The sequence below is a fragment of the Oryza sativa genome, chromosome 3 (assembly GCF_034140825.1).
Source record: "Oryza sativa Japonica Group chromosome 3, ASM3414082v1".
Classification (NCBI taxonomy): domain Eukaryota; kingdom Viridiplantae; phylum Streptophyta; class Magnoliopsida; order Poales; family Poaceae; genus Oryza; species Oryza sativa.
The window spans coordinates 27,145,499-27,215,162 of record NC_089037.1 but is presented as its reverse complement, the minus strand read 5'-3'; the positions used below and the strand labels follow the sequence as shown (position 1 = coordinate 27,215,162).

The 69,664-nt window shown below is 41.8% G+C and overlaps 9 protein-coding genes and 1 long non-coding RNA gene across 14 annotated transcripts in view; 3 read left to right on the top strand and 7 right to left on the bottom strand.

Moving 5' to 3' along the window:
* Positions 1-3,094, bottom strand: part of LOC4333675 (protein WHAT'S THIS FACTOR 1 homolog, chloroplastic) — a 7,086-nt gene extending 3,992 nt beyond the window's left edge. The window contains 2 exon segments of the mRNA XM_066309041.1: positions 708-2,242; positions 2,894-3,094. Coding sequence (XP_066165138.1) covers positions 1,001-2,155 — 1,155 coding nt within the window. The 5' untranslated portion in view covers positions 2,156-2,242; positions 2,894-3,094 and the 3' untranslated portion in view covers positions 708-1,000.
* A 2,637-nt stretch (positions 3,095-5,731) lies between these two features.
* On the bottom strand, positions 5,732-9,987 carry LOC4333674 (disease resistance protein RGA5-like). The gene is made up of 2 exons (XM_015777571.3): positions 8,954-9,987; positions 5,732-8,240 (listed from the first exon to the last, which is right to left on the bottom strand). The coding sequence occupies exons 1-2, from the start codon at positions 9,760-9,762 to the stop codon at positions 6,179-6,181; spliced, it is 2,871 nt and encodes a 956-aa protein (XP_015633057.1). The 5' UTR covers positions 9,763-9,987; the 3' UTR covers positions 5,732-6,178.
* A 10,063-nt stretch (positions 9,988-20,050) lies between these two features.
* LOC107277506 (uncharacterized) lies at positions 20,051-22,833 on the bottom strand. The gene is made up of 4 exons (XM_066308274.1): positions 22,690-22,833; positions 21,217-21,855; positions 20,852-21,092; positions 20,051-20,634 (listed from the first exon to the last, which is right to left on the bottom strand). The coding sequence occupies exons 1-4, from the start codon at positions 22,831-22,833 to the stop codon at positions 20,051-20,053; spliced, it is 1,608 nt and encodes a 535-aa protein (XP_066164371.1).
* Positions 22,834-28,109: 5,276 nt separating this feature from the next.
* On the bottom strand, positions 28,110-30,417 carry LOC4333673 (putative F-box protein At3g16210). 2 transcript variants are annotated; one of them, XM_015777508.3, is made up of 3 exons: positions 29,502-30,417; positions 28,867-29,396; positions 28,110-28,428 (listed from the first exon to the last, which is right to left on the bottom strand). In XM_015777508.3, exons 1-3 carry the CDS (start codon positions 30,239-30,241, stop codon positions 28,400-28,402), a joined length of 1,299 nt encoding a protein of 432 aa, XP_015632994.1. In that variant the 5' UTR covers positions 30,242-30,417; the 3' UTR covers positions 28,110-28,399. The 2 variants fall into 2 exon arrangements, with proteins under 2 accessions (XP_015632994.1, XP_015632993.1); XM_015777507.2 differs by lacking the exon at positions 28,110-28,428 and having other exon boundaries at positions 28,663-29,396.
* Positions 30,418-32,141: 1,724 nt separating this feature from the next.
* On the bottom strand, positions 32,142-33,749 carry LOC107280330 (uncharacterized). Its single transcript, XM_066308860.1, has 3 exons — positions 33,286-33,749; positions 32,950-33,096; positions 32,142-32,763 (listed from the first exon to the last, which is right to left on the bottom strand). Exons 1-3 carry the CDS (start codon positions 33,747-33,749, stop codon positions 32,142-32,144), a joined length of 1,233 nt encoding a protein of 410 aa, XP_066164957.1.
* Positions 33,750-34,694: 945 nt separating this feature from the next.
* LOC4333672 (small ribosomal subunit protein eS21-like) lies at positions 34,695-39,005 on the top strand. Its single transcript, XM_015773624.3, has 4 exons — positions 34,695-34,814; positions 37,830-37,914; positions 38,005-38,137; positions 38,758-39,005. Exons 2-4 carry the CDS (start codon positions 37,865-37,867, stop codon positions 38,821-38,823), a joined length of 249 nt encoding a protein of 82 aa, XP_015629110.1. The 5' UTR covers positions 34,695-34,814; positions 37,830-37,864; the 3' UTR covers positions 38,824-39,005.
* A 10,072-nt stretch (positions 39,006-49,077) lies between these two features.
* LOC9266519 (uncharacterized) lies at positions 49,078-54,391 on the top strand. Of its 4 annotated transcripts, none has more exons than XM_015772642.3 (10): positions 49,078-49,218; positions 49,850-49,957; positions 50,300-50,387; positions 51,032-51,284; positions 51,376-51,555; positions 52,301-52,342; positions 52,511-52,608; positions 52,743-52,862; positions 53,220-53,309; positions 53,819-54,321. In XM_015772642.3, the coding sequence occupies exons 2-10, from the start codon at positions 49,872-49,874 to the stop codon at positions 53,942-53,944; spliced, it is 1,083 nt and encodes a 360-aa protein (XP_015628128.1). In that variant the 5' UTR covers positions 49,078-49,218; positions 49,850-49,871; the 3' UTR covers positions 53,945-54,321. The 4 variants fall into 4 exon arrangements, with proteins under 4 accessions (XP_015628128.1, XP_015628126.1, XP_015628127.1 ...); XM_015772640.3 differs by having other exon boundaries at positions 49,803-49,957; XM_015772641.2 differs by having other exon boundaries at positions 49,078-49,334.
* A 1,179-nt stretch (positions 54,392-55,570) lies between these two features.
* Positions 55,571-61,435, top strand: LOC4333669 (fe(2+) transport protein 1-like). The gene is made up of 2 exons (NM_001418397.1): positions 55,571-56,296; positions 60,657-61,435. Exons 1-2 carry the CDS (start codon positions 55,628-55,630, stop codon positions 61,110-61,112), a joined length of 1,125 nt encoding a protein of 374 aa, NP_001405326.1. The 5' UTR covers positions 55,571-55,627; the 3' UTR covers positions 61,113-61,435.
* Positions 60,397-62,913, bottom strand: LOC136355796 (uncharacterized). Its single transcript, XR_010740216.1, has 2 exons — positions 61,542-62,913; positions 60,397-61,316 (listed from the first exon to the last, which is right to left on the bottom strand). It is a non-coding gene; the product is annotated as an uncharacterized lncRNA (long non-coding RNA).
* A 168-nt stretch (positions 62,914-63,081) lies between these two features.
* LOC4333668 (protein WHAT'S THIS FACTOR 1 homolog, chloroplastic) lies at positions 63,082-65,546 on the bottom strand. Its single transcript, XM_015776887.3, has 2 exons — positions 65,295-65,546; positions 63,082-64,637 (listed from the first exon to the last, which is right to left on the bottom strand). The coding sequence occupies exon 2, from the start codon at positions 64,547-64,549 to the stop codon at positions 63,395-63,397; it is 1,155 nt and encodes a 384-aa protein (XP_015632373.1). The 5' UTR covers positions 64,550-64,637; positions 65,295-65,546; the 3' UTR covers positions 63,082-63,394.
* Positions 65,547-69,664: the final 4,118 nt, after the last annotated feature.

The following is a 69,664-nucleotide window of genomic DNA, read 5'->3' as shown; positions in this document are numbered from 1 at the left end:
AATCTGTCATAGGGCACATGATGAATCATGAATGTGGTAATGCAAGAAAGTAGAAAATAGAAACTAATCTATGTAGTCAGGTTGCAGCTAGGATTTAAGATGATTCACAGTTGCTTCAAATCATAATCAGCATGTGAACTAAATACAGTATTTCAAATTTCTGAATTCTGATGGAGAACTCTAGAGAGCAATAGAGATTTCCATGGCTGAAGTTGGTTTCAAGTAATAATAAAGAACAAGAACCAATTGATGGAAGGAAACTTTGATACAAACACGTGGAGCATTTTACAGGCACTTTCTGCCTGTGTATGGATGAAGGGAAAAAAAAAACCGAGAACAATAGCAGAATGGATTAGTACTACTACTATTGCCAATAGTTCAATTGACCCATAAGCAAAATGTTGACTGTAACAAATTACAAGCATAATCTAGCGAAAACAGTATAGTGGTTTGACACATTCTATGATGACAAACAACATCAAGAACCTTTCTGGAAGCAGAATCACGTGATAGTACAATACATTTTAAGGTCAATTAGTATCTGACTATATCATTATTTTATTAGAAAAGAAAGAAATGGCACCCAGTTATCCAATTAAGAGAAGCAAATTCAGTTTTAAGGTATAAACTGAGGCTAATGCATCCTCTCTTTTTCTCTCAAGTGTAGGCTGAAGGTAATACTCGCAAGAAAACCCCTGAAAACTAACCGTAATATCTTCAACAGTTGAATGCCCCAATTGTAGGAATTGAACATATGTCCTTCAGTACAACAACCAATGCCTTGTCTGCTGAGATCTGAGCTGCCACTTGATTTCTGGGGTCCCAAATTTCATGCAAAACTTGAAGCTGAATAAAGCATCCATCACACAGAGGACTTGCATGGTTGGTCGCATGCAAATGAGTCATGTTTGCACTGGCCTGAGTAGAAACTAAAGGGTGAATCAGCCAGCCACATGCCACATTGTGATTTGTCTCTCTCGCTTGTAAATTATTGCTCCCATTATGCTGGCAATACATCATTTGAATCGGAGCATGTTTGGCCGATCAGAGAGGCAAATTGATCATGGAATTTCAATAGAGGACACTTCTCAATAAGTTTACTATCATCATAGGCTTCCTTGAGGAAGACAGTGCTCCTTGCTCCCTTATTAGTGATATAGAATATCCCATGATTTTTTATTAAACACAGAAGTAGCTTACATGGCAGCCTGTACTCATTATGGAAGACTTCTAGCTAATCAGATGTCAATCGTCTCTCCATTGTCAAGCTCAAAATCTCATGCATAACAGCAACCGCTCGCTTCCGAGCCTGTGGTGTTGCAGGCTCCACACGCCTAGCATTCAGATAAGGTGATGGAAATGCCAACTTCTGCCACCTGACAACCTCCTCAAGATACTTCCGATTTGGCCTAAATCCTGCTGGATACTTCAACTTGAAAGCAAAAGGACCAAAGACATTTCCATCTTTAGGAATCCCTCTACAGTCCATATGGAATCCATCAAAATTCAATTTTTCTTCTCGGGCTGTGACAGCCAGTGAAGAATCCCAACTCTCCAAACACAAATGGTCCAATCCCTTCACCTCGCGAACTGAAAATAGTTCAGGGTATCTCGGAATCAAGTTGCTCTTGAAGTTCTTGGGTAAACCCAATTCAGATTGGATGAGTTCAATCTTCTCTATAGGAATCTGGCAGTCCAAAGACATCATTAGTAGCTTCCTTAGATTTTTCACCAAGATTGGCTCCATTAGTTCTCGTGCTAGGGTCTCCTCACTGGATATCTTTTTGGCCTTCTCAGTGAGCGTAACTGAAATTGGCTCACGGGAGGCACTACCACCAGAGACGAAGAAGATGTTTGGATGCCGCTTGATAAGTGAAAGGAAGTTCCATTTTTGGACAAAGCCAACCTCCTTTTCAAGATAACGTATAAGGATGGAATTTGTCTTTTGGGACAAGATGAGCTCCCGAAGACGAAGGAGGAGAGCAGGCTTCTTTTGGAGGTCCATGGCCTTGTCAAGGCCAGGTTCACGGTGATAAAGCTTCTTCTTGGGCCTGTGGCCATGACCAGTTGAATATGAGGACATAGCCTTGTGTTGAATGAAAGGAAGAGTTTTGGAAATCAGAGATACGTGTTCTTCCAATCTTATTGCCATCATTTGGAATCAATGCCAGTCTGCGTGTGTATCATACATCAAGCATCCAGGAATGCAAATAATGAAGCACCAAGTCTACAACACAAACTTCTGCAAAAAGGAGAAGACAAATTGTATCCTCAATAAGGGACATCAAGCCGTCAGGCAATAAAATATAAGAAGAAAATTTCAGTCACATTTAAATGGTTGAAATTGCTCCAAGATTCATGCAAAAACACTAATAAAATCACCCCTCATCTTCCTCCTCCTGACTGCACTACTCATGGATCATGCCCCACCTCCATGTGTAGGCGGCACACCATGATATAACAGAAGTACAGAACACATGCATGATTGAAATGATATTTGAAGTTCATATTAACTGTGTTTGAGGCTAGCGCTCATCCCAACCATTCTTCCTTATATCAATAACTTTTTAGGTCTTCTTTTAAAAGCAATGTGGATGATCATTAGTTTAGCAGTTTAGCCTGATACTTTGTTCCTAGGATGCAACAAACATAAGAACATACTCAAAGCTAGCGCACCATTTTTTTTTTCCTTTTCTAATAAAACCCAAAAATATGTCCTGTTCTCTTCCTCTTCAACTTGCAACCTATTACTTTTTATAGTTCAAAAGGAATGAAATCGATTAAAAAAACTAGTCGTAAATGGCTAATACATTAAATTGAATGCCGCATCACACAACTCGTCTGCTTGTATTACACTAATTGACATGGACTCGACAAGAAAAAATTTCTGAACCTGGAGGTTGGGCCGCTGAGTGTCACCAAGCCGGCAGGCGGCACCCCGGCACCACGCGGCGACGACGGAGAGGAAGAACCCAGTAAGCAAAGAGGATGCGAGGTGGGGGAGCTGGGAGGATGCGCCGTGGCGACATGGCCAGGTTGGGGGCGGCGGCGACCTGCGCGGCGGCGCTGCTGCTGCCGCCGGAGTGGCAGAGGCGGCTTGGGACTTTTACCTTTGCTTATTATAGGTTAGTAATGGGCTAGCTGGGCAAGCTAACTGGGCAACTAGTTAGCCTGGGCCTGGGCCTGGGCCATCGTGGGCTAAAAATTCTTAAACAAGTCACGTCCGATTTATATCCTCAATCGCAAAAGCTGGTAATGTCGACCCCTTTAACTATTTAAACCGAGCAGAATAACTCTCTTGACAGTTATGACTATTGGTGGCAGTTTTTACTCGCAATGTAACTGACTACCTCACTTCTTCCTTCATCACTTCCCCTCTCGCTCTCTCTCTCTCTCCACGACGGCCCTGCTAATGGTGTAGTGGAGGAAGCGGTCCGAGGATGTGGAGGATGGCTGCAGCGTGCAGGAGGGTGAGTCGGTAGCACCCTTTCATTAGCAAAACCATAATAATGCGCGCGAAGTTGTAGAACAGAGCAGGAAACAGGGGAGAGAGCGGGGGGAAGGGCACTCACGAGCAGCGCCCGGACGAGCGCGGCCTCCGCCACCCGCCGCGCCTTGAGCCACACCACCCCGGCGTAGTTCACGTCCGCGCGCCCGGACGCGATCGAGCAGCTCCCCGGCCTCCCTCGAAATCTGCGGTGGCGGTGCTCTGCTCCGGTCTTGGTGAGTTGTTGCTGCTGCTGGTCACCGCATCTTGGGGAGGAGTAGGGGCAGCCAGCGAGTTGGGGAAGATGAGCTGCTGTTGCTGGCCGAGGCCAAGCGGAGCGCCACCGCGCGGCGGGGGGCTTCCGGGACCGTGGGTTACCCCGAGGGCGGCGGGCGCCGGGACGACGAGCTCGTCCACAAGGAGCTGCACGGTGTTCCGCGGCGAGGAGACCCACGTCGAGCGCGTGCCCAGCGAGGAGGTCTACGGCGAGGCCGATGTCGAGCAGGACCTCGGAGATGCGGACGGTGATGCCGTGGACTACCTCCACGGTGATGAGGACTACGTCGGCCGCGAGATCCACCGGCCACTGCCCACAGCTCGCCATGCCTGCCAGCCGATGGCATCCTCGAGAGAGTGGAAAGGGGAAAGAGGGAGGGAAGAGAGTATGACAGGTGGGGCCTACATCAGGGGTATTTTGGTCCGGGAAAAAAATATAAAATTGAGCAAAACATTTCTATTTAAAAAAAATAACCGAAAATGGTATTTTGGTGAATCACTTTGAAGCGATAGCATTCTAGCGAAACCATTCTAGTGGGGAGGAGATACTAGGCGACGGATGCGGCGGCCGATTGAGGTTTAGTCAACTATAAATGATGATTTTACCCCTCCACGACAATATTTTTTTTGACAATTATACCCCCCAAACATTTCTAATACCGTGAAGTGATGAGTGAGGTGATAGTAGAAAAAAATCTAAACCCTTCGATAAAACTAGATCTACAATTCAGATTATTTAATTTCTATTACCAGAACGATGATATGACGGAGTACCTACTTAACATAGGGTCTGTTTGACACATCTCTCCAAAGCTCAGTCAAACATTTTCAACTCTACCTAAATTGGGAGTGAAGCTCTCTTACAAAATGAATTAGAGAGTTAGAGCTAGGTTTAGGCTGCCCCACAACTCTAGACCCAACTCTTGGAGCTAAATTTAAGAGTTGGATCCTAACATGGGTAGTTTGGGCGCCAAATGTAAATTGGTGATATCACTACATTCCAATTTGAAAGCAGCCACGTAGATATAATATTTCTAGGTTACAATTTGAATGATGGTAAGTAGAATCATACATTCACGTACATATCTAACCAATCTCTCGAAACTTTTGTGCCACCATTGCTGCAAACCATTGGTAAGTTTGAGTCACCTTAGAATTTAGTATAGGATCACACAATAAGAAGTAAGATAACCAGAGAGGGTGAATGGTTGTAGCACCAAAAAAACCAAACCTTTAGTAGAATTAAAAGTTACATCGAATTTGATAGAACACGGTCTGACCGCAAGTCTTACGACGGTTTGACCGTGCATATGCCACCGGTCTGACTGGTGTAGATCGGCTGATCTGACCGTCCTTATCGCTACAGTCGTCTGAAGCCGTCGCCAGTCTGTCCGGTGCGTTGCCACCAGTCTGACCGCTGGTATCCTGTCGGTGTAACCGCCGAACTTGAGCAAACACAAATCGAAGATCTTCTCATAGTAGATTGAAACTTTATTACTTCTATTCGTGTTTACAAAGTACAACATCAGTACTCCTCACAAAAATCTCGACTAAACTTGAAACCATAACTTTTCTCTAAACTCAACTCTCACAAAATCGATACCGGGAGGCCTCAACCCCTCTTCTCTATTTTTACCCGAGATAGGTAGCCGAAAGCCACGAATCCAATTTGTACAAGAAGTTCTAATCCCTTAGGAAACCTTCCCGTGCAAGAAACAAACTTTACAAACTCCAATCACACCAAATTTGGACTCCTTACAAATTCAACTTCGCATCCCATACGCACACAATATCTCCATCATATACCATATGAAAATTTTAATGCATTGATCTTTAGCCTAAACATCTCGTATGATATCTTGATCGTCCGGACATCATCTTCTCCCAAATTGACTCCCGATCCATTATCGGCAACACTCTTCCAAGGTATCATGACTCACCGACACGTGAATCAACCAAGAAAATATATCCGAGCATAAGTTCTCTCCAACTTGACTCAATATAAGCACACAACAATATTACATACGCATAGTATCCATCTATAAGTTATAAACATGAATTAATCACAAGTATTCAAATGAACAACCCGAAACCGAAACCGACAAAGAGCCGGCTGGTCAGACCGCACAACATACACCGGTCTGATGGGTCACAGAGTCAGCAACCCACTTCGCCAATTATGTCCAAATATTAAAACCAATTATTTGTTCCCTCGGAAAATTAAAACAATTATCTCAAATACCAATTGTTCATCGTGAAATAATAATCAAAACACACTTTGATTTCACATTTATAGAAGAGCAGAGCACAAACCTAAAAATGTTGAGCACTGCAAGGAACTACCCGGAAAAACAACCTACAAACTGTCCGTTGGTGTATTACGACTTAGGAGCGAGGAACATCGCAGCTTTAATTTCAAGTTTGAAATCTGGACTGCTTCTGCAATCTTTGTCTGACTGTTGATGAATCAAACAGGGACTTGTTCATGTTTGTCTCCACTGCTGTCCAATTCTCCTTCCTGACTGCACTTCTCTCACCTGATCTACGCAATACGAGCGCAGGGCGTCTGGGATGGTTGGCGACCACAGCTGTGATTGCTGCCTCAAATGACTTCACCTCCCTCTTACCACATCCATAGCCCGTCTTAACATCCACAAGCTTGAGTTCTAGCAGATGCTCGATGCCTAAGCCGACGCTGACACCATGATCGCAGCTCTTCCAGCATGGCATGAACCACAGGCGGAAGGTTTGCACCCACGGCATAGCTCCCGGGGCAAACTCCAGCCCCAACGGGCACCAACACTGGAAGCACAGCTCCTTGAGGCAACGGAATCCTCGGTTCGGTACAATGAGCTGCTGGCTTTCGACGGGCTCATACAACCTGCAGATCTTGAGGTAGAGCAGACATGGCAGGTTCCCTAGTGTGCCGAGATCGTTTTGCCGTGTGGTCTTGACAACAATTTCCAGGTGACAGAGGTTGACAAGCGAGCCAATCCACCTTGGAATCCTTTGGATGTTGTGGTTGGACAGAACAAGCTTCTGCAGGTGCGGAAACGGGCAGTCTGACTCTGACGACGAACACATTAGTGCATCTGGGATAGCATCATCGTCACAGATATCTAGATACTGAAGCTTGTGTTTCCCCAGCTCACGGAGAGATGCGACAGATACCTCCTTGTACATTCCCGCGTCAAAATACCAGTCAGGATTCCAGCACTTGAATGCAAGTGATCGCAGCTCTGTCAGCTGGCCCAGCGCTTGCATGAACTTCACGGAGTTATAGGAGGCACAAGATAGCACTTGTAGAGCTACAAGACCAGAAATCTCCTCTGGCAATGCCGCAGTATAATCCACAAGGAGACGCACTAGTTTTCTGAGCCCAGATATTGTTGATGGCAATGTTAGTCGTCTGCAATTTCTTAAGTCCAGAGTTTCTAGGGATTGTACATTTCCAATCTCTTCAGGAAGCTCCACTATATCTGTATCGGAGAGATCCAGATACTTCAATTGGTAACACTTGCCTATATTTTTCACTTGCTTGAACAAAACATTTTTTCCTAAATCCAGCACCCGCAAAGCTTGGAAGCCCTGTAGATCAAGCATCTCCTTGTAACCAAAGAGGCTGATAGAACGAGCCTGGGCAAATTTTTTGCTTGTCACCTGCGTTACTTCAACATCTGGGCGATTGCATCGAAGGGACAACCGGCGAATCTTTTCTCCTGCAAATTTATCCTCATGCCCATGTAATATGGTAACGAAATTCTCTTGAGCGGACAAAGATATGATCATGTCAAGCACCATATCATGCACCCTACAAGCTAGTACCTTGCCATCATACCGAACACCCACTGATTCAATCATGCTTCTGTTGATGAGCTCATTGAAATAAATCTGTCCTGCTTGCTCCAAATTTTTACCCATTTCTCCAACAATTAGTCCTTCAGACATCCATCTCCATACTAGTTTGTCACTCTCAATCACTTGGTCCTCCGGAAATATACTGAGGTATAGCAAACAAGCCTTGAGATGAGTAGGAAGATCGTAATAACTAAAAAGTAATATCTTATTCATTCCTTCTAAAGTAGGCGTTCCCTCAAGAGCAAAACCAATGGATTTCTTCACCATTTCCCATTGTTCCTTTATGTCAGGCTTGTTTGCCAGTGAACTTGCTATACTAAGTATAGCCAATGGCAGGCCCCCACATTTCTTCAGAATTTCGTTGGAAACTTCTTCTAGGTGAGGAGGACAACCGTGCTCTGTGGCGAATATCCTCTTGAAGAATAGCTCTCGGGACTCGACTTCATTTAGAGGCTCAATGTAGTAGATACGATCTTTCAAGGTCGAGCAACATGACTCGGCAACCGTACTAATGCGTGTCGTTGTGATTATTCTACTTTGGCAGCTGTTGTCATGCAAGGCTGACTTCACTAGATCCCATGCTTGTATTCTCCAAATATCATCAATAATTATGAGGTACCTACATGCATGTAATTTCGTATAAGGAATTAGTGGTAACATTTTGCAGTAACTAGCCTTAACAGGAATAAACATTAAGGCCATTAACTGGCATGTAGTATTGTTTTGGTTCTGTAGAGAAACCGGCAATCATTATGGTACTTACAGCAATCACGCAAAAAGTGGAGTATATATATAGACCCAAGATGTGTGAAAGAAAGAATCCCAATGAGCCAATGATGGAAATCATGTCTTCATGAATCAATCTAAGTTAAGTATGCACCTCGTTTGAACTTTGATATGTCACTTGGATTAAACAAGACAGAGTGTAAATCATTTCTACTGACAGCAGAGAGTGCCGGCCGTAAAAATTTCCCAAGTTAAAAGTTGCAGATTAGGTTCAAACAAATTTTAATGGGACTATCTAACTAACATTAATTCCACGAAAAATTTCCTTAGAAATGCTTCAATCAATTTAACTATATGTAATTAGACATGTAAGAAAGATGTAAGTGATAAAAAGAAGTTGTGGTAGCTCAGTGGGGGTGACGCACGCGGGAGCTAGGCCACGAGTTTGAAGCCCATGCCAATTAAGGCTGAAAATTTTGACAGATCCTCCCTCAAAATTTCTATTGAATGTTGAATAGCAAATCCAAATCTTAATGCAATGATCGATTGGAACATTGCTATAGCCAAATATGGTTTAATTTGGAAACCAAAAATAAAATAAAGTACCTCTTATCTGCCAGGTGTTCCCTCAGAATTGGAATCAATTGCTCCACCTCCAACTTGCCATAATCTTTCTTGCCATAATCTTTTTGGTCCATGATCTGAGAGAGCACATCGCAGATTAGCTTCTTGGGGTTAAGATTACGGGAGACTGACACAAAAGCCTTGAGCTGGAAGTGTGCTCCCACAGCATGGTTGACCTCCTTGGCGAGGGTCGTCTTCCCCAACCCTCCGAACCCAACAATGGAGATAACCTTGAGCTGACCTTCCCCATCCATCAGCCAGCTGACTAGTGTACTCCTGGGGCCCTCGATGCCCACGAGACCCTTGGACTCAGCGAAGAGCGCTGGCAACCGAGGATCAATGGCCAGAGCCGGAGCAGGAGCAGCAGACGCGGCCTCATCGAGCTTGTACCTCAGCCGGCGATCGCTGACCTCCATGATCCGGGCCTTGAGCTCGTGGATCTGGTCGGCCGCTCGGTAGCTCGCCCGCAGCTTCTTCATGTTGCGTGCTGCCCTCCGGATGAGGCCGCCCGGGTCGGCGTCGCCGCGGCTAAGGCGGTGGTGGTGCGCGAAGGCATCGATGCAGTCCTCGACGTCGTACGCGAGCTCGCGCACCTTGTTCCTCCACTCCTTCAGCTGCGAGTCCAGCTCCTCCATGTCGGCCAGCTTCAGGAGCAGCGCGTTCATGCTGCTGAGCTCGTCCGTCAGGAAGGTGATCTCGCGGCGGATCCTCCTGACGTCGCCGTACTTCTGCTCCGCCAGGGTCGCCAGCTTCGAGAGGAGGGAACTCACCACCCCCGTCGAGGCTGCCATGATCCCGTACGCGCGTCAAGCTAGCTACTCACCCCTGCTCGGCTATTCCAAATTCCCAATCCTCATCAAGCTAGGTAGAATAATCGAGGCTGTCGCCGGCGCGGCTGCACGGGTGGATCATCGATATCGCACCATCCCCTGGCTGAAGGATGTGCTGAGAGTCTCTGGGAGATGCTGTCCTTCCACAGCATTTTTTTTTTTAGATAATGATCCTTCCACAGCATTATCCATAAAAAGGAAGGATGGAGAATAAAAATTGGGGAAAGTAGGAGAGAGGTAAAGTGGTGGGTCCCATTAGTACATGATAAAATAATAATTTATAAAACCTAAGGCCTCAAATGCGGTGAAGCTTATTATTCCCTCTATCAAATATTCCCTCCAAATATTCCCTCCATCTATTTTGATAGTTATATTTTTAAATCTGAAAAATTTATTTTTATAGACATATTTCAATCCAGCAACTTATCATCTTAATGGCTTTTTTAGATTTAATACGTAACTCTTCATTCTTCCACATAAGATTGGTTACATGCGCATCGTGAAATATAAATATTAATAAATCGCTTATTTACGAGAAATGAATAGTAGCATGTTTAAATAAATAATAAGTAGAATCACTTATCCTTGATCTATGTGCCAAGATGAAATATGACTATCAAAAGTAGATGGAGGAAGTATTATTGTTACGTAAGAGCAAGTTTAATAGTATAGCCAACTACTAGCTCCAATTCATTTATATCCAATCTAATAACTCATTCATACATTAGTTACCTATAGCATATACTACAACATTAACATATGATCTCATCTCTCATACACACAAATATATATTGAAATCCGTGCTACAGCTGGCTATAAATCTATAATCCGCTTTCCTTTTCTCTCTTCTCTTCTCTTCTTTCTCTCCTGTCATCCGCTGGTTGAAGGAGGGGATGGCATGTGCTGTGGTGAGAGTCTCTGGAGATACTGTCCTTCCACAGCAGCATGATCCATAGACCATAAAAAGGAAGGATGGAGAATAAAATTGGGGAAAGTAGGAGAGACGTAAAGTGGTGGGTCCCATTAGTACATAAAATAATAATATCTAAAACTCAAGGCCTGAAGTTCGGTGTAGCTTAGGCCCTGATTAGATCCACTGGAAAAAAAAAATTTCACCATGTCACATTAAATATTTGGACACATATATAGAGTATTAAATATAGGAAAAAAATAACTAATTACACAGTTTGCGTGTAAATTAAGAGATGAATTTTTTAAGCCTAATTAGTCTATGATTTAATAATATAGTACTACAGTAAACATTTGCTAATGATGGATTTATTAGGCTTAATAAATTCGTCTCGCAGTTTACAGGCGGAATCTGTAATTTGTTTTGTTATTAGTCTATATTTAATACTTAAATGTGTGTCCGTATATCTAATATGACGCCAAAACTTTACACCCCTACATCTAAACATCCCCTAAGACAAGTTAATAACGTACGTTTTGTATTACTAAAGCAACTAACAAGACAGCCTACACGAGTGCGAGGGCTTGTCTTTTTATTCTAAGTGTTAAAATCTTTTATGATGACTATTTTTTATCTATATATATAGTTTCTGTAAAATGTTCAGATATATATAGTCACACATCATGTAGTTGTTGGTCATTCAAACTTTCTTACGGGTAAAAAATTTCACGCCTTGATTGCACGTATAAACTTTTAGCAATAAAATTATAGCTGAGATAGATATTTGATAGTGAACTAATTATTCTACAAATTTTGATCTCTCTATGAACTTCTATATATAAAGTTAATACTTCAGAATAAGTAGTTTGCTGAACTATCACATTTTTTAAAATAAAACACTTATATTGTAAAATGGGTAATATTCACCTAAATATTCAAGCCTTTCGTCTATCTCTCTTTCCAAGGATTAAAATTCAATTTCAAGATTGTTTGTCACCCACTTGAGTTCTTGTTTGGTATTATTATTCCTCAGACTAAGGGAATTAATTGAATGTTTTTATATGTAGCCTTTTTATCAGAAAGATTTACTATGTTATCAATTTGTGCATATTTCAAGTGATGTGATATAAATAATAATGCATATATAAGCGTGCGCGTGGAAAACGAGGCGGAGGAGCTGGGAACTAGTTCCGAACACAGCCTTAGTTTTCTTTGAAAAAATTATTATTATAAATTGTGATTTACATCTAACTAATATAGCATGGAAATAGAAACTAATATAGAAAGGGAACGGATGGGAGTGCGTACATCTCACTGTACGCACGCAAGAGCGAGGATAATAATAAAGCCCACTTTCTACTATTAGACCATCTTAAAGCTAACATATATAACATACACTGGTGGAGAAACCATCTTTGGTCGGTCTGGCAAAATCCATAATAGTCCCGGTTCCAAAAAGAACCGGGACTAAATATTGTTTTTAGTCCCGGTTATAAAAATTTTGATCTTTAGTCCCGGTTGGTGACTAAAGATGATCTTTAGTCCCGGTTCATCCCTTGTCAGATGTATGTCAGGGGGCCGAGGATCTTTAGTCCCGGTTGGTGTCAATAACCGGGACTAAAGATCACCACTTTAGTCACGGTTGGTACTACCAACCGGGACTAAAATTAAACACGTAGTATATAATCCCTATCACTTATCCTCTCCTCAGATCTAAGTCTCTTCCTCATCCCCTCTCCTCCAACTCCTCCCCTTCCTCCTCTCCTCCCCTTCTCCCCTTCCTCCGCCCCCCGCCTCGCTTTCCCAGCCGGCCGGCCGGCGGACGGTGGGGCCGCACGCGGCGGCGGCTGGCGGGGCCGCGGGCGGCAGCGCCGCGCGTGGCGGCGAGCAACGGCGGCCGGGGCGGGCAGAGGGGCCGCGGCCGGTGGCCGGCGGGGCCGCGCTCGGCGGTCGTGGCGAGCGGCGGCAGCGGCATTGGTTTTTTTTTTTAATTTGTGATGATTCACTGAGATGTATTTGACTGAGAAGTTACAAATTTGTGATTCATTGTTTGGATCTGTGATGTATTTGAGTAATTTCTTAGGATATTGTGATGTATTTGATTTATGTGTATAAGTAACTTTATGATTTGTGATGTGGATTTGGTGATGTAAATTTGGGATGTTATTTTGATTTGGGGATTTGCCTACTTGATTCGGGAGAAAATAAAAAGGGAAAAAGAAAAAGAAAAGGGGACCATCTGGTACTGCCGCTATTATCTCTTTAGTCCCGGTTGGTAACATCAACCGGGACTAAAGATCCTCTCCTTTAGTCCCGGTTGGTGGTATCAACCGGGACTAAAGATGTATCTTTAGTCCCGGTTATAGACATCTTTAGTCCCGGATCTTTACTCCCGGTTGAAAAACTGGGACTAAAGGGGGTTTCCCAACCGGGAGTAAAGATGGTTTCTCCAACAGTGATATTAGTTATAAGGTTGACTACAATTTTCTTCTCCTCTCTATATCGCTCACTTATATATTTAATGTATTTGTCTTGTTAAGCTAGCTCTTGTACGAGAGCAACATATTATCCTAGCTGTAAGACAGAGTTCTGGAAATCAGAGATACATATTCTTCCAATCTTATTGCCATCATTTGGAATCAATGCCAGTCTGCGTGTGTATCATACATCTGGCATCCAGGAATGCAAATAATAGAGCACTAAGTCTACAACACGAACTTCTGCAAAAAATGAGAAGACAAATTGTATCCTCAATAAGGGACATGAAGCCGTCTGGCAATAAAATATAAGAAGAAAATTTCAGTCACATTTTAATGGTTGAAATTGCTCCAAGATTCATGCAAAGAACACTAATAAAATCACCCCTCATCTTCCTCCTCCTAGCCACACTTCTCAATTTCTCATGGATAATGCCCCACCTGGCTCCATGTGTAGGCGGCACACCATGATATAACAGAAGTACAGAACACATGCATGATTAAAATGATATTTGAAGTCCATATTAACTGTGTTTGAGGCAGGCTCTTTGACTCGTCATAGCGCTCATTCCAACCATTCTTCCTTGTATCAATATTTTTTTAGGTCTTCTTTTAAAAGCAATGTGGATGATCATTAGTTTAGCCTGATACTTTGTTCCTAGGATGCAACACAAGAACAAATTCAAAGCTAGTGCGCCATTTTTTTTTCTTTTCTAATAAAACCCAAAAATATGTCATGTTCTCTTCCTCTTCAACTTGCAACCAATTACTTCCTCCGTTTCAGGTTACAAAACGTTTTGATTTTAGTCAAAGTCAAACTACTTCAAGTTTGACTAAGTTTATAGACAAATATAGTAATATTTATAATACCAAATTAGTTCTATTAAATCAATGATTGAATCTATTTTTATAATAAATTTATCTTGGTTTGAAAATATTTTTTTTCTACAAATTTAGTCAAACTTAAAACAGTTTAACTTTGACCAAAGTCAAAACGTCTTGTTCAAAAGGAATGAAATCGATTAAAAAAACTAGTCGTAAATGGCTTATATACATTAAGTTGAATGCAGCATCACACAACTCATCTGCTTGTATTAGACAAATTGACATGGACTCTAAAAGAGAAAAAAAACTGAATCTTGAGGTTGGGCCGCTGAGTGACCAAGCCGGCAGGCGGCAACCCGGCACCACGCAGCGACGACGGCGAGGAAGAACCCAGTAAGCGAGAGGATGCGAAGTGGGGGAGCCGGGAGCTGGGAGGATGCGCTGTGGCGAGATGGGCAGGTTGGGGGCGGCGGCGACCTGCGCGGCGGTGCTGCTGCTGCCGCCGAAGTGGGGGAGGCGGCTTGGCACTTTACTGGAGTACTGGCTAGTAATGGGCTGGGCAAGCTAACTGGGCAACTAGTTAGCCTGGGCCTGGGTCATCATGGGCTCAAAATTCTTAAACAACTCACGTCTGATTCATATCCTTAATCGAAAAACCCGGGTAATATCGACCCCTTTAACTATTTAAACCGTGCAAAATAACTCTCTTAACACTTCGACAGTAATTATTATTGGCGGTAGTTTTTACTGACAATGAGTGACTACCTCACTTCTTTCTTCATTACTCCCCCCCCCCCCCTCCCTCTCTCTCCACGACGACCCTGCCAATGATGTAGTGGAGGAAGCGGTCTGAGTATGTGGAGAGTGGCTGCAGCGTGCAGGAGGGTGAGTCGGTAGCACCTTTTGTTGGGTTTGTGTCGGGAAATTTGGATCTTTGGGTTGGTTTGGGTTTGGGTGCCATGGTGCACTGGTAGAGAAAGGGGCTTTACTCCCGGTTAGAAACCCCCTATAGTTCCAGTTATACAACCGGGAGTACGAATCCGGGACTAAAGATACCCATATTTAGTCCCGGGTGAAATAACCGGGACTAAAAATCCATCTTTATTCTCGGTTGGTATTACCAACCGGGACTAAAAATGGTGGAGCAGTCCCGGTTGATTCTTTTTTTTTGTTGTTGTTTCATTGCTCAATCGATTTGCTCCCTAAATATCCCAAATCATCCACAAGCATCACAGATTTAGGAAGAAATACATCACATATTGCAAAGAAATGCATCACAGATCACAAATACATCACATCACCAAATCTCAAACGAAAAATACATCACAAATCCTAAAAGAAATGCATCACAACTCAAATACATCCCAGATCAGATCCAATATCACATACATCACAGATCAAAACCAATGAAACACAAAATCAAAAAAAAAAATCGGCAGCAGATGGGAGGGCGCCGCCGGCCTCCCAGTCCCCGTCCTCTCGGCGTCTGCGCCAGCTCGGCCGCCACGCCCGCCCGCCGCCGCGGCTCCTGCCGGGCGCCGCTGCTACCGCCCGGCTTGCCGCCAGGCCCGTCCGCCCGGCCACCGCCACGGCTCCCGCCCGGCTTGCCGCCGCGCCCGCCCGCCCGGCCACCACCGCCGCTCGCGTCGGGCGCCGCCGCTCCTACCTGGTGCCGCCGCTACCGCCCGGCCGGCCGCCGCTCCAGATCGAGGGGAAGGGGAGGAACGGCAGGGGAAGTGGAGAGGAAGGGGATGAAGGGGAGAGGAAGAGGGGGTGAAGGAGATATTAATGAGAGGGGAGGAGATCGAGAGGAGATCGCGCGCGGCTCTCGGGATAGTCTTTGCTCCTGGTTGGTATAAACAACCGGGACTAAAGATCTATTTTTAGTCCCGGTTATTTATACCAACCGGGAGTAAAAATAATGGGGATTTGTCTTGAACCCGACAACTTTTTGAACCGGGACTAAAAATGATCTTTAGTCCCGGTTGGTGTTACCAACCGGGATTAAAGATAAAAAAGTACACCTCAACTTTTCAACCGGGACTAAAGATGATTTTTAGTCCCGGTTTTTATTAGAACTGGGACTATTGTGGAATTTGGCCAACCGACCAAAGATGGTTTCTCCACCAGTGGTGACAGCGAATTCTTGGTATGGTTGTAGGCGTGGCGGGGAGGTGTGGTGCTCGCGTACCGGAGCCTTGGGTGGTGGTGTATTGCAAGATGGCGACAATGCTTTTGTACGTGTACAGGAGCCCCTAAGCCGGTGGATATCGAGCACTCGCTGGGGAACAAGGAGATGTATGTCATGCTCTCATTTGTGTTCTGGACGCTGACCCTGATCCCACTTGCCAAGCATTCCCTTTGATCCAAAAAGAATCCAATTGTGGAGATGAATGTGGATATACACTATATCCAGATTCATCCCTTGGATCGTTTTTTTATGGGACTAGAAAAAATACCCGTGCGTTATAACGGGTGAAGTATATTTTAATCTTATTATTATTATATGGTTTAGTTAAGATGAAGTTCACTGTGGGAGTTCGCTTGGATATATATGTATTTTTAGAAAATCATGAGCTGCAGTTTAGAGTCCGATCGGCTCAAGTTAGAATGCGAGTTTTTTTAAACAGATTTCTTATATGATTCTTTCTGTATTACCCAAAGTAAACGATCTTAAAAACCGACTCAAATACGGATATGTATTTTCAAAAGCAAACAAACTTAAAAACCAACTCATGCACGGATAACGTACCAAAATACCGGTAAAAATATATTCAGTTTTTATAATAGTAGAGATAGAGATATGCGCTTGTCGTGCTCTACGCTGACGATGATGGCCAGCACGAAGCCTTCATGCTCTACTCACACTAGCTCCTCCTCCCCTTCGGCGGTGGCAGTCATGAGCTGGTGGGCGGTGCGACGGTGGAGGCACGGCGACGGACGCGACGACCATGCATGCCATGTTGGAGAAGCACAGGGTCTTGCAAAGGTGGCAGCTGGCTGGCTACTACTCGCTCTACTCGGGACGTATATGGTCATTAATTAGTGACGACTGGTTGTTTAGGCTAGGAGAGGAGGAAAGGGAAAGGTTGCATGGCTTTAATTTAGAACAACCCACGTGCAACGATGAGGAAGGTGGTGGAGGGGCACCAGTTTGTAGCCTCACCACCCATGTCGGTATATATCTTGAGGCTCGTCAAGGCTGATATCTGGTCTCGCCAGACTGCACTGCCATCTTCTCTGTTTTGAAGCGTACGTCTCCTCAACTCCACTGTTGTCAAGGATACTGGATACATGTGGTTGTCGTGCCACACCTGCCGTCACGACCTCGCCAACACTACTCGTGGCGGCATTGCCGCTGCCGCTGATACAGTCATAACCATTGAGGAGAAACGGGGAGAGGAGTGGTGTAGGAAGAAGTTAGGTAATCATTTACAAATAGACCCAGGTCTATATTTTTTTAATAGAGTAAATTACAGTTTGGGTATAAATTTAGTTAAAAATAGCTTAACTAAATTTTCACACTGTGATACTCCCAATCCAATTGTTTTCATATAAATCCAGGTATCTTTTAACTATTTTTTCACCTTGGACCACCCCTCTTAATTCCTCTCATCCCCTCTTATGGTTTCCCACTGCATCTTTGCGGCCATGTTCTTCCACCAAGTCGTCGACGAACTCACTGTCAGCAAACCCATGGTCATTGAGTTGCACGATATATATGCTCTACACTCTGCGTTGCTGCACAGGCCATCACGCGGCCAGCCCAAAAGGGCCATGCTGGCGATGCCACATGACCTGCCTCATTGTGACGTTCATTGCCACTGCTGGCACCGGTGACCGGGGCATGATCGCCATAGTCGAGGAGAAGAGAAAGATGGTAGAGAGAGGGTGGTCCAAAGTGTAAAATATGTACGCATTTCTGATTTTATATGAAAACATTGTATTGGGGTAGTTTAAAATGAAATATTGGTTAAAAAATCTGGCCCAAGATGTAAGAGGGAGACTAGTGCACGGTATTCCGTCCTAACAGGATAATTAAATGACACCTCCACCTTCCCGGGCAAGATATGGATAAGAATCAAAGATGGACTCGGTTAGCCTTTGGCTCTCACAAAAATATGCACATAGGAATTAATGGTTAGTCACCATGTGCATCTAGCGCTCCTCCTTGAGTTTGTAGGTTAGAACATGCATGTGTAGTGCATCATCAACTATTTTATTACCACATTGTTTCAGTACTAACTAGGACGAGATGATTTCTACTATGTATCGTATGATACTTGTGAGATATCACCGGTGGTACTTACCAGGTATTAGATGATTCCAATCTGGTATCACATGATTTCTACTAGGTATCAGGTAATAATTGCGAGGTATCACCTGATACCGGATAGGTATCACCTAATACCGGTTAGGTATCAGGACATGATACCTAGAAGATATCAGGACCTTATACATGTTTCTGTCCAAACGGTGGTACTTATCAGGTATCAGTCAATTCCAATCAGGTATCACACGATTTCTATCCGGTATTAGGTAATACTTGCGAGATATCACCTGACACCTGATAGGTATCACCTGATACCAGTTAGGTATCATGATCTAATACATATTTCTGTCCAAACGGTGATAATTATCAAGTATCAGAAACCAGTATAAGGACCTGATATATATTTCTATTCAAACGGTGATACCTATCAGGTATCTGATAATTCCAACACGCGATTTCTACCAAGTATCAGGTAATACTTGCGAGGTATCACCTGACACCGGTTAGGTATCAGGTCATGATACCTAAAAGATATCATGACCTGATACATATTTCTGTCCAAATGGGATATCATCTTGTACCATTCCCGAAAGAGAAAAGCACAATTTCCAAACAGACAAACAATACAAAAATACTATTAAAGTCCCATGTCTTCTCGGTGTGAACATGCACACATAAATACATTAATTTTCTTAGCTTTATCATATTGTACTGTCACCAACTCAAATACTGGTGTGACGTGCCTCCTCGTGTCACGTGCCTATGAGCTATCCTAAGGGCTACAGGCCTACTACACACTTTGGTTAGCTGCTCATATCCGCGTGTCGCTGGAGGCATGATTATGCACGAAATCGGATTGACTTATGTCCGTCTCAATGAAGTCATAGAAGACTTCGTTAAACTATTCCGTTCGGACGGTATCCCGTACAGTAGTTTTTCTCAAACTGTAATATACTCTTTTTAATATATTTGATGGCCGGGCTACCACGTAGACTCACGTCAGTAAAAACCATCATTACTAAAATTAGCATCACAGCCGCTTCTCGGATTGGAGAATTTTCCAAGAAATTTCTTGGGAATCGAACTTATTTATGCGTAACCCTTGTAAAATTCTTGAGTTTCTAAAATTCCTTAATTTTAGTTTGGTCGGACTTTCTCTAAGTTGCAGTATTTCCGCAATAGTACTAAGGTAAAAACTGTGAATTATTCATGTCAGTGTTATGATAGATACGCAATATATGACATTAGTGTTTCTTTACAAAAAGTTTCCTACTGCGTTATATATATTAAATAGATATGTACAAAATATTTACTAGGACAATCACATAATATCTTAGCTATTATTACCAATTGGATTTATCTACTATTCTACTTCTTTTGCCCTATGCAAACATAAGGCAAAGCCATCTCGAGATCTTCTCTTCCACATATATATGAATAGAAATCTGGACATTATTGAGATTATTCTAGCATGTTATCCCAATGACAATATGACATTAGTTGGTACAAGCAGATGTACAAATCACCAGGTGCCCATACAAGTGCATAACAATGCAGCTGACAGGATGAAAACACTAGAGTACCCTGTCAAAGATTTATGATATTTACAACTAAAATACACACGAAAATAAAAAGGAACTGAAAATGCTTCTTAATTAAGAGAAGCAAATCTCATAGGTACATATACGCTATTATAACAAGGAATTGATATATGAGTAGGGGCATTTGTTTTGATGTTTCAGCTTGTCTTTTTCTCTAAAATCTTCACATCGAGCAGGGCGTGTATGGAAAAGAAGCGGTTATAAACCGTTCATTAATTAAGTGAATGTTATAGCTGGTTGGATATAAGTTACCGATATCTTCAACCTTTGAGCTGCTTAAATGATAGGCTAGTCCTCTCTTTAACGATTCGCTTAAAAATATAATCTCTTTGTATGGATGAAACCCAATGATGTCAATGTATCCATGGTATGCCCCTGTAACTCTATCTTCATTGTCAAGAACATTTTCATCGTCTGAGATCCATTCAAACTTCTCCAATGCTGCCTCCTTGTTGGGTTCACATTCAACCTTCTTTTGGTCCAGTTCTTCCATGTTGTCATCTTCATACGTATAAGAATCCTTACGATAGTTGATATCCTGTAAAATCCATGAGCCTATACCTTGTCGATTATTACACCCAAGCAGAATATGTCTCATATCCTTGTCATGTTTAAGCTCCCACTTCATCTCGCCAAATGTTTCATCAAGAATCCAAACTTTAAGACATTGGTCTCTGCAAAATGCAAGGTACACACCCTTCTTTGACTTTCCAAGATAAAAGTCGGAGTATCTGTTGTCGGAGAACTCTGGTGGTTTAATTACTTGTTACTTGTTATCATTCAACGATATTCTGTAAAATCATTCCATTCATCAAATATTATAATCTTCTGCTAGTATATGAAAAATCAAAATCAAACCATATAAACACTTAAGAGTGTAAGTAGAATACTCACCTGGTAACAGAGTTAGTCTGGCAATGCACATAGAGTGCTCGTCGCCAATACACCGCATTCATCCTCTGACCTGATGACCAACTCGACCGCATCTCAGCGACGGTGCTCGCTGCTTCTTCTCCTCCTTCGCGGGCGAAACTCCTCTCTTGCCACAACCATGTTCTTGACGAGAAGACCGGAATGGCATACGATGCCGGTGGCCATGTCGATGCCTCCAGCACGGGGTCCACTTCGCCTCTAAGCTTGTCGTAGAGATAATCGTTTGGCCCGGGCTTCCGGCGGAAGGATGGGATCAGGAGCACCTCGTAGTGCTGCGGAGACATGGCGGGATCAAAGACGAGGTAGGGGACATAGGAGTAGTCCATCCCCTCGCGCGGCGGCGGCGGGCATGGGGGCAATCGAGCCCACCATCGAGTGGCCGGGTTTGCCACGTACTCGGCGTCCTCGATCAAGAGGCCCGTTGCAGTGATCCTGGATCTGGTACTCCCTGGATCCGTAGGTGGTGTAGGTGGGCAGGAAGTCGAGATCGCCGGAGATGGCGGCGGCGGCTCCCGTCGAGGGACGGCGGGCGAAGAACTCCGAGTTGAAGAGGCCAAAGAAGTTGAGGAAGATGCCGGCGAGCGGGCGCGGGAGGAGCTCCTCGGCGCGCAGCAGCAGCAGCAGGCGGCGGTCGTCGACGAGGTCGCGCCATGGCTTGCAGACGCAGCGGCACGCGGCGAGGCAGCGCGGCGCGAGGCGGCGGAGGACCTCCGCGAGCACGTCGTCCGGCAGCGCCGCCACCATAATCGATCCCGTTGAGGCGGAGGTGAAAGCAAGGCGATCGATCGAGGAGACGGTACGTTGCGTGGTGCACGGATCGATGGGGAGATCTAGCCAAGCGATGGATAAATTTAAATGGCGGCGAGGTGGAGAGGCGAAGAGGGAAGCGGTTCGCGCCAACTTGGAAGTCGACTCCAAGTCGAACGAACGAACGAATACTCTACCACGATAATGGGCTGGTTGCCGGCCTAACGCTGGGCAATTCATGGGCCATCGTGGGCTCGAAATTCCTGGACAAACTCGCGGTTTACAAACCTAAATAGATTGCATTACAAAAGCGATAGGAAAGCTTCTTGTCATCGTCTAGTAATCCTCCGCAAATTAGCAGCATCTGTGCTTCATCCATCCTCAAGAAATTCGTAGAGGCATCTGCAGTGTGTTTCCTTAACATAACAAAAGTACTACGTATATTTGCTTTACAAATGGGATAAGAGAACTACCAGACTTGATGCAGGTGTTTATGTAACGAACTAGTAGTCGAAAGAAGAACACTATTACGCTTAGTATCGGTCAATGATTATATTCCCTCCGTTTGATATTATAAATCGCTTTAACCTCTTTCTTAATCAAACTTCTTTAAATGAGCAAATTATTAGAAACATATAGCAACAACAGTTACAACAATTTGGTTTCATTAAAATAACTTTTAATATATTTCAATAATATGCTTATTTTATGTTGAAAATGTCGCTATGTTTTACTATAAATTTGATCAAACTTTTTAAAGTTTGACTATAAAAAGTCAGAGCGACTCATAATATGAAACAAAGGGACATATATATAATATATATGGTACGCACAACTATAAACCAAAAAATCTGACATGTGCCTCCAAACAGAGGAGAAGAAGCTGCTGCATAATGAATTTTATAAAAATTATTGTAATCCTTGTAAAATATTCCAAAAGAATATTTATTTTAATAAATTTCAACAAATAACTCATATTTATGTGTTATTTCTTGCTGTTAAAAATATTTATTTTTCTTTTAATATACAAATACCATATACCTTCCATTGTGTTTTGTAGATTGTAGTTCTACTTTGTGATTATATTTCTTATTTTAAGGTCGGTTGGTAACTTGGTTCTACCTTGTGATTATATTTCTCCTTAGTATTCTCGGAGCGATTGTTGCCAATCTGAGAGAAAGCGGCAACATGGTAAACAGGATTAGGGAAGAGAATGAACATACGGAGGAGACAGAAGCCTACCACCACGAACACTGGCGAGCTCATCCCCTCTCCGATGCCCTTCTTCGCTCGGACCGCGGAGCCATGCCGGCTGGACCGTTCGCCGGCCCTAGAGATTGGTGGTGGAGGAGGTGGGGGTCATCTTGACCGCCATCGTGGCCTCATGGACTCTTCTAACACTGCTCGACAGTCGACACCCATTCAGTCTGGTGGAATAAGGGGATTCGAAGCAGCGGCCTCGATTTATAACACTGGAGGGGGTAGAGAAGAGTGGGTGCGCTACCACCACTAGAACTGTGCCAAGCTCACCATGTGGGGGACATGGGAGATGCGGTTGTGGGAAGAGGAGTGTGGGAGGTCGTCGTCGCTAGATCTGTGTCAAACTCGCCATCGAGCATAGAGCAGATACCAGAAGACAAAGAGGAGAGTGGTGATACCAGAGGGAGAGGGAGGTGGCACTGAAGACACAGAGAGAGGAGAGATGGAAAGAAGAGGTGGTGCTGGAGGAGGCAGAGCGATAGCATCGAACACATTGATGACTCGGTTGGGAAGTGGGGATTGGGAGGAGGGATAAGAGTGGGGTGGGAAGAAGAAAGAGTAGGGAGTGACCAACAGTGGGCTTACGCAAGTTAAGGGTACACATATTTATTTTTATTGTCAAAGGGTATAACCTATAAAATATAAAAGTGAATATAAAAGTTCCAGTTAACTCAGTAATTAAAATAATATTATAAGGATTGACACACAAAATTTTTAAAGGCTGAATTAAAAGAAATTCATAGCGTAGTTTTTATTGTGAGGAGGGTGGTTTATATGTTACCATGGCATATAAAGAATTCTTAGGTTGAGTTCTTTCCCCAACTTTCCCAACTCAACTCACTCGTTTTCTACGCGCACGCTTTTCAAACAGCTAAACGATGTTTTTTTTTGCAAAAAGTTTATATACGAAAGTTGCTTGAAAAATAATATTAATCTATTTTTCAAAAAAAACAAATACTTAATTAATCATAAGAAAATGCATCGCTCCGTTTTTCGTGCGGAGGGAATGTGTTCCCAACTCGCCTGAACTAACACAGCCTTAGTGTAGTTTCCATTGCGATGATTGTGGACCATATGTTACCTTGGCATATAAAGAATTCTTAGTACAGTTTCCATTGTGAGGAGTGCAGTTGATATGTTACCTTGGCATATATGGTATTTTGTGGTCTGGCCTCAATTGCTTATGCCCTAAGAGCGGGTACAATAACCGGCGATAGTACGACCATTTCAGCAAAACTAATGAGCTAGAGGACATATAAGAAGAAAGATAGTAGGAACGGGCGACTATTTTATCGCCAGCTTTATGTGAGCTCCAAGGTGAAAAAGCCTACAAGGTAGGAATTTTTAACTTTTAAAAATGGCCATGGGTCCACATGAAGTGAGATGAATTCTACAAAAGATGCTAGTCAGTTGGGTCCCACAGAAGAAAAGAAATATATCTCAGGGGTTGTGATGTACTAGAAGATAATTTGCTCTTCATATTAATTGTTAGCTTACCCTACTCCCTCTATCCCATAATATAGCTATCTAGGACCGGACGAGACATTTCATATAACAACGAATCTGCATATGAAATATCTCGTCCTATCTTTTTTATGGCAGATTCGTTGTCCTATGAAATGTCTCGTCCGGTCATGGAGGGAGTAGTTGATGTGGACATGGATGGAGCGGCAGCCGGCGATAATATTGAACATGCTCTAAGGCCAGTCCACCGATCACTTGGGGGCCCCACCTCCAATCTGGCCCACCGGCCACTAGGGGTTCTTGTTTTGTGCCCACTGTTCTGCCTTCTCTTTTCTCTCCAGCGATGATTTTTGGGTTTTGGTGCGGTTCTTGGGCAGCAAAATCGTGCAGCTCCGCAGGTTGCTCATTTTGGTTGGGGATTCCTTTGTGATGGCGTGGGCAGGGTCTCAAGAGGAACCCTATCGAGGATCTGGGCTGCAAACATCAGCTGACGAGGGCGTCGACCCTGTGCTCTGTCCATTCCCCGACTTTTTTTTTTCCCTCCGTCGCAAATCAAAACACAAAACAGTTTCTCCAGTTGAACAAACGAATACTCCGAACAGTTCAGAGTGAGTTATTCAACATTTTCCTCCATCCTATTTACTTCAAAGGAAAAATTGTCGGGAATGGTACACGTGTTCTTCTTTAGGATGGACCCAACATGTATTATGAATAACTACTATATATAATCTACACTCAGTATTTTCCTTTAAATTTATTTGGTTATCAATACTCTTATGTGATTTACTTCAAAGGAAAAAATTGTCGGGGAACGATACAGGTGCTCTTAGAATGACTACTGAATATGTGCGAGTGGTTTTCCTTGGAGCATACATTTCTCTTTCATATCGTTCATTTGATATGAAGATCGACGTGTTGACTATATTAGTGTCAGATGCTACGGAGTTTGACTGATATGTGGAGTTGGTCCAGTAATCAGTATTATTGCGTACACCCTCCATCCTAAAATTCGTAGCTAGGAATTCGTTTTTTGATAGAGTAGTAAATAAATGACTACTCCCTCCGTTTCATAATATAAGACTTTTTAGCATTGTGCACATATATATATAGATGTTAATGAATCTAAGCACATATATATGTCTAGATTCATTAACATCTAAATAAATGTAGGTAATGCTAGAAAGTCTTACACTGTGAAACAGAGGAAGTAATTTTATGTTGGCTCTTACGGTATCAGACAGGCAGTGCGTAGATCAGAAGCACCCGACCAATTCACAGATGCTACCAGTATATTTGCATTACACTAGCTAAATGCCCCTGTGTTGTACATTACTTTTCTTTTTGTTACAAGGAGCATTTGGCAGTGTTCACGCATGCTAAATTCTAGAATTAAGTCATTCATTGACAAATATACACCACGATTTGTTCTTTGGGCTTGTTTAGATTGATGTCATTTCAAATCATACCATTTTTTTCTGGCAAAGTTACCAAATATGTGCATCCATTTAGTTATTACCAAACTCTAAAAAATAAATAATAAATCTTAAAAAACTTGGCAATATTGCCAAATTGTCAAAATTTTGGCATTGACAAAAATTAGTAAGGTTTATTTTAGCTATAGTCTGAAAAATACCCTTCTTTTTTCTTTTTAATGTTTCGTCTCAACCTGTGGTTTGTGGTTCAGAAGGCTAAATAAGAAGAGAACAACATTTGAAAGGTCAATTGTTCGATATTAAAGAAATTTGTGTATTATTTCTTGACAATACAGTTTGGAGGAGGTGGGTGGCAGATTCGTCGTCTCAACCACTACCTTCTTTAGAGTATATATAAACTGATTTTCTTATATGTGGCTTATTGACTTGTGTTGCTGTCAGGATATTATACCAATGTAATTTTTGCAAGGAAAGACTGGCGAGTCTGAGTGAGTACTGGGAGACATATTGGTTTAAGGAAGAAGATGAATGTTAAAACTAAGTGTAATTAATGGGATTCATTGGTACTATGGTACGCCCACATAATTGGTTCATAGAGATATGAAAGTTTTTTTTTTTTGAGACAAGGGCGGCATGCCATTCATTGATTAAGCAACATCATCACAAAGTATGTCCCGGATATAATCCGGTATTACAGAACGGTACACAGTACAGGTAGACAGCTCGGCATTCCGAGCTAGAGAATGAGCCGCCAAATTGGACAACCGGTTAACATGCATAAAAGAGCATAAAACAAAGGTGGACGCCAACTTCTTGATATCTTCAATCACGCATCCCACTCCTGAGCGATCCCTTCCTGAAGTTTGGATGCGTCTGATTACAGTAAGACAATCAGATGCCATGACAATGTGTTGCAGGCCCTCTTCCTTTGCTAGACCCAGTGCCCGCCTAATCGCCAGCGCTTCTGCAAGCTCAGGTAGCACCACATCGCTGATCATCTCCGAGCAAGCAACCAGGCATTTCCCTGTATTATCACGAATCAAAGCCCCGACCCCCATAGTCCTGGACGAGCTGAAAATCGCAGCATCAGAATTGATCATCCATACACCGGCCGGCAGTGGCTGCCATCTAGGTATGGCTTGAGTGTTTTCACCCCGCTGGCCATCCACCGTCTTCGTATTGTGCTTTAGAATCATGTCGACATAAGACAAAATTTTGATGACAACACGTTGGGGGTGCACTGTGCCATTGTTGTTCTTTGTATTGTTCCTTGCTTCCCAGATGTGCCAAAAGGTGACAGCCAAAAGGGTGTTTGTATGGCTGGATCCCCGTTTCAGGAAATCAAAGATCCAATGCCTCATGGTTGAGAACCCATTTCTTCCTAGTTTGACAGCACACTTTCTTTTGATTTCCTCCCAGATTTGAGCAGCAAAGGGGCAGAACAGGAAGACATGTTCCACTGTGTCATCTCTGTTGCAAAAAACACAGCCATCAGTAGAGGGGATATGCCGCCGTGGAAGTTGAAACCCAGTCGCCAAGCATTCATGAGCAGCACGCCAGAGAATAATTTTCATCTTTCCCGGCGCATTGATTTTCCACAAGCCCTTCCAATCCTTTTGGCTCTCCAGCAGTCTCGACGCCATTCCTCTCCCACTATTGCTCTGATCTGCAAAGAAAGCTTCTGATCGCACCATATTGTAAGCCGAACGCACAGAGTATAAACCCAGTTTTTCATGTGGCCAAGAAGCGAAGTCAGCATCACCATGTCTACTAATAGGAATCTGTAGAATCTCCTTTGCAATGTCCACAGGGAAGAGGGATCTTATCAAATCTCCATCCCAACATCTGGCATCCTCGTTCATCAGGCAGCTAACAGTGGCATCTGTTGGGAAGGGAGAAAGCGTTGTCACCAACTGAGGTCGAAACCCAGGTATCCAATTATCTGAAAAGATTTTGATGGTTTTCCCATCGCCGACTCCCCACCTCACTCCCTTTGCCAGCAGTTCTCACCCAAACAGCAAGCTTCGCCAAGTGAAAGACAACGATTTCGGTTGAGCAGCCTCCCAGAAAGACGAGTTAGGGAAATATCTTCCCTTCAAAACCCTCGAGCACAAGGAATCAGGATCAGTAAGCAGCCTCCAGCACTGTCTTCCTAACATTGCTTGGTTGAAAGTAGTGAACTCCCTAAAGCCCATGAGATATGAAAGTTGGTCGACAATGATCGCTAAACTTTCATATTTTTCAGTTTTCACCCACATGATGTTCTATTACTTCTGCCGTTTTCAGATCGGTGCTCTAACAATTGCAGCTTCAGTTATTGCTGAGTGCGTGAGGATTAATATTAGCTCCATATTTCTACAGCACTTGTCCCTTGTAATTGGCTAATTGCAGTTTAAGAGCTAATATCATTATACCAGGAACAAGTTTTGGCAACAAATATACATTTAGCCTTCACCTACTGTAATGCATGGGAATTTTTGTAGTCCTTAACAAAAAAGAGCAGCATGATGCTTCTTTCCTTCAGAATTCAGAAGAGACTCGGACCTCTCTGGATTGAAGGATTTTCAAAGAAGTTTCTAAAAAACGAACAAATTTACGTACAAATATTATAAAATTAATGAATTTCAAAGGAGCCCTTATTTCCTTGTACCGTCTTTTTTTTCCCCTTCACTCATTCAGACATGCTCTCTACGCTGCAGTGTTTCTGCAATAGTAGCAAGGTAAGACTGAGTTATCCTTATCCATGCCAATGTTAATCAAAGATACACAATATGACAAGAGTTGGTAATGCCATGTATCAATAGTAGAGAGATTCAAGCAGAGGTACGAGTAGAAATTACCATATGCATGTATAGCAACGTAGCTAATAGGATGGATACTAGAGCACCCTTTCAAAGATTTAGAATACAACTAGCACACACCGAAAGCAAAAGCAAAATTTGAATAGGAACTGAAAAATATCTCTTAATAAAGAGGAGCAAATCCTCATAGGTACATATTTGAATACATGAGTACAGTCATTTATTTCGATGTTTAAGCTTCTCTAGAAACCCTCACATGAAGCAGGGTGTATATGGAAAAGAAGCGGTTATAAACTGCTCATTAATTAATTCATATTCAAGGTTGGTTGGATATAAGTTACCTATATCTTCAACCTTTGAGCTGCTTAAATGATAGGCTAGCCCTCTCTTTAACGATTCGTCTAAAAATATTATCTCTTTGTATGGATGAAACCCAATGATATTAATGTATTCATGATATCCTCCTGTAACTATATCTTCATTGTCAAGAACATTTTCATCGTCTGAGATCCATTCAAACTTCTCCAATGCTGCTTGTTCACATTCAACCTTCTTCTGGTTGGGTGCTTCAATGATTTCATCATATTCATATATATAAGGATTCTTTTGGTGGTTGATATCCTGTAAAATCCATGGGCCGAGACCTTGTCGATTATTGCGCCCAAGCAGAATATGTCTGATGTGCTTGTCATGCTTGAGCTCCCACTTCATTTTGCTACATGTTTCATCAAGAATCCAAACTTTAAGACAGTTGTCTCTGGATAATGCAAGGTATACACCCTTCTCTGACCTCCCAAGATAAAAGTTGAGGTAGCGGCCGGAGTACTCTGGTGGTTTAATTACTTGGTACTTGTCATCATTCAACGATATTCTGTAAAAAATCACACCATCCATCAAACAAATATAATCTTGTAGTATTATGAAAAATCAAAATCAAACGACAATATAAACTTGAAAGAGTGACTAGAATATATACCTGATAACAAAATTAGTCTGACAATGAACGTACAATGCTCCTCGCCAATAGACACCATTCCTTTGGTCCGATGCCCAATCCGATCGCATGTCGGCGATGGTGCCTGCGGCTTGTCCCTGACGGATGAAACTCCTCTCTTGCCACAGCCCTGTCCTCGACGAGAAGACGGGCAGTGTGTATGATTCCGGTGGCCATTCCGATGCCTCCACCATGGGGTCCAATTCGGCTTTCTCCGATTCGCTTTTCCAGCGGAACGATGGGGTCAAGAACACCTCGTAGTGCCGCGGGGACACTGCGGGATCGAAGACGAGGTAGGCGGCGTCGATGCGGTCCATCTCGTCGCGCGGCAGCGGGCGCGGGGGCAAGCGATCCCACCATCGCGTGGCGGGGTTGACCACGAGATCGCGGAACCTGATCAAGAGGAGCCCGTTGCAGTGGCCCTCGACCTGGTGGTGCCTGTACTGGTCGTACTCGTCTTTGGGGGGCAGGAAGTCGAAGTTGCCGGAGATGGCGGCGGCGGCGGCCGGGGGGCGGGCGAAGAACTCCGAGCTGTACAGGCAGTGGAAGTTGACGAAGATGCCGGCGAGCGAGCGCGGAAGGAGGTCCGCGCGCAGCAGGCGGCGGTCGTCGACGAGGTCGCGCCACGGCTTGCAGACGCAGCGGCACGCGGCGAGGCTGCGCGGCGCGAGGCGGCGGAGGACCTCCGCGAGCACGTCGTCCGGCAGCGCCGCCACCACCATGCCCTCGAATCCTCGATCCCTCTCACCTCCCCTCGATCTTCGTTCTACGATCCCTCGATCGCCTGGGGGATCGATCTAGCGGCGGCGTCGCGCGGCGAGCAACGGGGATCGATCGCGAGTCGGGGGGGAGACGGATTCGTGGTGCACGGATCGATGGAAGTGGATTGGATTTTATCGATCGGCGGCGAGGTGGAGAGGGGGGGGAGGAAAGCGGTTCGCACGAGGGGGTGGAGGAGAGTCGGTGTTGGGATTGGAAATCGACTCCGAGTCGAACACTGTCACCGCATGCCACAATCTCGTCAGCCCATCAGGGATTCTCTCCTGTGGTAATGTGCTAATTTGCGGGGAAAATGCTGGACCATGGGCTTATAGTGGGCTCTAATTCCTGGACGAACTCGCGCGGTTGACAGCCCTAAGCCCCTAACAATTTGGAGTAACTTCCCTTTAGGTTCAACTAGAAAAAAATGCCATTGCGTTGCAACGGGTAAATGTTATTTTAATCTTATTATTGTTATATGGTTTAGTTATGATGAAATTCATTGCGGGATATATATTTGATATATGTAGGATCAAATGCCCGTGCGTTGCAACGGATTTCGATTTGATATTATTTTTTTTAAAAAATCATGAGTTGCAATTAGCTGCAAGTTAGCATGCAAGTTTTTTTTTTAAAAAAAAGAGATTTCTTGTACAACTCCTTATGTATTTCCAAAAGCGAGCAAACTTAAAAACTGACTCAAATACGAACCTATATTTCCAAAAGCGAACAAACTTAAAGAATGACTCATACACGAATGATGTACCAAAGTACCGGCAAAAATATCTTCAATTTTATAATAGTAGAGATTTATCGTCGAGTCTAAAATTTGTTCCTAAACCGAAATACAAGGTGTAGCATATCTCCCAACTCACAATACCATGTTAACTTTGATCCCTCGGCAGTATAGTAGCCGGTTTTTGGTTGATGTGGCATGTGGGACCCATATGTTAGTGGCACCCTCTTCTTCATCTTCTCCCTCTCCCTCTTCTCTTCCCCCTCTCCCAAACATGACAGGAACAACATGTTACCAGCGCTGTCGTTGGGACAGCCGGTGCGAAGGCGGAGGCGGCGAGGAAGAGGAGTGCATTGGTGTTGACGCAAAATATGTTGCGACACACGAATGTATGGGAGATCTGCTTAGTTCTGGTGCAGGCACTATCAAATTAGGTTCAGGACGTGCCACTTAGTTTGATTATACAACTAACAACATAGACATACAATGGTTAGAACAAAATGGTCGATCAACCAACGGACCGATGTGGAATCACATGCCCAGCCAATGTCGTTGGTGCCGCGGTTGTGGTTGGTGCCGCTGCTGTGTCCAGCAGGAAGAGAGGGGAGGGAGAGAAGTGAAGGGGAGGAAGAAGTGAGGGAAAGGGAAAGAAGTGAACAAGGATGGAGAGGTGGAGGGTGAGTGAGGGAGTGGGACTTAAACCAAATTTAATAGGCTTCTTGTATTTTGCAGGTGGAGCACTTAAGGTTCCGTCTATAAAATAATGTATTTTCACATGTGAATCTCTTAAGGCTTCATCTGTAAAAATTGATTTTTGCAGACAGGGCTAAATCTGAAGGTTCTTTGCTATTTTCACAAACGGTTATAAGAAGGTTTTTTTTTGTCCGCCTGGAAAAATAAAAGCCAACATTGATAAAAATCATTTTTTTAGTAGTGTGCTCACGCAATAACAAACTAGTAGCTGAATAGATGAACACTAAGTACTGATCAAAGATTTTGGTACTCACAACCAAAAACCAAAAATGAAAAGGAATTGACAATGCCACAAACATGAGCAAATCATAGTGCAGTAGTGGTATTTGTCGTCTATAGATGTCGTTTGAAACTATCTATCATCCTTGAAACCCTCACATCCAGCAGGGTGTGTACGGATAAGACGCAGATATCATTTGCTCATTGGATGGTACAAAATCGTAACCTACTGGGTATAAGTCACCTAGATCTTCAACCTTTGAGCCATTTAAATGATAGGCTATCCCTCTCTCGAACGATTCACTGAAGAATATAATCTCTTTGAAAGGGTGGAATCCAATGATATCAATAGCTTCATTGTATCTTCCTATAATATCTTCATTGCAAGGAGCATTATCATCATCAGAGTTCCATTCAGACTTCTCCAATGTGGCTTCCTCGTTGAGCTCATATTCAAGCTTCTTTCGAAACCATTCATATGATGATAAGCTACCTTCTTCTTTTTGATAATTAATTTCCTGTAAGATCCATGGTCCCAGATCTACTTTATTTCGTCCAAGTAGAATATGTTTAATGTCTTTATCATGCTTTAACTCCCACTTTATTCCGTCACATGATTCATCCAGAATCCAAACTAGAAGATGGCAGCAATGTCTGGCTAATGCAAGGTACACTCCTTTTTGTGATCTTCCAAGACAAAAATAAGAGTCTTCTGAGGGCATCCTAGTAACCTTTGGCAGTTTGATCACTTGGTACTTATCATTTCTCAAGGATATTCTACAAGATCAACCCATTGATCAAAATATAATGTTCTACAAAAAGATGGAAAATCAAAACCAAAAGATGGTGCTTAATGAGCGAGTAGAATAGATATACCTCATAATAAAATCAGTTTGGCAATGCACGTAGAGTGCTCCCTGCCAGTAGACAGCGTTTGTCTTTGGGTGTCATGACAAACCAAACCTCTTATCAGGGACAGTCGTATTTCCTGCAGCTTCCCCTTCACGGACAAATGTCCTCTCCTCCCATCGCTCGGTTCTCGACGAGAAGACGGGCAAGACGTACAATGGTGGTGGCCATTCGGATGGTTCCAGTTCAACTTGGATACGCCTATGAATAGGGATGCAAGTGGGTAGTCCCGTTACCCGTATAAAAACCCGTTTGCTAGTCTATTTATCGTATGGTAGTATAAAATTTAGAAGAAAAAATAAACTAGAAGTGGGATAAGCGGGAAAAAAAAGCCCACTTACCTGCCCCGCTTGCATCTCTATCTATGAAAGTATGGGATCAGGAACACACCTCGTAGTGCGAAGACGCGGCTGGATCGAAGACGAGGTAAGCAGTATGGATGTACTCCATCTCTCCATGTCCTCGCGCGGAGGAGGGCGTGGGGGCAAGCGAGCCCACCATCGCGTGGCAGGGTTAACCACGCAGTTGCAGTCAAGCAGCAGTAGGCCGTTGCAGTGATCCTCGATCTTGTACCATTTAGTACCATCGAAGGGCAAGAAGTCAAGGAGACTGGAGATGGCGGTAGTGGCTCCTGCCGTCGTCGAGGGGCGAGCGAAGAATTCCGGGTAGCATAGGCCCGAGAAGTTGAGGAAGATGCCGGCGAGCGAGCGTGGGAGGAGGTCCGCACGCAGCAGGCGGCGGTCGTCGACGAGGTCGCGCCATGGCTTGCAGACGCGGCAGCACGCGGCGAGGCTGCGCGGCCCGAGGTGGCGGAGGACCTCCGCGAGCATGTCGTCTGGCAGCGCAGCCGCCATGTCCGTCCGTCCTCCGGTCTCAATTCTTGCAAACGGATAGATTCTCTCTAAGGCCTTAATCGGTTTAGAAGGGATTAAAGAGAATTGAAATTGGAGGGGATTGAGGGGGAATAATTCCACACCATAAATAGGTGTGGAATGAGGGCCTGTTTGGTTGGTGCCCTGAAGGATATTTGCCTGACCAGACGTAAGCCTGAGACCAGCCGGGACCTTGTTTGGTTGGTGCCCTGACCTTAGTTTCTCCTTCCCTGCCCTGAGCTCTTTTGGAGCCTCATTAGCCTGAGTCAGGCGACCGTTTTCGGTCGCCTAAGCTCCAGGGCGGCGCAGCTACGCTCATTAATCCTAATTACCGCTTATAATAATGTAGTATAGGTACTGTAGATTGTAGAAGCAGCCGACCATACAAATATATTTTATTTGTGCTTTCAAGGAGGGATACAGCCCATCCAAATATTTTATTTTTTTTGCTAACACTTTATAACAACCGTAATAATTAAAAGCTTAATAAACGTTTTCACATGTGCGGAATAACAAACAAACAGATAAGTGTTCAGGCTGCCAGAGCAGGCAAAATTTATCATCCTATCAGATAGCTCTCAGGCACCTAAATTTTTTAGGCATGTTGGTGAGGGCATCAACCAAATAGGCCCTGAATCCCCTACAATCTCTGCCTGACATATAGGGATTAACTAAACAAGACCTAAAGCGGGAGAAATCTCCTGCTTTTGTAAGCAATCTTCGTGCGTGAAGTCTACTCGAACTCTCCAAGTCGAGCACTTGGACCATCGCATGAGCCCATCAGGATTATCGGAGTAGGCCTACTGGGCCAATTGGGTGGGCTTTTTGCACGGGCCGTCCTGGGCCTTGTGGGCTTCGTAGGTCCAAGAACGTAGACGCCCCGAACGCGGAGACGCTGACAGTGGGCCCAGGGCTGCTGCTGAAACTAAGGTTTTTTTTTCTCCGAGTCATCTCGCCTCCTCTCGCGGTCTCGCCCTCCAAACGCCGCCGCCGCCGCCGCCGCCGCCGCTCTCTTCGGTCTCTCTTCCCTTCTCTCCGGGAGATCAGGTGCGTCCCCCATCCTCTTCACCTCAAGCCTCCTCTGTTGATCTGCTCCTCGTGCTACGAATTCGCATGCGCGGGATTTCCTCGATTGCGATTTTGCGAGGAATCGGTCTGTGTTAGCATTATCAAATCGAGTAGCATGTTTTTTTTTTCCCTTTTGTCAAGTTCCATGTCTAGGAGATGGAATTAGTAAGAATTAGTAAACCAGACATTGCTGCGCGCGTTGCGCGCCCCCCTCGATGGGTAAATAGCCACGATATAGAAAAAGCTCATATAAGCTAGAAAATGGGATGGAGATAGCATTTAAGCAAATATTAAGCCTCATTTTGAACTCTGTACAAAATAACTCAACCAAAGTGATAGATTCAAGTCAACTGAAACCGTGCATGAAGAACCAATCTAAATTTGAGTTATTGAGCTCTAGTGGAGACTGCGTATTGAAGGCGTGCATCTGAATTGGTCATCATGAACAAAACACATATAAGTTTTGAAGAAGCCATTTCTAAAAGAAAAAAAAAGGTTACGGAGAATAAAATGCCACGTCACTAATTATTAATGCAATCACAAAGAAAAGTCGCATCTATACTATCTAAATTCTAAAGAGCGTAAACCGTATACAAAAAATGATGTTTTAAAGAACAAACTTATTATCTGTATGCAGCATTACACAAAGTTATGACGAATAAATAGCATAAGTAAATTCAAAGTGAACATCAAAGTTTGGTGCACGACATTCATAAAGTGCACGAAGGCAAACAACGGTTAAAAGTCAGCATGCTCTTTTTTTTAATTCTTTCAGTATGATTGATGAGCTATTGCATTTGAAATAATACAACCATTTCAGATGCATGGCTCAATAAAATTTTCAACTCAAAACCTGAATTCAGCTATTCTGATTATCTTACCCAAAGGAACCACACATCCACGTACAATATTAATGCTTAGCAATAGTGTGTCATAATCCACTGTATTTACTTACAACAAAGACCAAAAAGACCCATTGGCGCATGTGATGAATCATGACATCCCTTCTACTATCTCTGCAAGGAGCTTTAGGAAAAATCATTCTGCATAGGAAGCAGAATCCTGTAACATATTGTAAATTAGCAATGGCTCCTCAAGCATCTATGCTTAGCAAGACTAAGAAAACATAGAGGAGCCACCAAAGAGTTCATGGTTGTTCTGGGATGAATCATCTATTGTCAGCCTGATAGCATACAACAGACATCTGCACAATAGAATTGTAAAAAACCTAAACAGTCAGGTGGCAGGGTATTGATTGTACCCAGATTAATAGACTTGAACTGTAACCCAAGTGATGGATGAACTGTGCAGCAAACTCTGAAGTGAACAACAAAAATCTACCCTCTCTCAATCAGCTCATCACTAATCGCAGAAATGGCACCACTGCCAGACATACAAATTGTTTATACAAATATAGCTAGATATCAAACTAAGGCATATATGAACATAGTGAAAACATCAAAAGTCAGTAAAGGAAGGCTGAGCTAATCACAATTTGATGGGCATTAGTGGCCATTAAGCGTACCAATGGCACCGCAGTCAAATTTCTACAATTTCACCCTAGAAAATGCCATTGTGATGTGTAGGTGTAGCAGCCGACAGAGGACAGGATCCTGACTCCCTATTCCTCTTTGAATATAATATAATAATAATATAAGCTACATAGGCCATCACTTTTGCTACCCTAAGATGTAAAACTAAGTTCAGGAAAAAAAAAGAACTCCTCAATGAATGGAAAAAAGGGATAAAGATGGTTGATGTTCTCCACTATCTTGAAACTAAATTTGCATTTTTTATATATATAAGAAGTCATCCAAGTTCTCAAGCCAACCATTCCTAATGAGACATTGATATTCTGTGGTTAACAATGCCTAAACAAAACACTTCCATTGTATTCACTAATGATTCTCGTTGTTCATATATGAGTAAAGTTAAATCACATCACAACATTGTTGTCATCTCAATATAGATTAACCAGTACACGATGAGTCTAATTAAAATGTACATCCGCAAATTAAAAAAAGCTGCATTTCACTATTTGTGCACAAACTGTTTTCTGCTAGTAAAACACTTTCATTAGCTAAAATTGCTCCCAACCATTGTGAAATCATAATGTGAGGCAAAAGTTGTAGGTTTCTACTTTCTAGCCTACAACAAAGCACACATTTGTTTGGAAGCTGAGTAGGAGTAGCTGATACAACAGGTGCTGTCATGCTGAGTGAATTAAAAACAACCTCTGCTAAACATCCCACAACATCCATCTAAAACTCCATCCCACAGAATCCACATAAAACTTTGGTGCTGTAATTCAGAAACATGATAGTCTGCTATGCATTTTCTATATGGCCATTATTGATCCTTGTGCTCAACGAAAAATAATAATGCAGGCATGCAGCTACATGCATGAATGCCAAGAAGCAGTAGCATCACCAGTACCTGCCTCGCTCCTATCCGGAGACCACGCAGGCACCAACGCTTCTCTGATCTTGTGCCGGATATCATCCTCCCATTGCCGCCAAGGCCCTGTGCCCCTGCCTCCTACTATCCCTCCAACTTCTCCACCTGGTGCACCGGCTCGTGGACCGGTCCCCTCTACCTAGATCTGCAAAGCCACCGCCTGAGCTTCCTCCTTTCCAGTTCGTCTGAATCGCCTCGGCATCCCACCCCTCATTTGCACTATCCGCTCGGGATCTGGAGATAACCGCCGTAGTTGGTCCTCCAGCGCGAAGTCTTTTCCGCCTCCTTACCATGATGACTCGCCACCGAGGCATATCAGGGCCTCTCCACTGAGCACCTGCCACTGGTCTTGCCGGCTCGCTGCTGACCATTTTTTTTCTCCTTTTGCGAACGAACAATTTCACACATTTGGGACTATGAATCTATAATGAACTAAAACTGCATGCCAAGTTCTATCTAGAGAGGGGCTAGCGAGTCTGTTTCGTTATTCCATATATTCGTATTATGCAATCTGACTGTTTCATCCATGCCTTGTAGTTGCTGTTGTGGTGTTTTCTTCATCTACCGTCATCATGCAGAACGAGGAGGGTCAGATGGTGGACCTCTACGTCCCCAGGAAGTGGTATGTTTCTGTCATTCTTGATGTTTTGGTGTCTAATTCAACTGGTGTTTAGATGTACTTTTACATGCGTGTTGTGTTGGTTTCCTGCAGCTCGACCACCAACAGGATCATCACCGCCAAGGACCATGCCTCGGTCCAGATCAACATTGGGCATGTGGATGAGAATGGGCTGTACGATGGCCGCTTCACCACGTTTGCTCTCTCTGGGTTCATCCGTGCTCAGGTAATTATCATTGTAAACTTTTGTTTATTTACATGTGCCTGAATTTCTCTTTGTGAACTGTCTCATTGCTGTATTGCTCTATTTCCTGCATGATCATGAATTATGCGCGCGCTTTGTTGTTGCTGGCAGCTGATCATGTCACTGAACTTTAATGCTGTAAATACACAAGCAGAAAGTTTGATAGGGTGTTTTGTGGATTGTTTTTATGCAATGCATTGACGTTCCGTTTTGTTAGCCCGAGCATTTTACATATTCATATGATTAATCTGGTTTATTTCATTTGATACCAAGTCAGTTCATACCCTTTTTTTTTTCATGTTTTGTGTAGTTTTTGGTACTGTGACAAATTTACCTAAATGATGGCAATGTAAAAAATCATACTAGTACATCGACTTTTTTTTAACTATCATGATGTCCAAACGTACCCCCGATAGCTAGCATTTGTTTGTTCTGTCTTTCTCTTGTTCTAATATGCGCGCGTCCAATGAGCTTATTTCTTATGCCAATCCTGATAGCTAGTAGGACCTAGCTGTTTTTCTTGCTCATATGCTATGCACATAAAAAGACTTTGTTGCAATGTTGCCTCCTTCAGTAAGTTCTCATTTGATTTATTTCGACAGGGAGACGCCGACAGTGCTCTGGATAGGCTGTGGCAGAAGAGGAAGGCTGAGGTCAAGCAGCAGTAGATGTTGCTACTAGTTTTACCTGTAAGAACTCGTTTCGATTTCATGTCTCTAGCTACTTGATACAATGCCTGTTATTTCAGCTGGTACTCTGAAAGCTTTAAGGCTTGACTTTCCTGGGGTAAATCCTGATAATGTGCCATCCGAGTTGAAGCTTTTTATCACAAAATCTGTTTCTTGATGCACTTTGTGGTGGCATGTTTGCACTTGTTTTGAAAAGAATCCATATCACCATGCTTATCAGAAGTTGAGACTTGAGAGCCTTCAAAACACGCTATTACATACGAGTCATTTAGGGATGTGTTACCAATCTCGTTTGAAGTTGCCGAAGATTCTGGCGAGCGAGCGCTGGAGGTCTTTGAAAAATATGCTAATGGAAAATGAAGAACATGACCTAAGTTGCAATATATAAAAGAAAATCCATTAGATTAGCACGTATCCCTCCGTATTTGTTGACCACCTATCGGATTTTGTAATTTCTACTGCATCATTATATTCAGACAGTAGGGTTTTTTTTTTCGAAAACATATTTAGACAGAGTATCCGGCCCTTCTGTTTTTCACCTGACCACCTCGCATTTTCATCTACCAAATTATTGTTTTCCTTTGTTCCAACTTTCTCCAAGTTAGCAATGCTTCCTTAATAGTATACTACGGTAAGATCATCTAAAAAGAAAATAAGTATACTACGGTAAGTCTATGTTATCCATGTCAGTGCTATATATAGAAAGGTAAATAGCAGCAGAAAGAGATGCACAAACTTTATGCAAGAGCTCATGTAACACAAACTAGTAGCTGAAAGAATGAACAATAATTATCAAAGATTTCCGTTAGCAGCAGTTGTGAGTACCATAAATTTTAAGGAAACTGAAAATTAAGGCAAAGTAAGGAGCAAATTTTGGGCCATTTGACTGATGTTTCATCAGTATATATGCGATGAAACACATACGCTTGGATGACCTTCAGATTATTTTTTTTTCTACGAGAAAAATGGACTTATCCCCTCACATCCAGCAGGGTGTGTATGGAAATGACCCAGCCATGAACTGCCCATACTGAGTTACAAAATCATAATCTGATAGGTTACCCAAATCTTCAACCTTCGAGCTATTTAAATGATATGCTAGCCCTCTCTTTAATGATTCACCGAAGAATATAATCTCTTTGAAAGTGTGGAATCCAATGATTGTTCGTGTGTTGCGTGAAGGCGGCGGCTCGGCTTATACAGAGATAGGTCGTTTGATTAGGGCGCCCGCACGATCTCCACTCCGTGTAACCGAACCGGATAAGTCGCGCGTAACTTATCCGGACTCCACGCCGTTTTTACACACCGGATTTTTCGGAATGTTTCCAAAACAAAACAAATCCAAATTTCATGCAGCAAAACAAAACTGCAAAAGGAGGTTGCATCTACGCAAGGGTGAGGAGCCAATTTTGCGGACCATTCGACACGTACGTCCTGCAGGCGGCGTGAAGGCGGCGGCTCGGCTTATATAGAGATAGGTCGTTTGATCAGGGCGCCTGCACGATCTCCACTCCGCGTAACCGAACCGGATAAGTCACGCGTAACTTATCCGGACACCACGCCGTTTTCACGCACCGGATTTTTCGGAATGTTTCCAAAACAAAACAAATCCGAATTTCCTGCAGCAAAACAAAACTGCAAAAGGAGACTGCATCTGCGCAAGGGTGAGGAGCCAATTTTACAGACCATTCGACACGTACGTCGTGCACGCGCGCCGCCCGCCCTGCCAAGCCAGCGAGCGCGCGTGTGGTGTTCCCCCTCTTTTCTCCACCATACATGCTTCAAGTGGCTAGGAGGGCATCCTCCTTTTTAAGGAGGTCCCCCTCTCCTAGAGTAAGCAAGGTGATACTAAACTTCCTATGCATGCCATCCCATGAGGTGGCCTTTTGTGATTTTCTAAAGAATTAATCTTCGAGTGGGCTAAGGCCCATCCATTAATTCCAACAGTTCCGAGATGCTTGGTCGCTTGCTTACTGTTAGCACAGTTGTTTTCCACTCTGTATGCCTCTCTTCTTCTACTTGTGGTCTTGGGTGGTGAATACTGCTTCTCTCCCCCTCCCTCACCCCCCCCCCCCCCCGCCCCCCTCCTTGCAGTACATATGCGGCTTTATACAGAGACAGGTATTGTGGTGGTTCCTCTGTTTCTATATTTACCCTTTGTGCTCCCTTTGTACTATTACTTCCATCATAAAATACCTGCCGCTTTGAGTTTTTCTTTCCAACTTTTGCTTTTTGGTGATTCATCTATTTCCATATCTACCCTTTGCTATTGTACTACTGCTTTCATCATAAAATATCTGCCGCTTTTATTTTTTTGTCTATAACCTTTGATCGTTCTTCTTATTTCAAAAAATACGGAAATGTTATTCATTCCTGTTTATAAATTGTTTTATTAAAAAAATATTTATATAAGCATGTTTAAACATGAATTAAATGTTAGGAACAAAATTAATAGTTACTTTTTTAAAAGAATAAGACGTATGATAAACTGTATTTGGGAAAAACAACGGCGTCAAATTTTTAGAAACAGAGTAAGTATATAAAACTCAAAACGACAACTAATTTGGCCCGAATGTATAAGTAAATAATCCACTGTCTCAGTGTGTTAATCTCTGCGTTACCCCACCTGCTAAGACACTTCTCCTCTTCTCCTGTATGTAAATGGACACTTCCCCATGAATTAAATTGTTTTTGGTGGAGTACGTGTTGTTGAATAACTAGTGGCCTATTCGCTGATCCGAATAGAAGGAGACGATCTCATGCACACAATCATATAGTAGATGAACACGAATATAGGGAGGCGCATCACAGCTTTATTGCTTTAACCATATGCGAATACATCAACTAACATCTCAAGCCCTCTCCCTCAGTATATATACCCATAATAGGAAGAGTCCTATTAGGATACGTTTCCATATATTTGGTATGAGCCCATATTTATCTTTGGCAGGAGATAATAGTTTCATAACACTCCCCTTTGGGCGAATACCGCGCTATACACATGTCTCATTAAAAACTCCATCCAAAAACCCAGTGGGAAAAAAGGATAGGAGAAAAGAATACATCGTACACACTAGTTATATTGCACTTGTTGCCTCGTTAAAAACCTTGCATGAGAAATATTCAAGTAAAAACTCACTAAGGGAAAAAGAGTACAACACACGATCTTCTTGATCGTATAATCTTTAAGATCGACTATTCTTCATAAATAGCTAATGATCTATATGCTTTATTATATTAATCAACTTGTATTAACACAACAATATAGCGGTAGTAACCTTCAAGGTAAATTATCAAAACAATGATTAATTTGATTAATTCTTGGTAAATCAAATATAAGACATCCGTTTAGCATATATGCTCCCCCTCAATAAGACATCCGTTGAAACTTCCATGTTCCAATGTCATAACCACATTTTTATTAATGTGTAAAACAATGATAATAAAATTACCACAATGTTTAATCTTTCGTTTACTTATTTCATAAGTTCTACTATGAACATGAGAAAGAAATAAATGTATAGGAGCAATATGTATAACCACTTATTCAAATGTGCAATACAAACAAAGTTTTATCCTTACGGAGGACTATGGGAAAATAAGTTGCAACGATACACATATGCGGTATGTATAAAATAATTAGCTCAATACAAGAGGTTAAATATTATACAACTTTCTCTTAGTGGATTTATCAATCATTACCAATTTGATTGTTTCACTAATCTTCGACAATTAGCTTAAACCACTTAGAGTGACATAAACCGGTCTATATTTTGGCATTAGGGGAATTAATAAGATTGCCAAATACCATCAATAAGTATATCTTCATGATATATAAATTCTTACACCTTCATAGTATGTAGAAAACTACTGATCCACTTGCATGCTAGTGGATGTGATTTTCCAATTCATTCGTTTGAACGGGTATGTCCACTTTATGGGAGTACGAGTTATCGGTGTTATATGGAGATTAACCGGTAATTTATACATTAGCTTAGTCCTACAGGGATCAACTTATTCTTCCGGAAGTCATTTTCTCTGCTATGAGAAATATTCTCACTTCTAGGAGAAAAACTTTTCGTGAGTCATCATAAACTCTTCTACGAGTCTTGCAATTCTCTTCATGAGAATATAGTGTGCTTCATGACACTAATTAGTATGAGATTTACATATATGTTGCAAAATTGTTTTCTTTCTAGTGAAAACTTCATATGGATTTTCATAACCCATAAACTGCATATCATTTATTCATTCATGCCTTTTGCCAGCGATATATATAGCGGAATTTTATACATTCATAGTAGGAGAATATAGTCTTTTCCATGACTATATGAACCGTTGCTTTTCACCACTTCATTTCCTATTAAGTCTGAACTTTTATGTTCACATAGACTTATTTAGCGACTATGGTTCAACCTCATTGCTTTCTTCAATAGACCCGATATGAGTGCTACTATGCAACTCTGCCATGGACTTTGGTCCGGATCCAGATTCTCATTAGAGAAATATTAGCAATCATAGAGGCGATGTTGTCGACAACCATTCTTTTCTCCACATACTCATTCCGTGAGGTTAATTCATTGTAAACCATATCTTAGTCATTTCCCAAACATAAGATGTATGATTGTTCCGCATCCTAGAATTAGATAGATGTGCGCACTTTAATTCTAGGTTTTCATCTTCATGATGAACCTATTCATGAGGCAATTCACCTTCATGGTGATTACTCTACTAGAGTTGTAAGGAGTTATTAATGGGTACATTGACAATAGTCGTTAGATCTTAGAATCCGCAGGCGTCCCTGTAGATTTTAGAACATTGACTAACATGTCACTCTGCATTTGTGGATATACTATTCAAAACCCGGGGTATACCACTGTGAGCAGAAAATTTACTACAAGTAAACATAACTTCTGATTACTCCTTTAATTCATAATTATCTGGCAAGCTCCCACTTCTGGCTTACAGGAGAATAAACTAAACCTTCTAGTTTAGTTTGGCTTGTGCGTTATTCTTACTTATAAATATATTTTTCTTCTTGAAAATATAAGGCATCTTTAACACATGGGCTTTTCTCCCCCTGATGCCGATATTCGATCTTTATCTAATAGCATATCACAAAAATCCCCTATCATAGGCACTGGATTAATGGAATTCGGTCCATTTGTATCCCCAACTTCATGTGGAGGCCCATATATGTATGCTATGGTGGTGATATATGAGGGAAATGTTCATTCATTGAACATGCACTTATACAAAATAAAGGGGGTAAAGATATTATATGCAGCGAGCTAACATAAAAATTAATGCAATGGCATGAAAAATTGCACATCCCTAATACTATAGGTTATCCCAATTCATAGAGGGTTATTATTCTGCGACAATGAAGCCCAAACAAATATCCACTAGTCGACAAAATTACTCTATTTTCTAGCTTTTTTTTTATTTGCCCAAGACTTGATCCAATTACTCATACTATATTCAATTCTTGAATTAAGTTGGATCAATAAACTTCATGTTTATATTTATGCAACATAGATATGATCATAAGATGGATGTGTTAGTATTATATAACTTCATGATGTCTTCAAGAACATAACTATAACACTAAAACATTAATCTATGAACATAGTTTAACCATCGTGGAACTTTTCAAATCACCCAAACATTATTCTACGAGAATATTTATTCTTCTTGAATATGCCAATAAATTAATTGGGTGACATGTCTAACTTTTATTCATTACGCCAAAGTAAATGTGGTGTCATTTGATCATTCAGAATAATTCAAATCCAAAAGGTCATTAATTATTTAGGATATTGTTTACTACAAGTAAACCAATAGCTTTCAAATAGCTATATGCAATTTCATACTTCCTTGATGAATATGCAATTTTCAATGGCCAATAAATAACACACTTCGTTGTGTGACAATAATTCATAATTATCCCAAATAAGATTCGTTAATAGTTTGGGCTATTTTTGCTTCTAGCATTTTGACCTATAACACACCAATTTGCCTGTCACATATCCACAATTTCTTATGCTTCTTTATTGCAAATATTCTGAAATTAATTTGCAAAATACACATATTCCTCCCCTTTTTCACGCCAATCATAAGAAAATTTACAAAACAGTTGTCGTGAAACCCACATATTTGTTGTAACTTCATGGTGCAACTTTTCTAAAAGAAATAATGTGGTTGCAGGTGGATATATTTAAGCTTCAATGCTTAAACATAAATATTCTAATTGTTCATGTGCATAAGTAAACAACTTTACATGTATGCCAATGTGACGTCAATGCACTTAGAACTATCAACCTACATGGTTGATTGAGGCTTAGTGGATAATAAGAATACATTCACCAAAAATACTTCAAATAACAGGCAAGATAAATATTTACATTCAATGTTAGACATACAATTCACAATTTTATTCCACAAAAGGTTAAAGAATTACTACAGGTAAAAGAAAGGCAATATAGGTAAGGTGAGATGACCTATATAAAAAAAAATTCGGTAATCTAATGAAGAAGCTTCTATGCCTAAAGCAAAAGATAAAGATGCTCTACATGAGCTTAACCATGTTCTTCATATTGAACTTAATCTAAACTATAATATAACTCGTGTATTGTAAAATACTATCTCAAAAGAACGAATGCAAGATTACTGTCATTACTATTCGTCTCCCCCTGAGTTGAACATCAAATTCAAATACACCAAATTCCTTTCCTTCCACAAATTTTGAGTATGCATGTTCTTCATGAACATATTAATAGTACAAGTCATATATGTGCGTGCAAATGCACATGTTGACAGTAATACAACTTCTTGTGTATCAATTCTAACAACTAAACATGTTGCATCTAGGCCAAAATTGCTTCAAATACAAATGACCAATTTACTCAAAATAATTTGCATACATCCATAAAAACAATACTTCATTTGTAGATTCATTTATACGTGGAACATGGACATAACATTATCAATCAAATTAACTATAGACACTGCATAGGTACATAGTATTTTGATAGATAATTTTGGTGCAGCGCATATTAGCATATAGACTTCTTGTTTATATATTCGCAAATTCGATGACATTGTATCTACTTGGACACAATTAATATAAATTAGTTGTAGCTTATCTTCTATGATAGTCATGCACTAATAAATATCTCTAAGTCAATAATATACTCTCTTCATGATGAGTGTATACATTTATTCTATACGGAGAATATATAATTGTGCGTTCTACAAATGTGGCGACAATTAGACAAAGAGAAGATATATGAATAATTATATTACTCATTTGCCCAATAAATGTATTTGCTACATGCAACTACTTACATGATGTCCTTTTATGCAACTTTCTACCGGTTTACTTCTAGTAAATAAAGTGCACAAAACGAGTACAAAATAGTAAAGAATGGTTTTCTATACACACCTTTTATTACAATCCTAGCAATTAACATGATTTTCTGCTATTCAAAGGTATGTGTAATTTACAGAACTACTAACCCACAGAACAATTAATTACCCCAAACAAACAATTGCCAGGAAATAAACCATAAAATATGATGCTTCCAAAAAGGGTGCTAAAACAAAGGTTTCACAAGTTCATAGAAGCTCTTTTGCCTAAAAACAATGTTTCTAGGATTGATTATGGTTATTCAAGAAACTAACTAAAAAGTTAAAGCAAATACTTAGAAATACGGGACTAAGGTATAAATCCTTAATTCTTCTCTTTTTGGCGTAAACCCAATTCATGAAGGTTCAAAGTATAAATGGCGAATGTATATTCCCCATAGTTTCTAATGTCCCATAGGACTTTTCCGCATAATTTCCGAGTTCCGCATAATGCCTTGGAAACCAAGGACTTTTGAAATAAAATGCCGTTTTCGGACCAAAATCATGGTTCGTGCCCGACTCCTTTTAATAGGCCAATTTCTACTTGGCCCACCTCCTTATACTAGCTAGCTTGAAAAACTGGCCAGCCCATCTCATATGTTCCCCAATGGGCTATTACGACCTTCTCCCACAAGAAGTGGGTGAGGTATGATCCAATTGCCATTCTTCAATGGAGACGACGGATGGAACCAATGGCAAACTTGCTAGTGAGCCCTCGGTAGAGATGGACGACTATGGCAAGTTGCCATGGTTAGAGGCGGAGCGGCGGTGCAACATCTAGTAGCACCGACACCGGCATTCGTTGGCATCAGGCTGTGACCGGCGTCCGACAATCATAGCTCCATGTTACGTGTTGACGAAACTTGGCTCAGCATACAGGCCGGCATGGCGGACGGCTATCGGCGGCGGGCGCTCATGGCGGCTTTGACCCTCGTCCCGGCCACGTGCGGTAGCGCGGGAGGCATGCCGTGCGTACCGGCGGCGAGGGGAGGCGGGCGTAAGCTCCTCGGCGTCGCTACGGGTGGTGGCCGTCAATTGCGTTGCGGATGGCCTCGAAAGGACGTCGAGTCGGCGTTTCAGATGGCAGATCGACGAGGGAAAGTCTCTGGATTGATTCGGCAACCATTGACAAAGGGGAAGACGTCATGCGGTGGCGTTAGGGTGTCGGTACGTGCAGGTGGCGGCGGCGGCGGCGCATACAGGTGCCGATGACTCGGATTTGTTACCATCTACTTCATACAGATAGCAATATGACGGATTATTAACATACAAGTCACAACCAACAAGTGTCCCAAGCGCGCTTATCCATAAGATCGGCGATGACGAGTGTGTTAATATATTCATAGATCAACGACTATGCTAGCCAGATAGACCATAACTTCTAGGTAGTGTCGTGTGTTACCGAGTGTGATCAGGTGTCATCGTTCGGGACAACACTCCGTCGTTCAATTCAACAGATTATGTATGTGCACCTTCTTGTGTGCACGGTAAACGCGTTCGGGCACGTGGTGCCGAACTTCGTAGTCGGCGATATAACAAGAGAAGAGTCGGCGCAAAAGGCCGGACAAATACATCTATTCATGCGAGAAATTGAAAACAACTAGAGATATGATCTAGCTTGTTAATCTCGCTACTGCTAAGTATTAGAATAGATTAAATCGATAACTTATCTCGTTTGGCCCATGTAAAGTTAGCCGGTCTGCATATGCAATTGCATAGCGTATACCGGCAGGTTGACGATGCATGCATGTAACACACTTGTGTGTCTCATCGTTTGATGCGCATGATCGTGTTGCCATAGTGCGTGATTACCATGGCAGCACGTGGCTCCCGGTAGCCGAGGTTGATCGTCGGCGCATGCAGGAGCGGAGCGGGCGCTTGATGATCACTGGTGCCTCGCGTGGAGCTCGCCATGATGATCATCAGTCGGCAGTAGTATATGCAAACAAAGAGCAGATCAATCCGTGATTAGAAACGAGATCATATAGCTATATGGATGCATATGTATATTGGTGAATTGAATTTGGATGGATCCATGCGTGGGCATGCGCCATGTTTGTGCTTGGCATAAGCTTGCTTCGATCTGCACATGTGCACGCGCATGTGTCGTCGGCTTAGGAGCTCCGGCGCGGACGACTGCGGCGGGGCTGCTCCTCCGGCTATCGCGCGCGTGGAGTGCGACGTGCATGCGCATCACCTGGTGGGCTGCCTCGGTGCGCGGCTACTCTTGGAGGCGATCGTCTCGGCCGATGATAGACCAATGCATAAACACAGTAGATCAATCTGATTAGTAAAAAACAAATTGATCTAGCAAAAATACTTACCCGGATCAGGAACGAGCAAACTTGTGCTGATAACGTGTTGAATAACTAGTGACCTATTCACTGATCCGAATAGAAGACGACGATCTCATGCACACAATCATATAGTAGATGAACACGAATATAGGGAGGGGCATCACAGCTTTATTGCTTTAACCATATGCGAATACATCAACTAACATCTCAACCCCTCTCTCTTAGTATATATACCCATAATAGGAAGAGTCCTATTAGGATACGTTTCTATATATTTGGTATGAGCCCATATTTATCTTTGGTAGGAGATAATAGTTTCATAACACGTGTAAGCAGCATGTTACCCTGTTCAGAATGAGATCAAAAAGCAATAGATATTATTTCTAAGTTTTACTACTTCATTTCCACCGTTTGGCGTTTGGGTAGGGTTGGGATGGGATGTGCAAGTAACCCGGGTGGATTGAGTGCTAGGCGAAATTACTAAATTACCCTCGCCATTTTGACACCTCTGTCGTGCGCGAGTTATCCTGACAGAGGCCTCCTCGTCAATTTGCCCTTGCCCACCGCTGTGCCGCCGCCGCCGCCACCGCCGCCTCCGGCGATCCCCATCCATCCCGCGAGCGAGCAGGGCGCCGTCGCTCGTCCTGCTGCTTCCGCCGCATCCACCCTGGTGAGCACATCCTCCGCCACCACCCCCTGCTCCGATCCCCATCCATCGCGCAAGCGAGCGGAGCGGAGCGAGCGAGCAGGGTCGCCGTCGCTCGTCCTGCTGCTTCCGCCGCATCCGTACGCACATCCTCTTTCCCATCTCTCTCTCTCTCTCTCTACCCACGCACTTTTTCTCGAAGTGCGTTAACCCTATCTTCTGTTCTAGAAATTTGCCTTTTAACCTTAATACTAGTAACAGTTTGATGGTTCCCGAAAAGGTTTGGGGGTTCAACTGAATCCCCATGTCCCATGTTAGATCCGCTACTGTGAAAAACCAGATTGGCTGACATGAGAAAGAGGATGGGACAAAAGAATGTAAACTGTATATTGATGCTGATCATTGAATTGTCACATTATCAGCTTTGCAGCATTATATAAACTGTTCTATGAGTTTTGATCGTTTTCATGTGATGCTAAGCCACTAGACATTCGCATCCCTTGCAAATAAGTACTTTTTGTGATTTTGTACATGTTGAGAAATTAGAATTATTTTCTGTTTCTCCTGTCCTTTTATTTATTGTTCATTTTGTTATTATAATGCTGCAGCTACCAAGTAAGAGAGTAATGGACAGACCCTCTTTTGGTGTTCACAGGGCGGAGTCTTCCCATCAGCATATGATGGCAGGACCCGCTACTTTAGATCCTCAGCGGGCTGAAGCGGCAAACAAGCATGTGAGAGCACTCAATAGCCAGTTTGCTAGGTCGGTCACTTCTTCACCTTCTAGTTGCTACTAGTTTTGGATGTTGTAAACCACATCAACATTTGGATTTTGTGGTATTACTTGTGTATTTGATGTTGTCTAGTATGTGTGCTCATTCATTTTGGCAACTACCTGCACCATCAATCTCTCCTAAGCCCTAACACTGTGCTTTCTTGCAACCTGAGTTTTCTCTGAACTATGTGCTGTAACTTTGTGCTGAATACAGTTTTTGAATGTTGACGTTTCTGTTAAATTGACCTGTATCCCTTGCAGTACCACTCTGTTATTTATTCGGTGTTCAATCTGTAATAAATACTCATCTGGATGTTCCAATCTGAACAGCTGGGTACAATCACAGTTGCAAAATCATCCAGCCGAACTTTGGGAGGATGGCATGAGGGACTACATATCCCATGCTTCTGAAATAATGGTAGGTGTCACATGCCCTATAGACTTGGTATTTGGTAGTGTTTTTTTTAACCTGATGCATTCGTACAAAACTTTTAATGTACTCTTTTGTGCACTGCACAATTTGAGATATAATACTGACGGAATGTATCTCACCATCTTTCTTTTATGCACATTTTGAAGCTGTAACTAGCAGGTAGTTATCAAAAGTGTTTACTGGCAAACAGCTATACAAACTAGAATCATGTATACTGTTATGAATAATTGAGTATCTAACTTATATTTATTAAGTTACTGTAGGGTTAATTATTTGTTTTTTTTTGGTTGCTGTACACCGGAAAAAGAACTCAAGAAATGAAATTATACTAATACAAAACCACTCATTATCTTCTCAGTTGTGTAAACCCATAAACATATGCACAGGGCAGTATCTGAATTATAACAGTTCTTCCTAAGACTGGGTTCTGTTTGGGAACACAATATTGATCCAAATGCTTTTAGAACTGTGACTTTTTTCTCTGATCTTGACTTGTAGAATTGACTGCTATTTATTCAGCAAACCTTTTTGTATTGCTTAGGTAGTCTATTAGCACTGCAGTTGTTCCATCAGCAGTCTACTACCTTTTCTCTAATCTTAGGCGTCCTGCTATTGCTTGCTCTCATTAGGAAAAATTCAAGGATGTTGTCAATTGGATTAGGCAAAATAAAACAGGTTCAGCAGTGGTGTTGTCCCCAGGTCCACCCAATGATGAGAAGACTATTTCGCCGGCAGCTGTAGACAGCAAGTTTACGGTTCAATCAAGCCCAGATAATGGGCAGAAAGGTCCAGTTACAGCAGCTAGCTCCCCAGCATTTCAGAATTCAAGTTCACCGAACTTGTTTTCGTTCGCTTCTCATCAAAAAACGCCAGCCTTTACTGGTATGGTTACTCACCAGTTCATATCCATACTATGTTTACATTTGCTCCATTTTTTATGTATTTATGCTAGTTGTGTCATAATGATATCTAGGCATTTTTGGTGACAAGAAAAACATGCCTGGTGATAGCAACAAACCGAGTTTCCAGTTTGGTGCAAATAATGGCTTTTCAACACCAAGCATGCCATCCATTTTTTCTGCTTCGGGTGCCCAGAGTTTTAGCATGCCATCCCAGACACTGTTTTCAGTTAACCAACAGCCAGCTATCTCAGGTACTTTTCTTATTTTGCTGGCTTCATTGTGTTGGTTCTTCCACAGATGGAAGGAGTAATAAAACACGTGTTTTTTTTTATAATGTCTGTACATAGTAAAGTTGGCCATTCTTTCTTTCTATGGTCCCTGATTTAAATACCCCCCCCCCCAAACAATGTTTTTAAATATATGAAACTGTTGACTTTTGGACATGACGTCTAACCATTCAAATTCAACAATGTAGGGAAATATGCAAAAAAAAAGAAGAGTCATACTTAAAGTAACTTTAATGATAAAACAAGTAAAACAAAATAAGTGATACTTACATTTGTTTCTCTCTCTTTTTTTTTTGAATAAGAGGAATTATCTAATGTGAGTATTGGCTTATTTCCATTTAGTAACTGTAATGAAAATTAATACATGCAAGTGCTGATATTACCTTGATATCCTATGGCCTAAAAGTTATTTATATGCTCTCATAGTTGATCCGATGTCAAGTTAAAACCTTTTTTTGTAGTGCAGTAAATATTTCAAGTCCCATTCATGCAATTCAGAATAAAGCAAATTGTTTTTGGCTTGAGAATTTTCATATGAATTTACCAACACAATTTCTCTTATCCTGCAACTAACACCTGTAATTCTGATGATAAAGGCGCTAATTTCTCCTATGGAGAGCGCCTTGTTACTCTAATGTAGAAAATAGACATATATGCCTCTATGGTTCTACCTGTTTGGAACATTAAGCTGTTATTGTTAATTTTTCAGGAAATAAAAGTGCAGCTGAAGCTTCAGGTGATGCAGATGAAGGTGAGTATCTGACTTAGTTTAGCAATAATAAATTAGATAACGCCAGTTAATAAAAATTCCAATTTACCTGACCCTTCCATGTTTGGGATGTTACTTTTGGGTATGAGATAATATTTCCTCGGTTTCTCTATGCAACCCAGTTTATTCATAGTTCTTATGTTTGATCAGATGCTGAACCTGAACAACCTAGCAGCCCTTCTGTAAAGAAGGCAGAAGAGAAAGGAATCGTTGTTGTTTATGAAGCCAAATGCAAGGTGTATGTTAAGGTATTAGAGCTTTCCTATGTATTATTATTTTTTCTTTTCTTTCTATAATTATAACTTGTGTTTTGGGAGCCAGTTCTACTATTTAATTACTCGCAAAAAATGCTTGTACTTCACGCTTCTTTTTCCATTTGTAGCATGATGATCCTGCCAATGGTTGGAAAGATATTGGTGTTGGCCAGCTCAACATTAGGTGTAAAGAGGGTGCCGAGAAAGCTTCCAAAGAGTCCACTCCAACTATTGTTATTAGAAACGATGTATGTACACCTCCTTTCTTATATACATGTAACCAAGTCCATTTGTCTTCAGTTTTGTGATGGCAATATTAATTATTTATATGTTCATTGTGCATCAAACTTGACATCCATTTGCTATCTTTGTTATATATAACCATGTTCCACTCCCATAGTTGTTTCTAGCTTTTCTGCTCCTATGAAACCAGCCAAGTTCATTTTCTTAAATTCTCACATAGTACGACCTGTCATTTTATTTTATTTGTTTTCTGATTTTTTTTCTTTTGGCTGTCAAAAGTAGTGAGATCAACCCACCCTGCTCCCTCTGTTCTTGGCATATATAGGCTGCTGTAAGGTTGTAAAATAGTTTTCTGAATGCAGGTGGGCAAAATTCTTCTGAATGCTCTGATCTATAAGGGGATAAAGATGAATGTTAAAAAGAGCACGGTTGCTTCGATATTCCATACCTCAGTAAGTAACCACTGCCTTCTACCCTCACTACACACTTACACACATCAAAAGAAAATAACCCACACCCCAAAAAAAAAAGAATGGAAGATCTGGGCAGCGGTATGTTCTTTTATAACAACATGCTAGAGTGGTGCACATTGAAACATAACGTGTGGTGCTCTAATTCAAATATTTGTATCAAAGAGTTTGTTATATTTGACTTGCTGGTCTTTTGGTGCTTAGAAGAAACTCCATACATCTGTACTAGAGTAGGTTAATACATGCTGATTTATTTTGTGACTTGTGAGTTAGCATTGTTAGAAGCAGAGATACAACTGGATCAAATTTACCCAGGTTTCTTGTTCCCTAGTGTATGAACTCGGAAACAGTTAAATCGAAGTTAGCATAAACTTGGATCTATATTTTACATTCTGTGCATATTACACTGCTTCAAATTATACTTAACCTGTCACGTGTGTTATGCATATAGCTCAGGGAGTGTGACACTTATTCATTCTATAATTTCTCAGGATGGACAGCCAAGTGAATCTGGCAGTGCTACAGTTGTAGCTCGAACATACTTGATCAGGGTGAAAAATGATGAGGCGGCTGCAAAGTTGTCAGCAGCAATTATGGAGAATGCGCCATTGGAATGATTCTTCTATGGGTTAAAGCACTTTAAACCGTGAGTAATGCAGTGCTTGGGGACACTTGTAGCCAACTTAAACTGCGGCGAGCCAAAAGATGCCTTGCACAGTTTTTTGCCCTCCCAATTGCAGAGCAAAGTGCACGGAGAAAAAAAAATCCGTGTTGCTCTTGCTCGTGAGCTGGCCAGCCATGTACTATTATTTATCGGCCATGTAGTAAGGTCACCTTTAGTTATGGCACAAATCAGATGGTTGAACACCTGCGGGCTGCTAGCCTTGCTAGTCTTCAGACTTTGTGCAATCGATGTACTACTATGTGCAAACACATTCTCCTGTGTAAAACATCGCCGTATGCCGTTAAATTTTTGTAACATTTGTTAAATTCATTTCTATCTTTTGACTCTTCCTACAGGAGATGTAGGATGTTTCACGAATATGAAATTTGAAATTGCGTTCCACGTGTGCTCCGAAGAGGCAAAGATAGTACCGTAACACAAGTGTAGCACTCCCACGGTTCCCGAATTCCGAATATAAGCATTTCTTCCCAGATATCATTTCTTGAATTCAAATTTAATATATACAATATATGTATCTCTAGGATACTTATTCCATGCATGGAATCTAAGATTTTTCACCCAATTCCTAAGCAAATCAAAATTTAACCAATAAGTGACTTTGTTTAGAACAACCAATAAGTGACTGTGGATGTGGATATTTCCTCATAACCTTCATATTTAGGAACGAAAAAAAGTTAAATATTAAAAGGTTGAAAGAAAATAGATTTTGCAAAGTGTTATAAGAAACTTATGTATAGAAAGCTTTCTTCAATGAATCACATCGTTTAGTAGCTTAAAAAACGTACCCACAAATCCAAGTATCTAAGTAGCTGAAAATAAAAGGTCTTAAATGTTTTTAGCATAAATATAAGGTTGAGTGATTCCTTAAGATGAAGAAATAAGATATAAAGAAATGCTTTTAGTGTGGTACAATTACAAATTTCAGTCTAAAACACATATAGTGGAGTTATATATATTTTCAAACGGACGGAGGGAGCTACTAGTAGTACTACTATACAGCCAGTCAACCAGACACGATAACACCTCCACCGCTGCCGCCACAATACAATAATCGTACGACCGAGTACGGTGCCGTGCACATCTCTCTACCTTAACTTATCCCGTATCTTTATTTATACTACTGTACTTCACTCCGCTCCAGTATTGTAGCCGCCGTTGCCGGAAGGATGCTCATCTCAGCCGGCCCGTTCGTACATCCGTACTTAGCTTACTCCTCCTGCGTCATTAATCCGTCCCAAAATATATGGCGATTTCTACTTTGTCAACTCTCTGCTCAGCTCAGCAACACAGTACCTTACGTCCCAATTAATAGCACAATGTGTTTAATTAACGATCTACTAGCAGATGAAATATCAAAGCAAGATTAATTGAAGTCAACTTCTCAGCATGCATCTCTCTCATTGTCAGTAAGTAGCACTTAGCACTTAATTAGCAGCAGCAGCAGCGGCGGCATGAATTCGCTTGCCTGCCTCATGGCGTCACCGAAAGATCACCAGTTGCCCCAGCTCCCAAGCCCTATGCCCCTATATAATGGGAAGCACACCAACACCACCAAAGCTCAAGCAAGCAGCGCGCCTGAGTACGTAGCAAAATCCAGTGTGGTGTACGAACGAAAATGGCGACGCCGCGGACACTGGTGCCCATTCTGCCGCCCGTCGCGGCGCTCCTCCTCCTCCTCGTCGCCGCCTCCTCCATCCCCATCCTCGCCGCCGCGCAGCCGGCGGACGCGTGCGGCGGCGCACCGGATCAGGCGGCGGCGGACGGCGCGTGCCACGACGTGCCGAGGGCGCTGCGGCTGAAGCTGATCGCCATCCCGACCATCCTCGTGTCGAGCGTCGTCGGCGTGTGCCTGCCGCTCCTCTCCCGCTCCGTGCCGGCGCTCCGCCCCGACGGCGGCCTCTTCGCCGTCGTCAAGGCGTTCGCGTCGGGCGTCATCCTCGCCACGGGCTACATGCACGTGCTCCCGGACGCCTTCAACAACCTCACCTCGCCGTGCCTGCCCAGGAAGCCGTGGTCGGAGTTCCCGTTCGCGGCGTTCGTCGCCATGCTCGCCGCCGTGTCCACGCTCATGGCCGACTCGCTCATGCTCACCTACTACAACCGCAGCAAGCCCCGGCCGTCTAGCGGCGGCGACGTCGCCGCCGTCGCCGACCACGGCGAGAGCCCCGACCAGGGCCACCGGCACGGACACGGACACGGCCATGGGCATGGCATGGCGGTGGCCAAGCCCGACGACGTCGAGGCCACTCAGGTGCAGCTGCGCCGGAACCGCGTCGTCGTTCAGGTAACGTGTCTCATGCGTTGCAGCTCACTAGCAAAGCTGTAACCTCACATCACACACCCAACTGCGTAATTAATTAAGGCTGCGTTCTAACCTCAAGGTTCCCAACCTTTCTCTCTCGTTTTCCGCGCGCACGCTTTTCAAACTGCTAAACGGTACGTTTTTTTTTAAAAAGTTTCTTTACAAAAGTTGCTTAAAAAAATTAAATTAATCCATTTTTTTAAAAAATAGCTAATACTTAATTAATCGCACGCTAATAGACTGCTCCGTTTTTCGTGCGGAAGGGTTGGGTCCCAACCCATTCTATCACACGCAGCCTTAAGAACGCAGTTGAATATGGCAATTCCAACTTTTTAACCACTAGTTATTCTTAAATAATTATTGAACTACCATAAACGAAATCATGTTTAAATTTACGGTGCAATATGCTGTGATAGCATGGTCCATAATCTTTTTAGTATTTGCAAAAAAGAAATTAAAAAAACAGACGACAAAATGAATAGTGCCCACTTATTAAAAAACAGGAGTAATCGAGTGATAATTAATTGAGTTTGTTTGATCTCTACTACTTCCAGTCTATAATTCTTACATTTTGGACATTGGCACATTCTTTAAAATATATCTTTGATTACATTTTTTCTATTATAATATATGTAATAAATAAACATATTTTTATCTTTTTTCTTATAATACCTTGTAAGACAAATCTATACATGTTGTTTTAATGTCTTTAAACTAAATATTTTAAAGTTAATGATAATCAAAGTGATAAAAGTTTAATCTTAACGTACACTAAAAATCACCCTCAATGTGTAATATCCTCTTAGGTCATAAGGTGGGTCCAGTCATTAGATAAAATTGTTGCTACAATGTATATGGAAGAGGAGGCATTAGCTAGGTCCCACTCAATCAAAATCCATGTTGGGGGGAGAGGGAAGAGGAGAGAGAAATTATACTCCCTCCGTCTCTAAATATTTGACGTCGTTGACTTTTTTAAACATGTTTGACCGTTTGTCTTATTCCAAAAATTTAAGTAATTATTAATTCTTTTCCAACCATTTGATTCATTCTTAAATATACTACTACTACTACTTCTCAAGTTTTTGAATAATATTCACGAAAGTTTTTTAATAAGACGAACGGTTAAACATGTTTAAAAAAGTCAACGGCGTTAAATACTCCCTCCGTACTCGTAAAGGAAGTCGTTTAGGACAGCGACACGGTCTCCAAAACACAAATTTGACTTCTTATTTCTATAAAAATATTTATTAAAAAGTGATATATGTATACTTTTATAAAAGTATTTTTCAAGACCAATCTATTCATATAATTTTTACATTTTCAAACGGGAGAATAGCTAATATAGTCCCTCAAGTTTCATCGAAGGCTCAATTTAGTCCTTCACGTTTTATTTTGTCCACATAGTATTTGTTTTGGCTTGAAATCATCCTTGGGCCCACTTAATATGCCATATGGCTATTTCTAGTCAATATTTCTATTAGAAAATGTCCCTTTTGCCCTTAATTTGTATACAACTATAACTAGAAAAGAGAAAACCAAGATGAATAAAATAAATTGCAGATGTACTTTCGGCCTATTATTTTAACATGTGCACATGAAACTTAAGCAATTGCTATTGTATACACTTTGCTAGTATATAATTTATTTTTATTTTATACAATTTACTATGCATTATCTATAAAAAAAATCAAGCATGCAATTTTTTCTCTTATATATGTGAATGATGGGGGGGTATAAGTGTCATTTATGAAGAGAGTTGTTAGTTCAAGGATAAGTTTGAACTAAAATGAAAACTTGAAGGACTAATATGGATAGATTGAAACATCAAGGACTAAACTGAGCCTCAGATGAAACTTGGAGGACCACTTTAACTATTTACCCTTTTCAAACTCAATAACTTAAAAGTTATTTATGATTTATATTCCCAAGGTTTGACTTAAACATTATCATAAACGACTTTCTTTACGAGTACGGAGGAAGTATCTAGGGACGGAGGGAGTATATTGTTTTTTTTTTATATGGGTAGCTCAACATCTCGACATAAAGACCACTTGTCTTGTAGTATATCGTACCTCCTCAGTCAAGTTAGGTAAATCAAGAATTCCAAAGCAAGAGGGATCTATAGTCGTTAGCCTAATCTCAAGGACGCTTCCGTACGGTTCGTAAAGAAAATCTTCGAGATAGTAGGTTAGTAGTCATGTTCAGTGAACTCATAGAGTCGAGTTAATTGACAAACTAGAAGGTGCCCGTAGCTTTAAATTATGTGGAACCTGCAGGAGATAACCACTCCATATTGACTCGATGTTTTTTATTCATGAAAATGACACGAGCGGACTAGCTTGTCATGAAAAGTTTCAACAACAGTCACTTTTGTAGTTTCACTGTACTGTAACATGTTACGGCTGGCCATCAAGATGAATTAGTCATCGGAACTTCTTAATTAGTTCGAGAAAATATTGTAATGTTGAAAGGGAACAAATTACGTTAGGTTTTGCTCTTAGGCTGAGTTTGAAAAGAGAGGTAGGGAGATTAAGCTTTTTCTTGAATAAAAGATGAAAGTCGTTAGCATACAATTAATTAATTAAGTATTAGCTATTGTGAACTTGGAAAATATTTTTATTTTTATTTGATTTTAAAATAAGTTTCTATATAAAAGTTTTTTTAGAAAAATATAGTACAATTTAATAATTTAGGAAACATGCTATCGTTAAAGATGGAGTAGCTCACTTCAACTGTTCAGTTGTTCAGAACTCAGGCTTAGATATTACTCCCTCCATCCCAAATTGATCATTATAGTATATGTTTATACACCAAGACTAAGGATAATTTGAATCGCATTAATCAAGACACCATGCACACATTATCTCACAATGCATGCATCGATTAAAACACCATGCCAATTATACCCTTAGCATACACACATTCTCCCTTGCTACATTAATTGTATTCCGATAAAATCCGTATCCGTACGGTTATATGATGATCAATTTGAGAAATTTTAGATTTTGTTGTATGATGATCAATTTGGAACGGATGGAGTACTACTTATCTATGATACGCCATTGTAATTCATGCCCATTTAAAAAATAAATTTAATAAATAGGTTAAACAAGTGGTATAAATCATGTCTCAGAATTTATTTTAAGAAAGCATATTTTAAAGTGTAGAACAAATAATCATCTAGCTGGCTTTCGGGCTTTGGTGAGTCGTCCGAGATCCTTTCGATGAGATATCTATATGATCCGTTCAGGAAAATGAATATCTCCAGAAAATATTTTTAGTTCCGTATGGCTTTTTTTTCTCTTCACTCGAACCAATCCACCTAGATTTTAATAATACGATGAATAATCTGAAAAGAATATGACCTCAATCACAAAATATTAAATTGAGGTCCTGTAATTTTCCATGTATTTCAGTAGAAAGTATTCAAACTAACTGGGAGATGTTTTTAATACAAATCATCTTTCATATCCTACACAAAATATTTCTATGCTAAGCAATTTCTCTCTCATATAACACATAAAAATAACTTTTAAAATATATAAATAACAAAACAAAACTTGAAGCTTATATAAAAACGTTCATGTTGTGTAAGAACAAAACATACAAAAATCCATATTAAACTTTTAATGAAATAAATCAATTATTAACCTTGTAATTTTGGGTATTTTTAAAACAAGACCTAAACTAATAATATAATGTAGAGCAATCGATGAACTCGTCGGTATATTATAAAAAGAAGCAATATCAATGATAAATCGTTAAACTAGGACATATATAGTAGATTATCTCTTGGAATAAAAGATTGAGAATCATACGAAATTTGTTTGGAACAATATATTCAATGAGATTTTGGAGAAAAGTTAATATGAGGTTGAATCTCTCCGAAGATTTTCTTGGACTCACTCACTCACTCTCATTCAATTCTTGTATTTTTCTGTAGCCTATCCAAATTATTATTACTGTATTTTTTTAGTGTGTGTTTTGCATAAGTATCCTACCAAAATCTTGTACGTTTCCTTTTATATGCTTTAAAACTCCTATATTTCAAAGGAAGACATATTGTTGGCAAATAGCAAGCGGACATAAACCAGATATCTTCTTTTCTCCTTTAAATTATATGTAGTTTCACAAGCAAAATAAGTGATGTTTTATACTTAATTTACAGCCAGCTTCTTGTCGAGTACTAGTTGTAAAGTACTCTCGATTAAGATAACTTTGAGGCTAATTAGTCATTAGATTTTTTTGAAACAATATGGTCGGTCAAACTACAACTATGCAACTTAAAAGCGAAAAACCAAAAAATATACTGACCAGATTTGCACGGCTTCATATGCTGCAGGTCCTCGAGATAGGCATCGTGGTGCACTCGGTGGTGATCGGCCTCGGCATGGGGGCGTCGCAGAACGTGTGCACCATCCGGCCGCTGGTGGCGGCGATGTGCTTCCACCAGATGTTCGAGGGGATGGGCCTCGGCGGCTGCATCCTGCAGGCGGAGTACGGCCGCCGGATGAGGTCGGTGCTCGTCTTCTTCTTCTCCACCACGACGCCGTTCGGCATCGCCCTCGGCCTCGCCCTGACCAGGGTGTACAGGGACAACAGCCCGACGGCGCTCATCGTCGTCGGCCTCCTCAACGCCGCCTCCGCGGGGCTGCTCCACTACATGGCGCTGGTGGAGCTCCTCGCCGCCGACTTCATGGGGCCCAAGCTGCAGGGCAACGTCCGCCTCCAGCTCGCCGCCTTCCTCGCCGTCCTCCTCGGCGCCGGCGGCATGTCCGTCATGGCCAAGTGGGCGTGAGCTGACGATGCATCACACTCTGCGGCATCATGCAATTCGCTGCATTGTTAGATTGAGCTTGGTCAGACTCGATCATCAGCTGCAGACATGTTGTACAGTGACTGTGACTTCTCCATGTTGTACTGTAATTCAGGTTTTCAGTGTTGTAGCGTGGTTGTTCAGGTTTTGTTCTTCGTGACTGATGATGTACTTCAATACGAGCATCTACATATTTTCATGATTATTACATTATCAAGCCAAAGAACTATGGTAAGATGGCAAATTTCACACAATATGACAATGTCAACAGGAATGGATGAAAATATGGAATCATGAAAAATTTCACACAACCTATCATGCTCAGTAAAAAAAAGTATAAGCAGTCTTCCCTAGAAGAAAGAAAGATGGTATGCTGCAATTTAAAATCACAAAACAAGGAGCCAGGATTACCTCAAGTATTTGAGCCGAACCAGCACCAGACACAATTTATGTCCACTAGCAACCAAGAAATACAACTTCCCATCAATGCTTAGATCATAGTACAGTACTCGCCTTCCATCAACCATAGAAGCCACCCTTCTCGAGAAAGAAATTTCACCATTTTCACTACATTCATTCACATCTCCATCATTCCATGACCATTTCCAGTTTCCTTGATTCCTTCTAAAAATTCTATGTCCATGCCCAGAAAACAAATCCCATGTGAAATATCAGATTCATCGCCACTGCCACTATCATTCCCATCATTGTTTACACTTTCAGAATCCTCAGTATCTGATCCAGAATATTCCTGTCCTTTAACCAGAAGAATAAATCAGAGATGATATGCAACGCACAATATTTTCAAATAATGTAATGTCACGACATCAGTCAATGTGCTTCTGATGTGCCAGAGATATTAATATCAAGGCAAAATTAATATGAAAAAAATGTATATTGCTTTGAGCCGATATACAAGTATTTTTTTATTAACAACTATGCACCCGGAATTATTTACAATGTGAACGCATTGTTGAACAACTTTCACCAAGTCTGGGGGCGGGAAACGGTGGGGATATCAACAATCTGAATAAAGAACGATCAAGGAAATGCTATGAAGATAACCCAAGTTAAAAAGAACGCTACCCATTATCAATCGCAGTATTTATATCAGTACCTCTGGTGATGTCGCAAGTTTTGGTGATGAAACAAAAAATATATCATTTCTAACATACCTGAATTACTTAAAGACCATGAGTATCTAGAGCTACAGCATACATACAAATATCAGTACCTGGTAGTCTGGCACCTGTAATTATGCAAAAACTGACCTACAAATGCTATAAATATCTTGTTAAAGAAACCCCAATTCAGCATATGATGTCTTGAACCAAATCCAGAAGCAACCAGAACTTGTTGTATTGTTCCAAGTAAGAGAATTCTAGGATTTGGTCCAAAATATCACATTAAATTCCTGTTCCATAATCTGAAAGAGAAACATCTTCAACAAGAAATGCAGGGTCACAAGGTTAGTAGTGGCTCTTAAGATTATAGATCGATTATTCAGGTTATTTCAGACACCATCTTTCAAAGGATTGCCTGCTAAAGTTTTCACTGCTCTATATCAATGAACTGTTTTTAGTACGATATATCCAATGAAAGAATCAGCTATAGAAAAACACTATTATGTATTCCTGGACAATCAATGGTTTATTTACCTCACATCACATCCGTAATATAGAAAAATCAAGCCAAATTACAGAACATGTGGGAAGCACAGCACAATTCAGGCGTGCTCTGTTAATACTAAGATGTACCTGTTGCACAATGTATTCAATTGGCTATCGATATTTTGAATTAAGATGCATACTACAAGCTAATAGCTTAGAACTACTGGAAAGTAATCAGATTCTTCCTAAGAAAAAATTATTAGCCCATACCGATCTTCATTGTGCATCAAGAAAATCATCAACTCTATACTCAAGAGAACACTGGAATGGGACAATAACAATGAATATTAACCACTGATGATGTCATTCAACGAATAATTCAGCACTTCAATAATTGATATTAAGTTTTTGGTCCAGAATTGTATCAGAAACTATCAATTTACATATCCAGACAAGCAATAAAATGAAGTTCCCATTAATGTGTCATACAGAATAACAATCAAACCTCAAAGGACACAATCTGCCTGAATAATTGAACTTGCATCATCCACTGCATGCAAATGACTCATGATCGAGCTAACCTGAGTATCGACCAAAATATGCATTAAGTCAGCAACATTGCCATTTGTCTTTCTCGCATTTAAATTACTCTGATTATGCTTTCAATAAATCATTTGAGTCGGAGCATGTTCGGCCGATTAGAGATGCAAATCGATCATGAAATTTCAACAGAGGGCACTTCTCAACAAGGTTGCTGTCATCATAGGCCTCCTTGAGGAATACAGTGCTTCTTGCTCCCTTATTAGTGATGTAGAATATCCCATGATTCTTTATTAAACACAGAAGAAGCTTACATGGCAGCCTGTACTCATTATGGAAGATTTCTAGCTTATCAGATGTCAACCGTCTGTTCATTGTCAGGCTCAAGATCTCATGCAGAACAGCAACAGCCCGCTTCCGAGCCTGAGGGGTTGCAGGCTCCACACGTCTAGCATTCAGATATGGTGAAGGAAATGCCAACTTCTGCCATCTGACAACCTCCTCAAGATAATTCCTGTTTGGCCTAAATCCTGCTGGATACTTCAACCTGAAAGCAAAGGGGCCAACAATATTTCCATCTTTAGGGATCCCTCTATAGTCCATTTGGAAGCCCTCAAAATTCAACTTTTCTTCACGTGCTGTGACTGCCAATGAAGAATCCCAACTCTCCAAACACAAATGGTCCAATCCCTTCACATCCCTAACTGAAAATAATTCAGGGTACTTAGGAATCAAATTATTCTTGAAGTTGTTAGGTAAACCCAATTCAGATTGGATGAGCTCAATCTTCTCTAGAGGAATCTGGCAGTCCAAAGACATCATTAGCAGTTTCCTTAGATTTTTCACCAAGATAGGCTCCATTAGCTCTCGTGCTTGGATCTCCTCACTGGATATCTTTCTTGCCTTCTCAGTGAGTGTAACTGAAATGGGCTCACGGGAGGCACTACCACCAGAGACATGAAAGATGTTTGGGTGCCGTTCGATGAGTGAAAGGAAGTTCCATTTTTGGACAAAGCCAACCTCCTTTTCAAGATCACGTACAAGGATGGAACTTGTCTTTTGGGACAAGATGATCTCACGAAGACGAAGAAGGAGGGCAGGCTTCTTCTGGAGGTCCATGGCCTTGTCAAGTCCAGGTTCACGGTGATAAAGCTTCTTCTTGGGCCTGCGGCCATGACCAGCAGAATATGAGGACATGGCCTTGAGCTGAATCAAAGGAAGAGCTCTGTCTATCAAAGATACATGCTCTACCAATCTTCTTTTCATCATTTAGAGTCAAGGCCAGTCTATGTGCGCATCATAGGTCCAAGTATCCAGGAGTGGAAATACTGAAGCACAAAGACTAATCCATCAAACTCTGAAAAAAAAGAACGTCAGAATTATATCCTTGCCATTTACAAAAGACTGCTACTTTCAGGCAACTGAAAAAAGGAGAAAAATTCAGTCACATTTTAATGGTTAAGATCGATGCAAAGATTGTGCAAAGTATCCAAACAGACCACCCCATCTCATATTTGTCACACTCAGATAAGAAGGTGAAGGTCAATTGCTCAAATGCTGAAAACCTTGTAAGCAGAAACCGAGAGCAACAGTTCAGGATAGCCTAATCATCAGCTTATATGGTTGGTGTTTCTGGAACAAAGAGCGCTGCAAAAGTCAAATTTCATTTCAACCATGATCAAATCGTAAGTTATACCCCTACCCCCAAATCGATGCCCCATGCTTCAAACCTGTTTGGTTATCTCGGTTATACTACTTCACTTGCACGGTTGCATCTATCCTGCCAAAAAATTGTGAAATCTAGATTGGCTACCAATGAGCTGCACTAGAAATAATAGAAATGCGGACCTCTATATCACGAGAAATAAATCAAACACCGATGAAAAGCGAATCACATTTTGCTATACGTTTCTCTGTTTGTTACAACAAACCAAAGCAATTAGTAAATTGATTCTCCCCTTCAAACCATATTGGTAGCCGAACTAGCCGGATCAGAGGAGGCAGGAGGGCGCACCTGTGAAGGAGCCACGGCGCGGGCGCGGGCACGGGACGGGCCGCTGCGGCTTGACGGATGCTCGGTTAACCAGCGGCCGCAGGGGGAGAGGATACGCGGAGGCCGGCGAGGCCAGAACCCCTAGTACGAGCGAGGGGGAGCTCGTCGTCCACCGGCGGCGGTTGCGGACGACGGACGGCGGACGCGACGGCGTGGGTGCCGGCCAAGGGTTGCCTCCCACACGGCAGAGAGATGTGAAGAGGAGAGTTAGATGGGCTTTCGATTTTGGGCCCTTAGCAGGTAGTAAAAAGTCCACTATGTTTCCCTGAAACAGCAAAATTGCCTACCACGACCCCCACCAACCACTAAAATCGGTATAAAATAACTCCTAAAACAGTGAGGGCTGCTACAAAACGGGATCCCGTTGTAACGGGATAGATATATTAACTATTCTCTTGCACGAGTATCATAGGTATCAGGTCCCAAGTATCACAGGTACCGAGTAACAGGGTATCGGGTACCATGCAGCTAGTATCATAACAGGTATCAGGTATCAAGTACTGTCTCATAGAAAGGTATCCCGTTTCAACGGGATACCGTTGTCTAGTTTTTCTAAAACAGTATTGAGGGAGGTATTAGTTGATGCGTCACATTGACCATGGTGAAACTGTTGGAGTCAGTTAACAAGTTGTAAATGTGAAGCCTACATGATATCCTTACTATCCCTCTCTTCGTCTTTTCTCCCCCCCCCCCCCCCTCTTCTCGTTAGCTTGAGCTCCCGAAGGCAGTCACTACGGCTAGTAAATCTCGATAGAAGCCTCTGCAGAACACGAGGAGCTAGTGCACGATGGGATCATTGTCCAACCTTGCCGCCGCCTCCTCCATGTCTGCCATCCGGGAGTCCCTCATCTCCGCTTTCCTCTGCAGTTATTGGCTTTTAGCTCGTTGTCCAAAGTCGACATGATGGTAGGGGTGATCTTTGGACAAATGGCTAAGGACATTGGTCAAAAAGGAGTGAGAACTTTTTGCTTCATCTCGACGCAATTAGAGAACTCGAGCTCGCCCGGCAATTAGCTTCACAGTATACACCACCTTTGTCGTCGTCCTCTCCATCTCAAACTATTCCAGCAAGGATGCAAGTGATGTGCTCCAGGCAACGATGGAGTCGAGGAAAGTGACAACAGCGATGAAGTTCTCGGCTGATGGCGCATCCAGAGCTCAGGCATGCCAGGTGACGCCCGATCAACTACAGACCATACTAGGAGGCGTTGGCGATAGGGACAGAGGTTGATCAACCACCCTCCACTCGTGTTTCCCCTGCTGCCACCAGCTTGTAGCCTGATGACTTACTCCTCCTCAGCCCCTCACATCTCTTTCTTCCTCCTCTTCCCCCCTCTCCTGCGATGTACGACAAGGCTGGTGAGCTAGATGTTTGAATTGAGCTAGAGGCAACGGCTTAAGGCCTAGCGGAGTGTGACGGGGTTGATGTTGTCGCAGACGAGGCAAAAAGGCAAGGCAATGCAGAGAGGAGGACGCCTTCCGCGAGCTCGATTGACGAATCCATTGGGGAGGGAGTGAGTGGTCCCCACGGCCGCAGCCGGTGGGTGACAAGGAGAAAGCATGGGAGGCAGGAAGGAAAAAAGATGGGTAGCAGGTCGACATCGTGGTTGGGAAAAGATTAAGGCTCCCATCGGATGGCCTAATCAGCCAAAGAAAAAGCCAAAATTTGAATTTTCAAACTTAATTTGAGATTGATTTTGAGATATTTTCAACGTAGTTTCTTTTACAACATTGGCTTTTAAGTCACCAAGAACACATTTATAAAAGTTTCATCTATAAATTCATTTTTATTTCGGCTTATTAGGAAATAAGCCAAATGATGGGGACCTAAAAGAAATAGCGCTGACATGTGGGTCCTACATCTTTTTTTTTTAGTTTTTTAGTGACTAGGCTGCCACATGTACCTATATTGGAGTGTTTTTCACCGGTGTTAACAATTGAGGAAGTCATTTTACCCGGTTTATAATTAAGGATATGAATTAGATCTTATCAATCTTAGAAAGTTAAAGTGGACTCTTTTCCATATTTGAATTAGATGGGCTGCTTGTTGGCCCGTCCCATCCTTAATTATCCTTGATTTTTTGATGGCATTTTTGGTCTTCCAAGTTCCAACTCTTCCTCTCACGAGAGAGAGAGGTCCACCAACTCTATTAACCCAAGCACACCATATTCGTGCTTCACCTCCTGTAACCGGAAGTAAGGGCCTCTTTAGTTCGTGAAAAGAAAAATTTTGCGTATCACACCGGATGTCGAAAAGGGTTTTCGGACACGAATGAAAAAACTAATTTTATAACTCGTTTGGAAACCGCGAGATGAATGTGGATTACTATAGCACTTATAGCTAATCATAGACTAATTAGGCTTAAAAGATTCGTCTCACGATTTTCCCCTAACTGTGTAATTAGTTTTTTAATCTATATTTATTGCTACATGCATGTGTCCAAAGATTTGATGTGATATTTTTTAAAAAAAAAATGGTAACTAAACCAGGCCTAATTAGAAAGTTGTGTGTAGAATCTCCCACGGAATGACAGAACTTATAATCTCCGCCGGAATCATACAAAAGATAGGCCCTGTGTTTTTTCAAGGACCAAAACACACAACTAATATACCGTGTGCTAGCAATCATCATATAATTTATTTGAGGAATACAGCTTGAGTAATACGTACGGACAAATTACAAACAGTTGACTTGTACTACATATGAGTATATTAATTACTACACCTAAGTGGCTACTCATATGTAGTAATGATATAAGCAAGCTATACATGTATACATGTATAAGTAAATTAATTACTACACCTAAGTCTTAAATAGAACGAGTATATTAAAATGATATAAGCAAGCTATACATGTGACCGCATCATATATTTATACTTATGTGGAGAAGAGAGAAGAGAAGTGAAAGAAAAAGACTACAACACGAACTCCAAAACTGCAAAACATATGTGAGAGGGAAATGTGAGGAAAATATTAATGATGTACTCCCTCCGTTTTATAATGTAAGATTTTCCAGCATTGCCCACATTCACATAGAAGTTAATGAATCTAGACATATGAATGTGGGCAATGCTGGAAAGTCTTACATTGTGAATGTCTAGATTCATTAACTTCTATGTGAATGTGGGCAATGCTGGAAAGTCTTACATTATGAAACGGAGGGAGTACATCATTAATATTTTCCTCACATTTCCCTTTCACATATGTGAATATGGATAATGCTGGAAAGTCTTACATTGTGAAACGGAAGAAGTAGTATGTATCTATTATTAACTATTGTATTAGTAGGTTATTAAGTTAGTTATAGATGATGTATTATTAATTTTTAAAGCTACTATATTATTAAATTATTAAACTTGCTCTTAGAGTGCCTTGAAAAAAAGGGGCACGCATGCACCGATGCACAACAATGGGGGTGCAAAATATATAAGTCGCCACTCTTATCCGAGCAATATGACATGAGCAACAAAAAAAAAAAAAAAGAGGCAAAAGATAATCGCAAGTAGCCCTCTTCTTGTTAACCCGTCGGCCAGCATGCATGCATCCAGGCCTCCGGAGCCGGCGCCGCCCGCAGCATCGTCCAAAAACCGGCGGCTCGTCGGGCGCCCACCGGAACTCTGCTCCACGTAGTCGCGGTCACTGGCACCTAGGCCCGCCTTGCGCGGGCCGCCGCTGTCAGTGACAGATCCGGCCAGCCGGGCGCGTGCCCCGCGCGTGCTCCAGGGATCGCGGAGGTGTACGGCACGCGAGGCGGACGGTGGCGCGCGTGTCTTCCCCGTTGCCGGCTCGTGCCCCCCGGCGATTTTACCATTGTGCCCTTCTCACTAAATTAATCATGCATGCATGGCCATTTTAGTCCGTACATTAAGTAATCTGTTGTAATTAAGGTGGTGTTTGGTTGGAGGGGCTAAAGTGGGGCTAAACTTTAGTCCCTCTCACAAAAACATAAGTCCCTTTTTTTCAAGAGAGAATCCATTATTTACCACTGACTTTATCACACGTCTACGATTTGCCACTGACTTTATTATGTTCTACAATATGCCATCGACTTTTGCTTAACTTCTACAATTTACCATCGCCGTCCGGTTAGTCTCCGTTAGTACTGTACAAATTTGTCAAAATGACCAAAATACCCCTGGGAGAAAAGGTTTCAAAATTTGGATAAAAATTATGAAATATCATATTTCAAGTTTTTGTCAAATTTTGGATGTTTACAATCTTATGTTTATAATATAATATTTTGATAATTTTATCCAAATTTTGGAAGTTTTTGTCATAGGGGTATTTTGGTCATTTCGACAAATTTGTACAGTACTAACGGTGGCTAACC

Excerpts from the sequence above, each read along its gene's own strand:
- LOC4333672 (XM_015773624.3), top strand. The coding sequence starts at position 37,865 with ATGCAGAACGAGGAGGGTCAGATGGTGGACCTCTACGTCCCCAGGAAG. Across the intron at positions 37,915-38,004 it reads CTCTACGTCCCCAGGAAGTG|CTCGACCACCAACAGGATCA; the intron begins GTATGTTTCTGT and ends GGTTTCCTGCAG. Across the intron at positions 38,138-38,757 it reads CTGGGTTCATCCGTGCTCAG|GGAGACGCCGACAGTGCTCT; the intron begins GTAATTATCATT and ends TTATTTCGACAG.
- LOC4333668 (XM_015776887.3), bottom strand. The coding sequence starts at position 64,549 with ATGATGAAAAGAAGATTGGTAGAGCATGTATCTTTGATAGACAGAGCT.
- LOC4333669 (NM_001418397.1), top strand. The coding sequence starts at position 55,628 with ATGGCGACGCCGCGGACACTGGTGCCCATTCTGCCGCCCGTCGCGGCG. Across the intron at positions 56,297-60,656 it reads GGAACCGCGTCGTCGTTCAG|GTCCTCGAGATAGGCATCGT; the intron begins GTAACGTGTCTC and ends CATATGCTGCAG.
- LOC4333674 (XM_015777571.3), bottom strand. The coding sequence starts at position 9,762 with ATGGCAGCCTCGACGGGGGTGGTGAGTTCCCTCCTCTCGAAGCTGGCG. Across the intron at positions 8,241-8,953 it reads GAACACCTGGCAGATAAGAG|GTACCTCATAATTATTGATG; the intron begins GTACTTTATTTT and ends ACATGCATGTAG.
- LOC107277506 (XM_066308274.1), bottom strand. The coding sequence starts at position 22,833 with ATGAGCTCGCCAGTGTTCGTGGTGGTAGGCTTCTGTCTCCTCCGTATG. Across the intron at positions 21,856-22,689 it reads AGGAGAAATATAATCACAAG|GTTTGTAAACCGCGAGTTTG; the intron begins GTAGAACCAAGT and ends CAATCTATTTAG. Across the intron at positions 21,093-21,216 it reads CTCTTGATCGAGGACGCCGA|CACTACGAGGTGCTCCTGAT; the intron begins GTACGTGGCAAA and ends ATGTCTCCGCAG.
- LOC107280330 (XM_066308860.1), bottom strand. The coding sequence starts at position 33,749 with ATGGCGGCTGCGCTGCCAGACGACATGCTCGCGGAGGTCCTCCGCCAC. Across the intron at positions 33,097-33,285 it reads CCGCGTCTTCGCACTACGAG|GCGTATCCAAGTTGAACTGG; the intron begins GTGTGTTCCTGA and ends CCCTATTCATAG. Across the intron at positions 32,764-32,949 it reads ACGACTGTCCCTGATAAGAG|AATATCCTTGAGAAATGATA; the intron begins GTTTGGTTTGTC and ends TTGATCTTGTAG.
- LOC9266519 (NM_001418398.1), top strand. The coding sequence starts at position 49,821 with ATGGACAGACCCTCTTTTGGTGTTCACAGGGCGGAGTCTTCCCATCAG. Across the intron at positions 52,343-52,510 it reads TTCAGGTGATGCAGATGAAG|ATGCTGAACCTGAACAACCT; the intron begins GTGAGTATCTGA and ends ATGTTTGATCAG. Across the intron at positions 53,310-53,818 it reads CTTCGATATTCCATACCTCA|GATGGACAGCCAAGTGAATC; the intron begins GTAAGTAACCAC and ends ATAATTTCTCAG.
- LOC4333673 (XM_015777507.2), bottom strand. The coding sequence starts at position 30,241 with ATGGTGGTGGCGGCGCTGCCGGACGACGTGCTCGCGGAGGTCCTCCGC. Across the intron at positions 29,397-29,501 it reads CAGACTAATTTTGTTATCAG|AATATCGTTGAATGATGACA; the intron begins GTATATATTCTA and ends GATTTTTTACAG.